The sequence below is a fragment of the Bos indicus genome, chromosome 22, assembly GCF_029378745.1.
Source record: "Bos indicus isolate NIAB-ARS_2022 breed Sahiwal x Tharparkar chromosome 22, NIAB-ARS_B.indTharparkar_mat_pri_1.0, whole genome shotgun sequence".
NCBI classification, from domain to species: Eukaryota; Metazoa; Chordata; class Mammalia; order Artiodactyla; family Bovidae; genus Bos; species Bos indicus.
The window spans coordinates 8,138,548-8,210,636 of record NC_091781.1 but is presented as its reverse complement, the minus strand read 5'-3'; the positions used below and the strand labels follow the sequence as shown (position 1 = coordinate 8,210,636).

The 72,089-nt window shown below is 43.9% G+C and overlaps 1 long non-coding RNA gene and 1 other non-coding gene across 2 annotated transcripts; one reads left to right on the top strand and one right to left on the bottom strand.

The window, feature by feature from the left end:
• Positions 1 to 20,131: 20,131 nt before the first annotated feature.
• Positions 20,132 to 53,460, bottom strand: LOC139178721 (uncharacterized). The gene is made up of 2 exons (XR_011563217.1): positions 42,971 to 53,460; positions 20,132 to 34,588 (listed from the first exon to the last, which is right to left on the bottom strand). It is a non-coding gene; the product is annotated as an uncharacterized lncRNA (long non-coding RNA).
• Positions 53,461 to 59,527: 6,067 nt separating this feature from the next.
• LOC139178739 (U6 spliceosomal RNA) lies at positions 59,528 to 59,632 on the top strand. Its single transcript, XR_011563233.1, has one exon. It is a non-coding gene; the product is annotated as a U6 spliceosomal RNA (small nuclear RNA).
• The last annotated feature ends 12,457 nt before the right edge of the window (positions 59,633 to 72,089 follow it).

Genomic DNA, 72,089 nt, shown 5'->3' with positions numbered 1-72,089 from the left:
TAATGAAACCAGAACATCAAAGTCAAAATGAAATGCCATAAAAGAGACTTGAGGGGAAAAACAGATGATCTGTAAGAACAAAGAACAATAATTAAACTGACAGCAGACTTCTCACCAGTGACAACAGAAGCGAGAACACAATTAACAAAAACCTTTAAATGACTAAGTGAAATTCTATATCACCCCAGAATTCCATATGCAGCTTATACATGCCTCAAGGAGGAGGGATAAATAGTCACTTTCAGATTAAAGACTGAGATTTACGTATCATAACAGAAAAGTAAAAAAAAGTAAAGTGAAAGTGTTAGTCGCTCAGTTGTGTCTGACTCTTTGTGACCCCTGAACTAGATCACCAGGCTCTTCTGTCCATGGAATTCTCCAGGCAAGATATACTGGCGTGATTCCTGCTTCCACGGACATCACAGTTCAGTTTCTGTTGGCTGAGTTTACCCTGTGGTCCCACCATCTAGTCCTACCCAGTTCCATCTGTTAGGGAGGGGTCCTCATCACCTTCACTGACCCATTTCAGAATCTCTGGAGTTGTCCTTGAAACAGTCACTCAGCCGTGCCCAACTCTTTGTGACTCCGTGGACTATAGCCCTCCAGGCTCTTCTGTCCATGGAATTCTCCAGGCAAGAATACTGGAGTGGGTAGCCATATCTACTAAAGGGAATAATACAGGGGCGGGGAAATGAACCCTAAGACAACAGTGGGAGGAAAGAAGCAAGGATAAGTAAGGAAACAGGTAAATAAATGAGTAAAATTATGCAAGCATTGAATGAAAAAATAAAAGGAGTAACAATAGTAAGGACTTATTTGGAGGACTGAAAACGAGTAGAACTAAAATTCTATAAAAAAGAAACACGGGCATGGGGAAAGGAAAGATCAGAATTAAAATGTTCGAAAGTCCTTGAATTATTCAGGATAAGGTTATTGTTGTAGCTGTTGTTTTAATTAACTATGCACGTTAAAAATTAAAGTGTAACCAATAAAAGAATAGAAATAGAATGAATAAATTTCAAAACAGTTGAAGCTAAAAAGGGCAATAAAGAATATTTTATTAACCTAAAAGAAAGCAGGGAAGAAAAACAGCAGAGAAAAGGCATGGTAAATAGAAAACAGAAAATAAGATGGTTGGTATAACTTCAAATAGATTCACAATCTTATAAATTAATCAGATTAAATGTATGAAACAGAAATTCGCTGATTGAATGCTTATCCATTTGACCATATGCTATTTACCACAGACTCATCTGAAACACAATGATATATAAATGTTAGAAGTCTATGAATGGGAAAGATATGCTGGGCATATTCAACTCAAAGAATGCTGGTGTAACAACATGAGTATCATAAAAGGAAGACTAAACAAAAAAATACAGATATAGAGATATACTTATTTAGACAGAGTTGTTATCATTTACAAAGGATAAAAGGGGAAATTCACAAGTAAGAATAATAACTCACACTTATGGAGCACTTACAATGTGCCAGACACTATTCTAAGTGTTTTTTAATTTCATTTTAATTTATTTATTTATCTGTGCCAGGTCTTAGGACCTTCAATCTTTGTTATGGCATACGGGATCTCTTTAGTTGCTGCATGTGGGCTCTAGTGGCTAGACCAGGGATTGAACCTGAACTCCCTGCATTGGGAGTGTGGAGTTGTAGCGACTGGATGAGGGGATTCCCTCTAAGCACTTTTTATATGTATTAATTTATTTAATCTTCACAATCATCCCCAAAGCATTGCCCATTATACAGATGAGAATACTGAATTATAGGAAAGATCCAGAGCTCATCAACAATATAGTCACCATTCAAACCCAGCCAGTCTGGCTCCAGGGTCTAAACTCTGCATTTTTTGCTAACAGCATGACTTCAAAATATATGAAGCACCCACTTACAGAACTTCAAAGAAAATTAGCAAATTCACAATCATAATAGAAAATTTAATATGCATGCCTCAGTATCTAATTAAGCTAATAAAAAATTAGTGAAGATATAGAACACAATTAAAATACTTGACTTACTGGCTCTATATATAAGGCATCATTCCCAACAATTAGAGAACACATATTCTTTTCAAGCAGCATGAAACATTTATAAAAATAGATCATATGAAAGGTTGCAAAGCCATTCGCTCTATAAATCCCAGAGAATGAACAGCAAAGAGGCTATGATCTCTAACTACAGTGTAATTAAACTACAAATCAATACCAAAAAGATAACCCCAAATAACCTATATATTTGGAAATTCTGAAAACACTTTAAACTATATTAATGGTCAAAGGACAAATTGCAATGCACATAATAAGATCTTTAGAAAAAATGATGACAAAAATACTGCATATCCAAAGTTACAGAAGTACTAAGAAAATGGTGATTCTATGGTCTTAAAAGTCTATATTAGAAATAAAGGAAGATTAGAAATTAATGAGCTTCACTGTGCAACTGGTTCCAAATTGGGAAAGGAGTACGTCAAGGCTGTATATTGTAACCCTGGTTATTTAACTTATATGCAGAGTACATCATGAGAAATGCTGGACTGGATGAAGCACTAGCTGGAATCAAGATTGCCAGGAGAAATATCAATAACCTCAGATATGCAGATGACACCACCCTTATGGCAGAAAGTGAAGAGGAACTAAAGAGTCTCCTGATAAAAGTGAAAGAGGAGAGTGAAAAAGTTGGCTTAAAGCTCAACATTCAGAAAACTAAGATCATGGCATCTGGTCCCATCACTTCATGGCAAATAGATGGAAAACAATGGAAACAGTGAGAGACTTCATTTTGGGGGGCTCCAAAATCACTGAAGATGGTGACTGCAGCCTTGAAATTAAAAGGCCCTTCCTCCTCGGAAGAAAAGTTATGACCAATCTATAAAGCATATTAAAAAGCAGAGACATTACTTTGCCAACAAAGTAATGTCTTTCTAGTCAAGGCTATGGTTTTTCCAGTGGTCATGTATGGATGCGAGATTTGGACTATAAGGAAAGCTGAGTGCTGAAGAATTGATGCTTTTGACCTGTGGTGTTGGAGAAGACTCTTGAGAGTCCCTTGGACTGCAAGGAGATCCAACCAGTCCATCCTAAAGGAAATCAGTCCAGAATGTTCACTGGAAGGACTGATGCTGAAACTGAAACTCCAACACTTTGACCACCTGATGTGAAGAACTGACTCATTGGAAAAGACACTGATGCTGAGAAAGATTGAAGGCAGGAGGAGAAGGGGACGACAGAGGATGAGATGGTTGGATGGCATCACCGACTCGATTGGACATGAGTTTGAGTAAACTCCAGGAGTTGATGATGGACAGGGCAGCCTGGCGTGCTGCAGTCCGTGGGATCTCAAAGAGTCGGACACGACTGAGCAACTGAACTGAACTGATTGTGCAACTAAAGGTAGAAAAATTCAAGAAGCTATAAAGGAGGGAGAAATGATAAAGTAAGAGTAACTAATACAATACCAAAAAAAAAAAAACCTCTCATAAGTTGTTTCTAGAAAGTTTTATAAAATTTGTCCTAAGGAGGAAGAGTACAAGTCACTTCAAACCCAAAGCTGAGAGATCAGATTCTCCACTCACCACTGTGTGACCCATTGCCAGGTTACTTAATCTCTCTGGGAACAGTTTGTGCATCTACAAAAATCAGTCAGTTAGGGACTTCCCTGGGGGTGCAGTGGTTAAGACTCCACAACCCCAATGCAGGCGCCCTGGTTCAATCCCTGGTTGGGGAACTAGATCCCACATGCAAGATCCCACATGCCACAACTAAGACCCGGTACAGTCAAATAAATAAAATAAATAAGAAAATAAAATTAGATCAACTCAGAAACTTTGCTCTTCCAATGCTCACAGAGATTATTTACTAAGAAGAATATGTATATGTAATTGCAAAGCAAATGGCCATTATAGGAGAAAAGTCTTCGGTCCTGATGCAAACAATCTGAAAAAATATAATCAGAAAGTAAAGAAACGCATTCTGTGGGCAGCTTCTCCCTTGGTACCACCAGAGACTGAGCTAGGAAAATGTTAGCAAATTCCTAACTGAGTGAGGAAACCATGTTTATTCAAAAAGCCTGCTCCCGGAGAATTCATAACTCCCAACTGTAGAGGTTCTAAGACTATCGGGTCCATGTGAGTGTGAAATCCCAAATGTATGGCAAGTTTAGGACATTCACAGTAAAGAATAAACACTCAAAAATATTTTTGAATAAATGAACTAAGATGAATATGCAAGGTAATGCATGAAAGGAAGTGCTGATCCAGATTTCAGGATAAAGACAGTTTAATTAATCACTCAGTTCATTTGTTTAAAAAAAAGAAAAAGTTGGACTAAAGGTCTAAGAGCCTACGGCTTTAAATTAGATTAAATCGTGGCTGACAGTGATGGATACATATCCTGATTAACTAGAAAAATGGACCTCGGTCTTTCCCATGTGCCTGTGGGTATTAGGGCAGGAAGGGACCACAGACATCGAAGACAGTGTGAATACAGCCCCGAAGTTTCTTATGACCTCTCTACTAGAGAATGACAGATGAGTAGAATCCACACTTTGAGAAAAAGACCCTGACCATATGGACAGGTTATTTGCAAAGTGGAATATGCTCTCACCGTCTTTTATTTTTTCAGAGTTGCAAAGATCTCTATTTTATTTGAGTATGGTGGATTTACAATGTTGTGTTAGCTTCAGGTGTACAGCACAGTGAATCACAGTGGATATACACATATCCACTCTATTTTAGATTATTTTGCATGTAGGTCATTATATAGTATTAAGTAGGGTCCCCTGTGCTACCCCACTCCAGTACTCTTGCCTGGAAAATCCCATGGACGGAGGAGCCTGGTGGGCTGCGGTCCATGGGGTCGCGAAGAGTCAGACAGGACTGAGCGACTTCACTTTCCCTTTTCACTTTCATGCATTGGAGAAGGAAATGGCAACCCACTCCAGTGTTCTTGCCTAGGGAATCCTAGGGATGGGGGAGCCTGGTGGGCTGCCATCTGTGGGGTCACACAGAGTCGGACACGACTGAAGCAACTTAGCAGCAGTAGCAGCCTGTGCTATACATGCATACTCAGTCACTAAGTCATGTCCAGCTCCTTGCGACCCCAGGGACTGTAGCCTGCCAAGCTCCTCTGTCCATGGGATTTTCCAGGCAAGAATATAGGTCCCCATCATGAGTACATCATAGCATCTAGCTTGATCTGTGTTAAGTCAGGTTTGTGATAGGTCTTGTTTTCAAAGGAATGAGAAGGTAAATGTGTTCTGGTAGCACTGAAGTTAATCAATGCCCTGTTACACAGATTGGTGCACAGGTGTGCAAAAAGCTCCAAAATGGTCAATCGATATTCTTAAACTCATAGAATAATGACAAGCATCAAAAAATGTAGGGACCTTGTAACTTCCCTGGTGTCCAGTGGTAAAGACCCCATGCTTCCAATGTAGGAGGGCACAGGTCAATCCCTGGTTTGGGGAACTAAGATCCCACACACCATGCAACAAAGTCAAAAAAAAAATTCTCTTTTAATTTTTTTTTAATAAAAAATATAGGAACCTATACAGAGCATAAAGTGGGCTTTCTGCCCTTTGCAAAAACATGAGGAAGCCCAAATCAACCCACAAAACTTCAGCTAAGGGGACTCGTCTTCTGCATGACTTACACGTGTGTGTCCTTCCAGGTCAGACCACTCCCCAGCTGTCAGTATTAACCACAGGGAGAGAAGCCCAGTTCCTTGTACCCTTAATGCTTTCCCTATGTCAGCACTCCCCTCGTTACGTGTGAGCTAATGTTAGAATGGAACATTTGGGGCAGATCGAGAATAAATTTGACAGTTTTCAGTTTCCTGTCTAAGACCAGAACTGGAAAGTCAGAAAAAGTCTCCAGGGAAGAAGGCTGTGTAATTGTTTGAGAGATGGTGTGGCAGCCTCCTGGAGACTTAACCGTTTAAGAGAACAACTCCTATCGCTTCTATGAGGATTCTAAAATAAAACACAAGTGCATATATCTAAAAACAGACTCAATGGACATAGAGAACAGATTTGTGGCTGCCAAAGGGGATTAGGGGGGAGGGATGGAGTCGAAGTTTAGGATTCGCAGAGGTAAACTAATATATATATATATTAATAGAATGGATAAACAACAAGGTCATACTGTATAGCACAGGGAGCTATATTCAATATCCTGTAATAAACCATAATGAGAAAGAATGCATACATATGTGTATAACTAGTCACTTTGCTATGTGCCAGAAATTAACTTGTAAATTAACTGTACTGCAATAAAATTTTAAAAAATAAATAAAACAGGCTTTGGTCATGCCAAGCTTTCCTGAGCACTCGATCTACAAATGGGTCAGCTCATCTGGAACGTTAAGCACGGCCCAAAGCTTTGGGCATGCTACCCACCGCCCCTTCCAGAAGCCCGAGGACCAGCTGCTTCTTAGTGACATGGGTCTTGGTTGAGAAATGGGTCCATCTTTTCCTTTATGAGCTTATCTCTCTCTTGCTTCCTGCCAGCTTTGCCAGCTCCTCAAGAGGAGGGCTCCGTCTGCCCAGTGATACATGATCTCTGAAATTCAGCCAGGCCAGCCAGAGAAAACACGATCCAGGATTTCCTCATTTAAGAGAGAGAGAAGACAAGAACTTGAAATTTTTCTCGTTCAATAAAGCCCATAAGTCAACATTTTCCCTCAGTTCTCTCAATATCCCTTCAAAATGCTGGAAACTAACTTGAATTCGTTTTTATAAGGCTCATTTTCTTATGCTAAGAAAAAAAATTCAAGTGTGAGAACACAAAAGAAGGGCGCTTGTTCGTGTCTCTGAGGCTCCCACTCAGCCTTCCTGCCTCCCCATCCCTTTTATCTCCAGATGTGCACCGGGCAGCCAGCACAGCTCCAAATTCCATGGAGTTATGTATTTTTTAAATGTCGATCTTTAAAGGGCACCACTGCCAATGTTTCCGGCGCATTGCGGGCATTTAATTACGTAAATGAAGTACACTCAAAGAAAGGCATGTTGGGCTTTTTTTGTTTGCTTCTTTCCACAACTCCACTTCAATTTGTATTTTTCCCCTTCTAATTGAAATTAATTTCCCTTGCTGTTTTGTGTTACAAAACACCTGGACGGGGTTATTATTCTGGAAAGGTAATTATAAAATCAGAAGGCTAAGCATGAGGCAGATTTCCTAAATCGCAGGTGGCGGTGGCAGCAAGTGCCGATGGAAGGGAAAACCTTCACAAATGCAGGTGAAATGCTCTTGCAAAAAAATCCCCCATGGGCCTAGCAATGCCCCCAAATCAGTCGATCTCTGAAGGCTTCCTTTGGGAGACACTGTCTCCCTGTAGGACTAATGTACACATTCCCCCAACTGCGTGGAGGAGAGCTCCCGGCAGGCCACGCTCAGCACTCAGGCCCCTGTGGCGACTGCCTTGCCCATGGTCACGCCTACTTTTGAGAGCAGCTGACTCCACTGGCCGATCCTTCTGAACCTTCTCTTTCAATCTTGGGACAACTCTGAGGGTCGATCCCAGCTTCAGAGCTACCTGAGGCACCATCCTGAGGATCACTGATACTTCATCACAGCTCAGCTTCCCCCTCTGCCCAGCCCTGCTCCTGCCCTTCCACAGGTATGGATCCCAAGAGCACTTCCTAGAAAGCCCCCTGCATCAGTCAGCAGCAGGGCAAGCTTCCCAGGGAGCCCTCTTTCCCCTGCAAAGAGGAGAGACAGAGATGGATTAAAAAAAAAACTGACCTGACATTCATGGCCTCTTCCAATCAAGTCAGTCTACACTAATTCACTTATTCCATGGCTAAGAGTTTTTTAAGACCCATTAGAATCAATTCACTAAAGGCTGCTTACATTAGCCCCAGCCTAAAGTCCAAGAAAAAAAAAAAAAACAGATGACAGCCCTGGGAAGTCATCAGGAAAAGGAAAGCTAATTGGCAGCTTGCAAGAACAGCCTCAAAAGCATTCACATCTTTTGACCCAATAAATCACACTTTTTATGGGACATGCTTGGATCCCATCTAGTTTCCCAAATTACTGGAGGCGGCTTACAAGAGTGCTTATTATTCAGCAAATCAAACTAAATAAATCAACAATTTGAGACAAAATAAAGACAACATAAAGGTAGGAATAAGGTGAGTTTACAAAAGTCGCTGTAAGAAGAGGCCAGATAAAGGCCTTTAGAGTCCCCCATCCCCAGGCAGGCAATTCACACAGACAATACTAGACCAAACACAAAATGTACATCCTGCATTGAGAGTAAAATAGCTCCTTCTCTAGATATCCTGCTATTAAATTCTCCATGGGTATACAGAAAATGAAAAAGCAATAAGTCTTCAGGACTAACTGTGTATGAAGGATCTGGTGGATAACCGAGTCTACTGAGGTTTTATGTTGTTGTTTTTCCATTACCCAGTCACGTTCGACTCTGCAACTCCATGGACTGCAGCATGCCAGGCCTGTCTGTCCCTCACCATCTCCCAAAGTTTGCCCAAATTCATGTCCATGTCCCCCTTCACGGATCACTGCCTTATGGTGGTGAAGGGGCTTGCATAGCTCAATGAAGCTATGAGCCATGCCATGCAGGGCCACCCAAGGCTCATGGGTCTTAGGAGAGGGTTCTGACAAAATGTGGTCCACTGGAGGAGGGAATGGCAAACCACCCCAGTATCCTTGCCATGAGATCTGCATGGACTGCATAAAAAGGACAAAAAGATATGAGGTTTAATGCCACTGCTAAAGATGATCTAACTTTGGGGAGAACTCTGGCTGGTTAAGCAACACCGTGTTGGGTATCATCAATGAAAACAAGACGGTGGCCGAGAAGTGGCAAAGCTGCTCCAGAGGCTGTGGCCTGAGGAAGCACAGGAAAGCCAGAGCCTCTTCTCCCCAGGGGGCTAGGAGCAACACGCTAAACACAACTCAGAGTCATTTTAAAGGAATCAGACCAAAAACAATAAGGTCCTACTGCATGGCACAGGCGGAGAAGGTGATGGCACCCCACCCCAGCACTCTTGCCTGGAAAATCCCATGAACAGAGGAGCCTGGTGGGCTGCAGTCCATGGGGTCGCAAAGAGTCAGACACGACTGAGCGACTTCATTTTCACTTTTCACTTTCATGCATTGGAAAAGGAAATGGCAACCCACTCCAGTGTTCTTGCCTGGAGAATCCCAGGGACGGCGGAGCCTGGTGGGCTGCCGTCTATGGGGTCGCACAGAGTCAGACACGACTGAAGTGACTGAGCAGCAGCAGCAGCAGCAGCATAGCACAGGGAACTAGATTCAATGATATCTATTCAATGATTATCCTATGATAAACCAGAACAGAAAAGAATATAAAAGAAAGAATGCATATATGTGTATCATTTTGCTGTACAGCACAGGTTGGCCCAACCTTGTAAATCAACTATTCTTCAATGAAATTTTTTCAATAAAAAAATAACTAGAGAGACCCAGCACAAGTTGGTGTAAGCTGTGGTGGTCCCACTCCATCCAAGAATAAAATGGAGAAATCCTAAAGGCGTGGAAGACCTGCATACTCGCCTTAGCTCAGGCTGCTCTGACAGAATCCCATACACTGGGTGCTTAAACAACAAACCTTTATTCTCGCTGTTCTGAAGGCTGAAAAGTCAAAGATTTGGTTCTTGATGAGGGTCCCTTTCCTGGCTTGCACTGTATCCTCACATGGAAAGAAAACAGGCTGCCTTCTCTTCCCACAGGGGCACCAAACCCGTCTTGAGGGCTCCACTCCCACGACCTAACATACACATAACCACCTCCCAAAGGCCTCACCTCCACATACGTATCATCACGCTGGCAGCTAGAGCTTCAACATATGAATTCTGGAGGGACACAAGCATCGAGTCCATGATAATATCCTTTGAGCAATCTGAAAACACCAGGCCTTGGACAAGATTTGGGCGGCCGAGTTTCCAGTTACATTTTCTGCCAAATAACTGGAGAGCAAAAGCCATCTGTCTGGGCAGAACTGGGCATGGACCTCAGGAGACCTGTGGGTGAGCTTGGAGATTCCAAGGAGAAGAGCATCTGGCTAAGAAAGGGCTCTCTCTTCTCCCAATTTTCCCAGCATGAAAATGAATGGACACTGCTGCTACTGCTAAGTCACTTCAGTCGTGTCCGACTCTGTGTGACCCCATAGACGGCAGCCCACCAGGCTCCCCTGTCCCTGGGATTCTCCAGGCAAGAACACTGGAGTGGGTTGCCATTTCCTTCTCCAGTGCATGAAAGTGAAAAGAGAAAGGGAAGTCGCTCAGTCGTGTCCAACTCCTAGCCATCCCATGGACTGCAGCCTACCAGGCTCCTTTATCCATGGGATTTTCCAGGCAAGAGTACTGGAGTGGGGTGCCATTGCCTTCTCCGATGAATGGACAAGCAGGGTCTTAATATATTCCGTCATGGAGTTCTATGTCACAGTGATTCATGGTCTCAAAAAAGCTTTGTAAGCCGGAATTACAAATTGTTAAACATGGACTTTAATGTTATTTATTTAGAGCTATTGATTAAGAACTTTAAGGTTATTGACGTATCCTTTAAGAAATCTTTCTAATGTTATTAAATGTTATCGATTCAGAACTTTAATGTTATTAATGTTAAACATCAGTAAAGCACCTATAACCCATAGATTATTGAATTTTTACCTCTAGGAATATATCTTTTAAGAAATCATCCTAAATGTCACAACATAATGTACACAAAGACATTCATTACAGGTTATAATAATGATAATTTGGAAACAACTTGAATAACCTTCAGTTGAGGAACACTTAAGTAAATAAAGTATTTAGTAAGCATGAATCAGATCAGATCAGATCAGTCGTTCAGTCGTGTCCAACTCTTTGCGACCCCTGAGCACGCCAGGCCTCCCTGTCCATCACCAACTCCCGGAGTTCACTCAGACTCACGTCCATCAAGTCAGTGATGCCATCCAGCCATCTCATCCTCTGTCGTCCCCTTCTCCTCCTGCCCCCAATCCCTCCCAGCATCAGAGTCTTTTCCAATGAGTCAACTCTTCGCATGAGGTGGCCAAAGTACTGGAGTTTCAGCTTCAGCATCATTCCTTCCAAAGAAATCCCAGGGCTGATCTCCTTCAGAATGGACTGGTTGGATCTCCTTGCAGTCCAAGGGACTCTCAAAAGTCTTTCCAACACCACAGTTCAAAAGCATCAATTCTTTGGCACTCAGCCTTCTTCACAGTCCAACTCTCACATCCATACATGACCACAGGAAAAACCATAACCTTGACTAGATGGACCTTTGTTGGCAAAGTAATGTCTCTGCTTTTAAATATGCTATCTAGGTTGGACATAACTTTCCTTCCAAGGAGCAAGCGTCTTTTAATTTCATGGTTGCAGTCACCATCTGCAGTGATTTTGGAGCCCCAAAAAATAAAGTCTGACACTGTTTCCACTGTTTCCCCATCTATTTCCCATGAAGTGATGGGACCGGATGCCATGATCTTCGTTTTCTGAATGTTGAGCTTGAAGCCAACTTTTTCACTCTCCACTTTCACTTTCATCAAGAGGCTTTTTAGTTCCTCTTCACTTTCTGCCATAAGGGTGGTGTCATCTGCATATCTGAGATTATTGATATTTCTCCTGGCAATCTTGATTCCAGTTTGTGTTTCTTCCAGTCCAGCGTTTCTCATGATATACTCTGCATATACGTTAAATAAACAGGGTGACAATATACAGCCTTGACGTACTCCTTTTCCTATTTGGAACCAGTCTGTTGTTCCTTGTCCAGTTCTAACTGTTGCTTCCTGACCTGCATACAAATTCCTCAAGAGGCAGATCAGGTGGTCTGGTATTCCCATCTCTTTCAGAATTTTCCACAGTTTATTGTGATCCACACAGTCAAAGGCTTTGGCATAGTCAATAAAGCAGAAATAGATGCTTTTCTGGAATGCTGTTGCTTTTCCCATGATCCAGCAGATGTTGGCAATTTGATCTCTGGTTCCTCTGCCTTTTCTAAAACCAGCTTGAACATCAGGAAGTTCATGGTTCACATATTGCTGAAGCCTAGCTTGGAGAATTTTGAGCATTACTTTACTAGCGTGTGAGATGAGTGCAATTGTGTGGTAGTTTGAGCATTCTTTGGCATTGTCTTTCTTTGGGATTGGAATGAAAACTGACCTTTTCCAGTCCTGTGGCCACTGCTGAGTTTTCCAAATCTGCTGGCATATTGAGTGCAGCACTTTCACAGCATCATCTGCGGGGAGCTGCCCGTGAGAACGGGGTCCTTTGTCCGAAGGACACAGCTCTGGGAGCTGCCTCAGTCCTTGAGGGTTTGCTTGCAAACATAGCTCTCTGTCCCGCCACCCCAGAGATTAGGCGCTTATTTACTGCAGGCACCTGGAGTTCTGTGCAAACTTCTCACGCACAGAGAAATGTTATCTGGTGTAAGAAATAATAACAGGGAGCCATTCCCATGCTCTCAAGATTTCTTGTGACTGTTTGTAAGATGTATAGGCTAACCAAGAAAAAATGTCAACTGTTTTGTCTCTCTCACGCTTTTCTGTACAAATATGAGATGTTGAATAAAGTTGGTGTCAGACTGCGTCCCTTCGTGGTGACGTGTCTGAACCTCTCGACCCCATCTTTGTAGTCTCTTGCTTTAGTTTCTTTCTTAGCCCCACCGTGCACGTTCTCGGGACCTGATCGACTTTGCCGGCTGGCTCCGGCAATCATCTTTCAGGATTTGGCATAGATCTACTGGAATTCCATTACCTCCACTAGCTTTGTTCATAGTGATGCTTTCTAAGGCCCACTTGACTTCACATTCCAGGATGTCTGGCTCCAGGTGAGTGATGACACCATCGTGATTATCTGGGTCGTGAAGATCTTTTTTGTACAGTTCTTCTGTGTATTCTTGCCATCTCTTCTTAATATCTTCTGCTTCTGTTATGTCCATACCATTTCTGTCCTTTATCGAGCCCATCTTTGCATGAAATGTTCCTTTGGTATCACTGATTTTCTTGAAGAGATCTCTAGCCTTTCCCACTCTGTTGTTTTCCTCTATTTCTTTGCACTGATCGCTGAAGAAGGCTTTCTTATCTCTTCTTGCTATTCTTTGGAACTCTGCATTCAGATGTTCATATCTTTCCTTTTCTCCTTTGCTTTTTGCTTCTCTTCTTTTCACAGCTATTTGTAAGGCCTCCCCAGACAGCCATTTTGCTTTTTTGCATTTCTTTTCCATGGGGATGGTCTTGATCCCTGTCTCCTGTACAATGTCACAAACCTCAGTCCATAGCTCATCAGGCACTCTATCTATCAGATCTAGGCCCTTAAATCTATTTCTCACTTCCACTGTATAATCATAAGGGATTTGATTTAGGTCATACCTGAATGGTCTAGTGGTTTTCCCTACTTTCTTCAGTTTAAGTCTGAATTTGGCAATAAGGAGTTCATGGTCTGAGCCACAGTCAGCTCCTGGTCTCATTTTTGCTGACTGTATAGAGCTTCTCCATCTTTGGCTGCAAAGAATATAATCAATCTGATTTCGGTGTTGACCATCTGGTGATGTCCATGTGTAGAGTCTTCTCTTGTGTTGTTGGAAGAGGGTGTTTGTTATGACCAGTGCATTTTCTTGGCAAAACTCTATTAGCCTTTGCCCTGCTTCATTCCGTATTCCAAGGCCAAATTTGCCTGTTACTCCAGGTGTTTCTTGACTTCCTACTTTTGCATTCCAGTAGAGAATAGTCAGTAACAAATATTAGTTACAAAGTATGCTATACTGTTTAGTAAAAAAAAAACTTACAATGAAAATTGCATTTACTGTAGAGACAAAATTGTTTTAAAAGTTAACAAAGTCCATGCACATAACGATGATTAGAAGGAGGACTTCCCTTGTGGTCCAGTGGTTAAGACTCCACCCTCCCAATGCACAGGGCCCGGGTTCAATCTCTGGTCAAGAACTAAGATCCTGCACACCTCTCAATGTGGTAAAAAAAAAAAAAAAATTCACAAAAATAAAATAAAATGATATCTATTCACGAAAGTCACCAAAAAATCATTTAAAAAATGATTAGAAGGATATATCTAAAAATGATGACAATGTTTAGAAACAATAATTATATATTTTTTAATTTCACATCATCTTTCTTAAACTTTTATTGCAAGAATATTTATATAATAAATTTTCAAGGGAAAAAAAAAAAAAAAACCAAAACCAGGAGTCCTGGTAGATTCACATACTTTCCAAAATGGCATCCAGAATGGGGTATAAGGAGGAATTCGGGAATGACCCACTGATAGGTTAGGGTCAGCTGCAGTGCCTCACAAGGCCCACCCACCTCAGTGAGAGGACCCACACTCAAGTGAGAGCTGACCTCCTGACCAAGGGAAGGATCTTCCTTCCCAAGGAAACAATCCCAGGATTGGATTCTAGCTTAACTGGTACCAGAGTCTCCATTTATTTCCTAAGCTATTGTCTGAATTGAACCACTGCTGCATTTCAATCTCACGAAAGCCTCTGTCTTCAGAGGAGGGGGAAAAGAAATGCAGTCACTATAGAAGAAAAAATAATAAATGAAAAGGGCAAGTCCCACTTTCCCTGTGTGAAATCTCATAGCAATTTCTGGAATGGAAGTGGCAGTGTCTCTAAGTCCCCCTGGCAAGCCTGAAATAGGGATGAAGTCCTCATCCCTACAAAACATGAACTGCCTCCCAGCTATGAAGATATATTTTCAAAACCAAACTTCAGAACCTATGCATTTGACGGTCAGGATGGACTATGTGCAGCTGGAGCTATTTCAGGACTTATGAACAACCAGGACTTCTGATTCACACAGCAAATAGCCCTTCCTTGGTGGTGATCCAAGCGCTGCCCGTGGTGCTATATACGAAAAATCCAATAGCTGTATTTCTCCAAACTCTATAGAACATAAACGGACAAAACAGTTTTCCATTATTTCTAGGTATGAGACAATGAGTGGTAGGACTTAGATGCCAAAATGGCAGTGCTTCTAAAATATTTTCAGGATTTGTGTGGATGATGCAACAGAAAGTTTGAGAGTTGTTAAAGGAAATCTGAGCTGAGGAGTTGTGTCAGTCACAGCTATCATTACAGTGCTGTAACGGGAATGGGGAACTCAGGAGATGCTTGAAGTGCTTCCTTAGGGCTGAATTTCTGAGGCAATGAGTTCACTGTGAACAAAACTTATCCCCCAAGTCTCCACCTTTTACATCCAGAGTTCTCTGGTGCGTGCTTGCGTGCTCAGTCTTGTCTGACTCTTTGCAACCCCGTGGACTGTAGCCCACCAGTCTCCTCTGGATATGGAATTTTCCAGGCAATAATACTGGAGTGCGTTGCCATTTCTTTCTCCTGAGGATCTTCCCAACCCAGAGATTGAACCCATGTTCTTGCATTTCCTGCCCTGGCAGGAAGATTCTTCACCACTGTGCCACCTGGGAAGGGGTCTCCTTCCATCAAACTATTGTCTCCAAAATCCTCTCCTAACCACTGAGAAGCCAGCCTTGGTGTTTGGATCTTTCTTGTGATGTAAATCCCCTAGGTAAGATACCAGTTTAAACTGTCACTATCCCCTTCGCATTCAAGATTTCTGAGAGGTAAAGAGGAGATATAATGAGAACACCAATTGTCTGAGAGGCTTGTGGACAGAGAATCACGGAGGACATGCAAAGGGTCCCGTGCTGGGCAGGACTGGGGCACTAATTAGGCTGGCTCTCACTCATCCTGCTGCTGGACCCGGCTTCCCCACCCTGCTCATCACGAGCAGGGAAAGGACCTCTGGGCCTGCATTCGTTACCCGTCTCCACCAAGACTCTGTGCTGCTTCCTTCCAATCTGCCTCTGGGGCAAAGTAAATACGGGATGACTAATGACTCAGATGGTAAAGAATCCACCTGCAATGCAGGAGACACAGGTTCAATCCTTGGGTCGAGAAGATCCCCTGGACAAGGGAATGGCAATCCACGCCAGTATTCTTGCCTGGAGAATTCCATGGACAGAGGAGCCGTGTGGGCTACAGTCCATGGGGTTGCAGAGAGTCAGACATGACTGAGTGACTATTTCAAGAACAACTCCAAAGATCCTGAAATGGGTCAATGAAGGTGATGAGGACCCCTTCCTAAAACATGGAGCTGGATAGGACTAGATGGTGAGACTACAGCATAAAACTCAGCCAACAGAAACTAAACCATAATATCCGTGGAAGCAGGCACCATGCCTATTCATGCACCACTGTACCCACAGCTCAAGGCCCGCTATGGAGAAGGGCCCCTATGGAGCTACTGCATGAAAGGATAAGTCCTCTTGGCCTTCAGGGTCGGTTACAGCTTCCTTGCTGTCCCTGTGGTCCCTGCACCCGCTCCAGAAGCTGCTGCTGTTGCAGAACATAGATGCTCTTTGCAGAACACCAGTCTGCATTGTTGCCCCCAAGGAGAGACCCAGTCTTCTGTGGGGGATTGTAGAAACTCGAATACTGTGACTTGGAGTTACAGGGACAGAGTGAAAGTCCAGACCCTTCCCAAGCCCAACAGAGGACCTACAGACCCCAGAAGATAGAGGTGGTCCTGCCACAGCCCACCTCTCAAGGTTGCCCTCAAAATGTCCCCAGGTTCTGATTTCCCATGGTCTCAAGTATCATCCCCACAGCCACCATCCAGCAACCTGCCTGCACTCCAGCAAAGTTCACACAAGACTTTGTCTTTTCTGTGTTTTTTCCAAATTTTTATAATAGGCCTGCACTGATTTCATAATGGGAAAACCCACTCTATTTTAAATTGTTTAAAATAAATTCAAGTTTTCTAAGGTGAAAGAGAAACTTTGCTCCAGCCTTACTGCTCCTGGCTGTGAATCCAGGGAGTTTATTTTGGTCCCATCAACACCCACTCCAAAGTCCCATATGGTCTGTGCATAAGTAAATACGTTCTACTTTTTTAAAGGGCCATACACAGTTTCATTCTGCATTTCAAATAGAAATACAAACTTCTCAGTTGTTTTAAGGGGAAAAAAAAAAAAAAACTACCCAGGATCCATGGAACTAACCCTTCCTTTCTTCCATGTTTCCTCCCAAGGACACTGAAATCACTTTTTCAAGGATTTGGCCATCTATTTATCTGAACTGCTTCACTCTGACCTCTAAAGCGCATACTTAGTCGCTCGGTCATGTCTGACTCTTTGCAGCTCCCTGGACTGTGGCCAGCCAGGCTCCTCCGTCCACAGCATTCTCCAGCCAAGAATACTAGAGTGGATTGCCATTCCCTTCTCCAGGGAATCTTCCCGACCCAGGGATCGAACCCGAGTCTCTTACATCTCCTGCATTGGCAGGTGGGTTCTTTACCCTAGGCCACCTGGGAAGCCTGAGACAGGCACCCCCACAGAGGCTGCCACAAGCCTGTGAAATGCCCAGGATTTGCTCCCAGAGCTCCCCTTCCACACCTAGCCCCCTTATGATGCCCCTTCATTGTTTCTGGGTTTTTTTGTTTTTTTTTTTTTTAAGAAACTCCTCTCCTCTTTATTTTTTTTCAGTGTTAACCTTTTTATGTTATTTTAATTTGAGAGGCCTCACCATGTGGCAGGTGGGATCTCAGTCCCCCAACCAGGGATCAACCCTGCACCCCCTGCATTGGAAGCGTACACTCCTAACCACAGTACCACAGGGAAGTCCCTCCCGCTTCGTTCTTACATTTGTGCAACAAATGATCCAGTGCCAGCTCCTGGCCAGCCTCTGGGGACACAGTAAGGAACAAACTAATCAAAAAATTCTCCACCATACAAAAGCCTGCATCAGAGACACGGTTAATTCCCAGGGAGAAACCCTCAGGGATATTCAAACAGGACAGCGGGCAGCTAGACAAGACCCAGGTCTGTCCAAGGTGGCTGCGTGTTGGGAGGAACCCTTATCCAAAAAGCTGAGTCTGTGACGGAGAAATTTCAGGACCAGTGTCGCCCACTGGGGCCAGCATTCAGGACACGGGGCCTAGCCCACCACACCAGGCTGCCCTCCAGGCTAGCCAAGTCCAGGCGTAAGGCTCACACAAAGCAAGGATGCCAACACTTCATTCTTTAAAACATTCACAGCTTCTATTTTACAAGGAGCATTAAGGGTCATGTGGAAAGGCAGAACTTGGCTTGACTTCTTAACACTAACTTTATAATTTAATTTTTTTTTCTTTTTATTCAATTAAGTAGAAGAAAAATCATACACATTTTAGCTCTTAGGGTATCCAAAATGACTCTTGAGATGGCCTTCGTTTCATATTAACTCTTAAGAGTGGAGGATTGTATGTCATCTTTCACTTTTAGGTATAAAATTGACATCCCCAACTACTGACTATGTTATTTTAATTTTTTGGACTCGCCAAGTGGCACGCGGGATCTTAGTTCCCCAACCGGGGATCAAACCCACGCCCTCTGCTTCCAATAACAAAAAGCTTAATACTTCTCCATCTGCCCTAAGAGATGCCCTCCCAGCTGAAGCTTTGCCTTTAGCCTGGCCCAGACAGCTGCCTATCTACCAGCCTGAAATGAGAATTGTAAACCCTTCTTCCGCTCAGACTCCCTCCTCTCAGGAGCTTATATCCTGGCTGTTTTCATTTGCATGCAAATCTTAAATAAATAGCTTGCCTAGAATAAACTTGGCCTTTAAAACACACAGATATTCACACTTTTTCTCAGTCCCTCTGCCTCTCCCCTCTTCCTCTTCCCTCTCCTTCTTCTCATCCTCCCCACATGCCTGCCTCCCACTCTGCGCCACCCTGTCCCTGAGCCATGGAAGAAGCATCCTCCGGACGCCTGGCCACCCTGCCCCTGCTCATCCACAGCAACTCTCCAGTTTCTCCCTGTCCTTCTGCAACTCAACTTCTCAACCCATGTGCTGCCTTTCTGGAGTTGCCACCAACTCGCTCCTTACCACCGCACCGTGGCCACCCCCCCACTCCCGCCACATCCAGGAAAGCAAGGCCATCTTGCTCATTCAGTGGCCTCCTGGCCGTTGGATCCAGCACCTCTACTCAATCCTGAAACTCTCTGATAATCCTGACACGACCTCGAGTCACGACAATAGCCACTGTTTACTGAGCTCTTATGTTCTCCATGGGATGTTAAGCCTTCCGTGTTCATTAAAGTATTTACTCTTCAACAATTAAAGAGGACTTCAGGACACTCCTGGTGGTCCAGTGGTTAAGAATCTACCTGCCAACGCAGGGGACACGAGCTCGATCCCTGGTCCGGGAACTAAGCCCGTGCACCGCAACTACTGAGCCCGTGCTCTGCAGGCCGTGCTCCACAGGCCGTGCTCCACAACAGGGGAAGCCCAAGCACCATAACTAGAGAGTAAACTCTGCTTGCACAAGTCCCACATGCAACAATGAAGACCTGGTGCAGCCAAAAATTTAAAAAAAAACAAAAACAAAAAACTACAAAAGAGGGACACTCCGTTGAGAGATAAGGGTATGTCTCCTTCCCCTGAATCAAGAGCTACTTTGGCCGATTGAACCCAGTGGGAGTACAGCTACGCCAGCTCTCAGCCCTTGACCTTAATAGACCGGCAGCCTCTGCGTTCTGTCTCCTGGAACTCTCACTCTTGGACCTCTGAGGGGCCATGATGGACGGAGCACACAGGCAGGCCCCCAGACCCCAAGCAGAGGGGTGCCCAACCCACCCAGCCTCTCCAGCCAACCCAACACAGGACTCGGATCTTCTGGAGCAGAGTCACGTTGTCCGCCCCCGACCCAGCCCAAACTGCAGATTCACAAATACAACAAATGAGCATCGGCCTTTTAAGACATTAAGCTGTGAGTAATGCATGCCATGATAGATACAGAGCATAGAAATTACTATCATACCACTTCCATTTTTTTTATGATTCTACTATTATTTACCACTGGAAGTGGAAGTGTTAGTCACTCAGTTGTATCTGACTCTTTGCGACCCCATGGACTGTAGCCTGCCAGGTTCCTCTGTTCATGGGATTCTCCAGGCAAGAATATTGGAGTGAGTAGCCATTCCCTTCTCCAGGGGATCTTCCCAACTGAGGGATAGAACCCAGATCTGCATTGCAGGCAGATTCTTTACCATCTGAGCTACCAGGGAAACCCTTATTTATCACTACTCTTATCTATTTTATGTCGAGCAAACAGAACCTCAGAGATGTTCCGGTGGCTGCCCGAGGTCACAGAGCTGGTCCTCTCAACCGTTCAACCCCATCCTTGCCGGAGCATGCTCCACTTTGAAGCTTTCCCTCTCTTCATCCGTCTTTCTTTGGGGTGTGCTGCCCTGTAGGGTGAGGACAGAGATGAATACTGCCTGGCAGCTATTCCACACCTGGTACCACATAATCAGCAGTGAACAAAAAGATTTGCAGATAAACATGTCTTTACCCTTGTTGATTGCATTCCATCACTTGGCCATCTAATTCTAGGGAGAGATGATCCAGGTGCCAGTACATTTGCCTCTGCTGAGCAGTCAGGGAGCTCTCTCCACTTCCATGCTCAGCTTCATCCCCACCCTCCACTGCCAACCGCCCACTGAACAGATCCTCTGAGGATGGTCAGGTCGCGATGCACAGACAAGAGTCTCTAGACTAAAGACATCGGTCCCAATCCTCGTCAGACTGGATCCTGCCTCTCTGGCCCATTTCTGTCATTGGCAATGCCAATCTTCCCATTTCCATGCATGAAAAGAAGGCAAGTTGGTCCTTATCAGTCATCTACTTCATAAGGACCTACTGTATAGCGCAGCAAACTGTACTTAATACTCTGTGATGGCCTGTATGGGAAAAGAATCTAAAAAAGAGTGGCTATATGTATATGTGTAGCTGATTCACTTTGCTGTACAGCAGATGCTAACACAACATTGTGAATCAAGTATACTCCAATAGAAAGGAAAACAAAATAAGAACAAAGCAAAAGAAAGAAGGCAAGTTGAGCTCTTACATCTTTTTAAGCCCTGATGTCCAGGCACCAGGTCTGTTTTGCAGCTTTCTTTGCAAAATCCATCCCTCCTCATCTCCCCATCTCATAAGAATGCCATGTTGCTGGAACCATCATCACCCCTACCTGTGGTACCTAAGTCTCTGTCCTCCTCCTTCGGCCCCACTTGATTCTAGTTCCTTCACAGAGTCACATAACTAGTCTCACTAAAATATAAGGTTCTTAGATTGCAGCTGTCCTCTAAAACCCCTAGGGCCAGACCCACAGTTCCGGTTCAAAGTCCTCAACTTAGTGCTGAAGGGACTCCTCTCTGGGCCCATCTTACCTCCCCTGCCCATGTTGGCCTCACTACTGTTCAGCAGGTCCCTTCTGTACATCCCCACCGGCCTTGCAGAAGTCCCTTGTTCTTTGGCAGGATGCCCTCTCCCACCAAGACAAAGTCATGTTGGGCAGATGGCAAGAGCTAGGGTGGAGCCCAAGATCCAGGACACCTGTCTACCTCATTCATGAGGCTGCCGTCCACTCCGCACCTCCCTGATCAACGTTCCCTTGGACCTAGGGAATGTGGAGCACCCAGGAGAGTTCATTTTGCCACTTGGCTTATACCTCTTGCATCATTACCTACCTGGGCCACACGCACACATCTCATCTCTAATATCCAGAGAGAACATGACTCATTGCTTTTTCAACTTAGTACCTTGGACAATAGAACTAGGCAAACAGCAGGTAGTCCATGTAAAATGAAATGAGAATTGAGAGAGTCCATCCTAGCCTGCCATCACCCCTATCCATTCTTATCTGGAAATGTGAAATAAGTCCATGGATATACATGCACCTGATTCAGACATAGATAACTGAGTGGGAATGAAGAGCTCTCTCTCCTACAAGGAAGAGGGAGGCAGGAATCAAGAACACTGATCATAGACTCAACATCCTTATATTTGCTGCGTTGTACCCTCAGCATATATTTCTTCCTCAATTTCCACTATGGTTGCCCTATGCCAGCTGACACATCTGCATCCCATCCGACAGGAATGAGGGAAGGAAATACAAAGCATGCCCCTTCTCTTTCACTTACATCCCATTGGCCAGAACTCAGTCATACAGATATCTGTGATAGAGGCCAGAAAATGTAATCTTTATTTAAGGAAGTCATATGTCCAATTGAAAACTAAGGGCCTAGAACTAAGAAAGGAGGGGCAGATGTTATGAAAAAACTAGCACCTCCGCTACAGAATCCATTCCTCTCCCATAGAAATCACATGGTTTGTGAGGGAAATGGCCATCCCTCTACTGTGCCACTAGAAAGACCTCCAACCCAGGAAATCCGATTAATCACATTGTATTCACAAATTTAATGAACATTTAATAATAGAATGCAAGAAGCACATAATAACTAGAGAATCAGACATGAGTCTTTCCCTCAAAAATCTCACTTTTTTGTGGTTCTATCTGTATCAGCTAGCTATCACCGCACAACAAAATATCCCCAAACTTAGTTGTTCAAAACAATGCGTATTTACTATTGTTCATGAGTCTATAGGTTAATGGTTCTGCAGATCTGAGTCTGGCTTATCAGAACTTAGCTACACTCACCCATGTATCTATAGCTGGCCGCTGAGGAAAGTTTTGTTGATCTTTGGTGGCCTCATCTGAAATGTTCAGACTGACTTGGTTCTAGTCCATGCTCTTTTGCATCCTCCAGCAAGCTAGTCTGGGCTTGACTACATGGGTGGAAGACAGAATCCAAAGAGGAATAGCTGACAGTCCAAGAACTCTTGAGACCTAATGGTTCAAAACTGACAACCATTATTTCTACCAAATTGCACAGGCAAAGTGAGTGATGAGGCCAGTCCAAATTCAGAGATGGGGAAAGGGACTTCATCTCTCAACAAGAGGAGTTGCCAAGTCACTTTACAAGGGGTGAAGACACAGAGAGAGGTGGGTAATAGGGAGCCTTTTTGCAATCTACCCCCAGAACTATTTCTTCATTGTAAAGGTCCTCCACCATAATAATGGAATCGAATCAAAGGACAGGAACCAACCCAACAGCTGATTTTGTTTTTGTTTTAATCCATTCTATCCTTTCCTAGAGAAGGGAATGACAACCCACTTCAGTATTCTTGCTTGGAAAACCCCACGGATGAAGGAGCCTGGCAGGCTACAGTCCAAGGGGTTGCAGAGAGTCGGACATGACTGAGCAACTGAGCACATACTCTGTCCTGTACATAAGAGTCACTAGAATCCTCAGGGGACTTGTAAAACCACACGACAAAAAATTAAGCATCATTGTTGTATCGAGTATGAACTCCTACACGGGAACAAAGTACACCAGAGTGGAACTAATGATTTCTTCTGGAAGTCACTTAGATATTTCAACCAAGACACTAATGTCCCACCAGGGAACAGTTTTCAAGCTCATATATTTTATGCATGCTTATTAAACATATTTTATTCATGTACATATATATAAGTAACCATATTTGGTACAACAGGACAAATGTACAATCAATATAAAAGCCAAAGGAATAAACAGAAAATCAATCTTTTGTGGTAAACCTTGGCCTAAATAACCATGGATAAGATTCTGGAATAAAGAGGAATGAATGCCTAGTTTCAGGATATACTTTGTTACTTGACAAACACCATTGAAGTTGGCATCCATACTAAAACACCCATTCCAGTTTCAAGGCTATCTCCAGTTTTCCCATTATCCATTCCAGTTTTCAAGGGATAATCATTTTTCCAAACGATGCATAAAAACTAAGATTAGCAGGCCCAGGACAACTTTCAGAGAAAATTTTTTTCCTATTTATCATTTTTAATAAATACTCTACTGAGAAAGAAAAAGTTGTTGTTTAGTCATTCAGTCGCATCTGACCCTTTTGCAACCCCATGGACTGTAATCCACAAGGTTCCTCTGGTCCATGGGAGTTTCTAAGCAAGAATACTGGAGTAGGTTGCTATTTCTGTGTCTCCTGCATTGCAGGCAGATTTTTTGCTCTGAGCCACCTGGGAAGCACCCCCTCACACAAAGAAAAAGACAATATATAAATCTTTAACTTGGAAAAGGGCTTCCCTTATAGCTCAGTCGGTAAAGAATCTGCCTGCAATGCAGGAAACCTGTGTTCGATTCCTGGGTCAGAAAGATCCCCTGGAGAAGGAAATGGCAACCCACTCCGGTATTCTTCCCTGGAGAATCCCCATGGACAGAGGAGCCTGGCAGGCTACAGTCCATGGGGTCACAAGAGTCGGACACAACTTAGTGACTAAACCACCACCAAACTTGGAAAGGATGAAGTCTGCTTAGAGAAGTGAGTGCTTCTGAACACAATAAGTATTCAGAGAATGAATTCTAAGAGGAAGAATGTAGACCAGAGGAAGTAGAAGGGACAACAGTATTTGCAGGCCGACCTCGAAAACAAGGCCCAGTGTGCCGAAAATCAAGAGTCGGCTAAACTATAGAGGAGTGGAAGTTTGGGGAGTGACTTTGAAGTCATTTACATGAATCAGAACTAGACACTTGTTCAGCTCCTTTCTCCCTACCTTTCTGGTAAGAGTGGAGTAGTCTAGCCATTACAAATAATGAAACAATGCCATTTGCAGCGACATGGCTGGACCTAGAAATGATCATACTAAGCGAAATAAGCCAGAAAGAGAACGACAAACACTATTTGATGCCACTTACATATGGAATCTGAAATACGACACAGATGAACCTGTCCATGAAACAAACAGAATCAGGGGCATACACACTAGACTTGTGGTTGCCAGCAGGGAAGGAATTGGAGGATGGCTCGTCTGGGAGCTTGGGGTTAGCAGATGCAAACTATTATATAGTTTGAGAACGGATAAGTAACCAGGTCCTAGGGAGTTCCCTGGTGCTCTAGTTATTAGGACTCGTCGCTCTCATGCTTAGGCCCAGTTTCAACCCGTGGTTGGGTAACGGAATGAGATCCTTCAAGCCCCATAGCATGGGAAAAAAAAAAAAAAACAAGGTCCTACTGTATAGCACAGGGAATTATATTCAATATCTGGTGATAAGCCATAATGGAAAATATATTAAAATATATATATATATATTTAAGTATAACTGAATCACTTTGCTATACAGCAGAAATTAACGCAACATTGTAAATCAACTATACTTCAATTAAAAGTTTTTTAATTACAAAAAAACAAAATTATTGTATTATTTGTTTCCATACCTAGGGTCTGTTTCTCCACACTAGAATGCAAGTTCTGTGAAGGCAGAGATCTTCATGCTTTACCAGTGACTATTTCCCAGCACTTGGAATAGAGTGGGCTCATAGTAGGCACTCAATACATAAATGCTGAATGAATGAATGACTATAAATTAATATAAACACAGACCCAGTACAGGGAACTCTACTCAGTGCTCTTAGTGACCTAAATGGAAAGAAAATCTAAAAAAGAGGGGATATATGTATACATGTAACGGATTCACTTTGCAGTAAAGCAAACACAACATTATGAAGTATAATACAGTATAACACAACATTATAAAGCAACTATACTCCAATAAAAGTTAATAATAGAAAAAAAAGAAAGAAAGAAAGAAACATAGATCCAGTAAGAGCTCTGGAAATTTCTAGTTTGCAGGAAGTTTGTGTGTTTCTCAAAAGAACTTGATATGATCCCGTTTTACTTAATGTATACATACTGCATGGATGAATGAATGAATTTGCATATCCACACCCACAGGGAAATTGTCAAAGATTGCAAATGCCAAAGTCCAAATGCTTTCTGATGCCAGGTACTCAATTTCATCCCCTTGGTAATAAAGAACCAAAGAATTTCTCACCAGGGACTTCCCTGGCGGTCCAGTGGCTAAGACTCAGAGCTCTCAATGCAGGGGGCCGGAGTCCCATCCCTGATCAGGAAACTAGATCCCACATGCCAAAACGAAAACCCAGCATGCCCAGATAAATAAATAAAAATAAATTAAAAAAAAAAAGAATTTCTGACCACCAACCCAGTGGTGGTCCAATCAATGGCCTTGGCAAAGAGCTCTGCTGAGAACCAGAGAGCTTGGCCAACAGCTGTTTTGGAACTTCAGGCAAGTTCCCTCTCTGCGAGATTCCCATTCCTCCCTGCAAAACTAGCACATTGGAATTAGATTCTTTTGAGATTCTTTCCACCACTAAGAAGCAATTTGGTGCTTCCAGCCACTCATAAACTCCCACACTTTGACTGAAAGCTGCTCACTGCTCCTGAAGGAGCACCCCCTCAGCCACCAGCCCCTCCCACAGCTGGAGTCTCAAGCCCCAGCCTCCCTGCCCACCACTGCAGTGGGGCGCCCCACATGTGCAGAGCCCTCCAACCCTTCTGGAGCTGCATCACCTCAACGCACATTCACGCCTTTGTTTGGCTTTGTGTCTCCTTTGTGTGGCTCGAAAGAGCACTTAAAAGAGTCAAACTCGATGACAAAGTTTTCTTCCTCTCGTGGAGAAAAAGGTTGGCACCTGGTTTTTCAGCTGACCTAGAATTGCTAATTTTGCTGATTTTCTCCTGTAACTGCCTCCTCATTTACCACACAGTGGAAATCGGATTCCTTCCTATTGAGACAAGTAGTTTTGGCTGCTCCTTTGGAGTTTTAGTATTCTTTCAAATTATTCTGATTGATATAGACCTCTATCCACGCTAATTATGCAGAGCTTCTCTTATAGAGTGTGGTTTCCATGGCAACAGCGGAGGGAGAGCAGGTGTGCGGAAAGCTGTGATATATTAAATGACAGTTACCCTCTGCCTCAGAGATGCAGATTGCTTTTCTCTGCATTTATTTATAGCAGGCAGTAATTAATCTGTGTGAATCACGTCACTGGGGGGTGGGGGTGGGGAAGGGGATCCAGAATGATTAACAAGAGTCCTAATTATCCGCATACCTTTGAATCCGAGAATCTGGTCACCCTCGGATAATTCCAAAGCTGAATTGTCGGACTTTCACTTGCACAGAGAGGCTGCTGCCTCCACTCCATCACCTGGAAAAGGAAGCGTTCTTCCAGCAGCCCTGGGGCTGAGGTAGGCACCTGTGTCAGCATTCGGCAGAGGGCTCGCAAAGTGGACCCTCCGGCTCTCTCAAATGACCAGTCAAGGTAGAAAAGTACAGCAGGTCAGTGACCCAGAATCCAGGGAGAGTCTGGCCCGACACATTCTGCAGCAGAAATACCACCAGGAAGCAGAGAGCAAATGCAGGAAAGCATCCTGCAAGGCCAGCCTCCCTCTGGGCCCAGGGTGCTGTGAACAGGGGAGAATGTCCAGGGAGTCAGCCAACCTCAGCTCCAGCCACTCGCCAAGACCCACTCATTATGACCTAGATCATTTCTCCTGTCAAGTGGAATGGTGTTAGTGGTGTTAAATCAGAGAATCTCCCCCTTTTGTTTTCCAGTAAGCAGCCTGAGAGGACCTCTAAAAATGGTTCGCAATTCACTTTGCCCAGGAACCCCCCGAAATCATGAAAATCAAGAGGTTCAAATCTTCGTGTTCACTTTAAGAACACTCATGAAACTACCCAGGCCTGTAAGGGTGTGCATATCCAAAATGCCACCAATCACGTCGTCCTACGACAGAAACTAACACAGCATGTAAAGCAATTATGTGTTGGGTGTATGCTTAGTCGCTCAGTCACGTCCGACTCTTCATGACCCCATGAACTGTAGCCCTCCAGGCTCTTCTGTCCGTGGGGATTCTCCAATTTAAAAAGCAAAAACAAATGAAAAGCCACCAAATAAGTGCTTCTTAAAGGATGTCCCTTTAAGAAGCAAAGGGTGCCATTCCATTGTTGCAATGGTGGTATAGTCGCTAAGTCACGTCCGACTCTTGCGACGCCATGGACTGTAGCCCGCCAGGCTCCTCTGTCTATGGGATTCTCCAGGCAAGAATACTGGAATGGGTTACCATTTCCTCCTCCAGAGAATCTTTCTGACCCAGGAATCAAACCCAGGTCTCCTGCATTGCAGGCAGATTCTTTACCTACTGAGATATGAGGGAAGCCCTCATACAATGGTGGGGTTGTCCAAACAATGGGGCTGGATGCAGTGTCAGTGACCTAAACAGAGTGCTGAATTTTCCCTGCATACCTACTCAAAAATGCAGAGAGTGATGCTGAACTGAAGAGCTTAGACGTAGATTCTCTGGTCACTGAACATATCCAGGTGAACAAAACCCCTAAGATACAGAGGAGGACTTACAGAGCTCATGGTCGGATCAACCGGCCACACTGAAATGATCCTTACTGAAAAAGAGTAGCTCTTCCCTAAACCAGAAGAGGAGGCTGCAAAGAAGAAAAAGATATCCCAGGAGAAACTGAAAAAAACAAAAACTTTTGTCCTGGGAATAAATGCCACAAAAAAATTAATGCAAATAAAAGTGAAAAATAAAAAATAAATCAGAGACTCTCCCAGAAATAGCAATCTACATCTCCAATAGAGTTAAAGTTTGCTACAGAAACAGATAGGCTCAAAATGTTAACAGCTGAAAATAAAGCTTTTTTTCTCCTACTTCATGGCCGTCATGGGTCACTTGGCTTCTCTGCGTCATCACTTCACTTGAGGACCATGGAGAGGATGTTCTGAGGGATCAACAATTAAATGATCATTGGCCAGTTCCGGTCACAAGTCCTCACTTAACCTCCGGGAACTGGGAAGTACAATCCCAACAGGAAGGCAGAGCGCTGGAAAAATGTTGTGAGCAACATTAATGATTAGGATTCAGCCCTTGCTAAGCAACTCTGTCCTCTGGGTGGACCACTGTGGTAACAATAAAAATGTTGTCAACCTCATCTAAAAATAGGAATGGGGAAATGCATGACAGAATACACCAGTGACTGGAACAGTGTGCTGGGGTGGTCAATTTATGAGGGATTCTTTCCCTTTCTCCTACTGATATTTATCAAAGCTTAGGACAATGCAGTCCAATTGTGCCTGTCATTTACAAAATCAATTTCTTTGACCTCAACATATATACATCGAAGGCCTATTTACCCTGAGCACAATGCTAGGGCACTGTGGGAAATGCAAACATGATTAAGTCAGGCTCACTAATAACTATTTTCAACATGTGAGTGTGTGGAGCTGACAGACTGGCAGAGAAAAGTTAGGATGCTGGAAGATAACAGTCAAGAAACAGACAGTGGGGCAAGAATTGTGGAAATGCTGCAGAGGTGGACCCAGAGGCAAAAAAGGTAAAGAGGACCATCGAAAGGGGAAATGAAAGGAAGAGAAGGTGATTTGGGGGACGACAGTCTTGGTTTGGGTCCTACTGATACACCAAAGCCAGAGTGAGTCTCGCCTGGAGTACACGTTACCGCTGGATGTGCGGATGTTCACAAATAGTAGATGTGCAAGGCTCCCAAGGGGAGGAGGACGGAAGAGGATGTCCATGGGCAGGACTCAGGCAGGGATGGGCAGAAGAGTCAATTACATGGCCAGGAGAGATGGAGCCAGGAGAGCTCTCCCCCATGGAAGAAGATAGACAGGAAAGGTACAAGTGCCCTGGCATGGTTTTATTGCTTTAATTCTTGATTCTATAAAAATGCCCCCAGCTGGGGGCATGCACAGCTGGGGCAAATTCTGGACAAAAGATACAAAAAGACCAAAATCCCAGCTGCCACTTTTGAAGAGCCTGGAGCAAAAGCAGGATGTTGGGAGCAAAAGCTGGGTACTGGGTATGCCCCCTGCACTCAACGCCACCGGGGGAGCCACCTCTGCCAGCCCTCCAGCTCTGGACACACCCATACCCTCACCGCATATAAGGAAAAACCTCGCCACCCCCACCCTCTTGCCACTCGGGGAGTGAGCAAGTGAGCAAGGGAAACTGCTGTTTGTCTTCTATCCTCTCTGCTGCAGCAGGAGCCCCAATAAAGCCTTGCCTGAAATGAAGGGAAAAAAAACACCCTTTATTTCTATAGCTTCTTTAATTTGGTTCCATAAATATAAGGAAAGTTTATATATACTCTGAATTAGATTATAAAGAATTTTGTCTTTGAACTTCAAATCTTTGGGGGCTCGTGTCTAGATGCTCTGCATATATTTTCTCTAGTTTTAAACTAATACACATGTGGTTATCTATTAATTGTCTAGAACTGATCAACTACACTTACTTTACCAGGATATGTGTCACGATATCTTATAGTAACTTCTGTGTTGTATGCAACTGAAGGGCAAGATGGATTTTCATTTTATCATTCAATTTTAAATGGAGTGAATATGGGATAAATTAGCAGGATTTTTTAAAAGTCAGGCCATGGAAGTCACAGAAGGTGAAAGTTTCAAAAGTGGGTTACCCCAGTCTTTTCAAGCTGTGAGAAAGTGCAAGAGGGTGAAGACTAGGATCAACCTGCAAGCGGAGCAATTTTAGTGCTGCTTAAAAACACCTGAAGCAGCTTCAGCAGGAGAGAGGGAGGGTTAGATGGCAAAAGACTGAAGCAGGAATGGCTAGTGCAGACATGGAAACAGTGAATGTAACCACCTCTTTCTGGAAGTTTAGCCGTCAGTGTTAGGAAAAGGAAAAGGTGAGTTTAGGACATGCAGGGGAACCTTGGTGTACAGAAGCAGAAGGGGAGGAACAGATTGAAAATGCTCATGGGAATAGAAAAATACACATCTGAAATGCCGGTATTTGAGCAATTTTAACTTATGAAAACAGCAATTTCATGTGATTCAATCTAATAACGCAGCAATAAAAGCTAACTATTCACTTGGAAAAGAGCACATTATCCAGGTTCGGCTGGCACTGGCAATGTGCCAAATGTGTATCAGCGATCTTCCTGCCAGACTCTGAAGATGCTAGACGGATGGTACCCAGCTTGGGTTCTACAGAAGTTTAGGGAACAGACAAGAAACAGATCATATGGATTTGCCGTCATAAAAGCCACATGGGTGTCACTTTTGACAGAGAGCAAGGACTTCCAGGGAACCAGGAAAAATCTAGAAGAATGTTAAGAGAATGCCCAGGCTGGGCATCTGGTCAGTCTGGAGGGACAGAGAACATTGCTAGTGAATGATGGGGAAGGAGCCTGCATCCCAGGGAGTCAGAGGGCATGGGGAACTCAGGAACTATGTGTTTCTCGATATGGCTGATGTTAAAAGTCTAAGGGAAGATAGTTAAGAAATCAACATGGAAATGAGACAGGAGCAGACATGGAGGTCCGGTAGGTAATATGAAGGAAGTGCTACGATCTACTTGCTCTAACAGTATATTCTTAGGGGGCCTCTGAAGACCCTGCTCTCCAAGCATGTCTGCAGCTCTGACTCAAGGCGCTGAAAGGGGCTTAGACTAGTGGCAGAACTATGAACCAGTGGGCAGTGTTTGAATCCCTGGGATCCTGGCGGTCAGGCACAGATGATCATACGTGTGTGTGGACACAGCACAGCATGATGCTTCAGAGGAATATTCTCAAGGCTACCTGGCTCATTTTGAGTCACATCTCTACTACCAACCATCTGGGTGCAAAAGACACAAGAAGCCTGGTGCTTTGATTTCCACATTGGCCAAATGAGGCCAGTAATGCTACCTGTACAGTATCTTCCCTGGTGGCTCAGACGGTCAAGAATCTGCCTGCAATGTAGAAGACCTGGGTTCAATCCCTGGGTTGGGAAGGCCCCCTGGGGTAGGAAATGGCAACCCACTGCAGTATTCTTGCCTGGGAAATCCCATGGACAGAGAAGCCTGGTTGACTACAGTCCATGGTGTCAAAAAGAGTTGGACACATCTGAGTAACTAACGCATACTAAAGGGATGTTTTCAGTATTAACTGAGATGACAGGTGTAGATGTACTCTGCCTGAGCCCTAGCAAGTACTTAACAAATGCTGGTTAACAGTAATAGGTATGGTTTGAGTCCTTTCAGCAGAAAGCGTGAGAGTATGGGACACTGTGTCTCCTGGACTTCGGGGCCCAAGATGCAGCCTCCCGCCAGGATAGAAACCCAGAAACAGTCCAAGAGATCCCAATAGTGTTAGGAGGGTGTGAGATGCAGTCACAAAAAGCATTCCTGCCCATGGGCATCTTTTGAAATTCTCCCAGAAATGTGCTAACGGTGTTCCTCCCTCTCCAGACAGATAAAAGTAACAATAATTAATTGTTTGATTCCCCTGTTCCATACCTCATAGATTCCATCTGTCACTCATGTTTTGGACTAGGGCAAAATAAAAGTAGACTGAGGAGTGGAAATGAGTTGACTCACCCCGAAACTCCCGGGAAGCACCCCTAAATGACAGGTGATGCCACATGTGTGGTCAATAGGAACATCGGAGGAAAAACGAATCTACTACTACAGCCAGCAGACACATTAGGACCCACATCATGCGTTTAGAGGCTTCCAAGGCTGAAAGGCTTGGACCTTTACTCTCTCCCCCTTGTCCAACCCCTGCAACCTGGATCTCTCGCTGCTTCTCGCTGTAAGGTCCATCACAATCATACTTTGTTAGATGAGTGAGGGCCAAGCCAGACCTCACCAGTTACCAGTCCAAGATCCCAGTACCTAGAGTTCACCAAAGGAGGAAGTGGGCTTCACGGAAGGGAGAAGACATGTAAGACTTCCAACATTTTCAAAGTCTCTATATCACTGATATTAATATTTATGATAAAAGCCCACAGAGCCCTAAATAAGTCTTAACCTCAGATCCATGAACTGAGTCATGAGAGATTCCTCTTTACATCTGAAATGAAAACATTTTACAGTAACTTCTGGAAGCAGCTTCATCTTTAGGGTGCAGGGAGTAAGGCCCAGAGAGGTGAAGCAGGTTTCCCAAGGTCACCCAGCAGTGCCTTAGGTGAAGAACTGGGCCTTACATCCAGACACATTCACACTCTTTCCAAAAAAAATCCATTCCTTTGCACTGCCTCCTTTGAAGATGAAGTTGGAGCTTCTGTGACATGATAAGAGCCCTACTTGCAAGTCCTCTGTTACTCTGAAGCTTCTGGGAGTCAGTGTAATAGAGCTGATAAAGTTTTGATGACCTAGTAATCAAATAACACCAGGTAAAGAAACATAAGCCTCCTGCTCCAGCCAAGAGAGTAATTCTCATGGGGAGACAACGCTTAGATTGTCTGAATCTCTGACTCTAGTGGTTTTATTCCCCCATCTTTTTTATTTCTAAAATGACTTAGAAAAAAGTAATAAAGAACACAGTAGCAATAAAAACAAAAGGAGAAAATAAGGACCCGGTACACACACTTGACTAAAAACAAAACTTGACTTCAAAGTTAGCTTGCATTGTGCTTTAAGAAAAAAAAAAAAAGAAAGAAAAGGAGAAAATAAAATTCATGCAGAGTTTTTAGCACAGAGTTTTAGCACAGAATGGGGAAACACTGAAAATATATAGACCATTCCCAGTGGATTTTCCAAGCACCACAAGAAACATCAAAAAATTATTAAATTCCCAATTACTGCCATCCATATAGATGTTTTTCACAGCTGGAAAACTAAGTTGAAAATCAGCCAGGACAAGTGAGCCCAATATAGATGCCCTGGAAGCCCTTCCCAACCCATGGGCCTCAAAGGGGTCAAGCAATTCAAAAGCTGGGCTAACAAGAGCAGGTTTCCCATGGGGAAATGCCTGCTGGAGGTACAGGGAACATTGCTTGCCTGCCAGTCCTTGATACCTTCAGGGAGGCAAGGGTCCAGGCTCCAAACTGCCCTGGGCAGCACACGAGCAAACCAGAAGTGGCCAGTACCAGGGTCCCCCACTCCCCAGTCACTGACACACACAGCTGCAGAAACTCACAAGGGTCACCTCGTTTTTCTCGTCTCTGACTCCAGTACCCAGAATAGAAAGATTTAATACAGGTTTTAGGGAAACTTAGGATAAAAAAAAAAAAAACTGAGGTTCTGACAGGTGAAGTATTTTGTCCAAGGTCACACGGTGATCAAGCTGTGATTCCTTGTGTTCTGTTCTCTTCTGTTGTTTGAACCTGTCTCTGCTCCTGGCTAAAGTCACAACTCAGGCAGATCGCACACCACATTATTAACCACTCATCTTCCTTGAAGATCCCAGAATGAGCACTAACCCAGTGTAGACAGCTTGTGATCGTTCTCCTCTCACTTCCCTCACCTTTTCACAACGTTATTTTGCAGCTCCTCACATCGGGCTGGCCTTGCCTGGCATCGGGCTTTTACCAACAGAAAGTGAGAGAGGAGGCATTGAGACCTGGCTGCCTCCACTCACTGTCACGGAACCCTATGCCTGCCATGTGAACAAGCCCAGTTTAGCCTGAATGCCTACCCCTTCCACCAAACTCAGATTTGGTGACTCAGTTTCCAGAATCAGAGAGGTTCAGTGACTTGCCCAAAGGCACACAGCAAGTTTTAATAAAAGCAACATTCCATATAGGAAGCTTTTCTTGACTCCTCTGTAGTGCTTCTTCTGCTGTAACCTACAAAAAAAAAAAAAAAAATGCCATTTAACAAGGCTAAGCAAAGACCACTGGATTTAAAAAACTGAATCCCCAAACAGAAGACCCTTACAATTTCATCTGTTCTCTGCACTTGTCACCTACAGGAAATGGGCCTGCATTTCCAATCAGTATAATAACGACCCTGCAACGACCCTCCTTTCCTCAAATCCAAGTCAAATCATAGATCCACAAATCCAGCATCTTGGTTTGGGCTTCATTATTGTTTCACGGTTGTTTTTTTTCATTTTCCTGGGAAGGGAAGTGAAAGTTAGTTGCTCAGTCATGTCCAACTCTTTTCAACCCCATGGACCACAGCTCACCAGGCTCCTCTGCCCATGGAATTTTCCATGTAAGAATATCAGAGAAGGGATCTTCCTGACCCAGGGATCAAATCCCAACTAAATCACTTAAGGGGTTGTGGTAACTTTCCTAAGCCAAAGGCAAAATTTGCTGCAAAGAAATACAAATTTCTTTGACCTTAACTTCCCTACAATTAATTTGCTGCCTAGAAATAGTTTCCACTGAGGGAAAAAAAAAAAGAGGGTGTTAGCCTAACCTACATCTCTGGAGAAACAGCCAGTGCGACTTCATGGAAACAGAACCTAAAAATGTATCTGCAAGTTACAGGATGTAGCTTTTTCAGATGTGACATGCCACAGGAAAAGCACTGGGAGCTGTTGTGTTTCTGCAACTTATTATACTGTTTAATTAGAATTTGTCTGTCAGAGAAGCAGCTTAAGCAGCAGTTATCAAAAGGGCATAAGTATCTCAGTATCAATGCTTCTGCCCCAGAATTTAAACAGAGTTTTTTAAAAAGGCAAGGAAAATGCCAGGGTGCGGTGGTTACCTTATCATATGAGCTGCTGGGGTGGGGGTCAAACAGCCAGGCTCACAGACCAGCCCAGGGGATAGGCATGTTGACAGATGTCGGTCTGGGGAGATTCAGCCACTCCCCAACACCAGGGCAGTCAGTTTATTGTTCCACTGAATAGGCCCCTATGTTTCATTAAAATTCACACTTACCACAATTCCTCTGCCCAAGAAAATCCACAGGTGACCATCGCAGATGATCTTTTGCCTGCATGACAACTTTGGACCTTTCGTAGCTAAAGCAACACTAAAACAACAGCCGCGGATGGTCCCGTGACATTGGATTGTTGCGGCTGCTCCTTAAATCGGGAAGTGGGTCTTCTTTGCTCCACAGTGCATCACTGCAAGGGCTGTCTAACAACATTTTGTGCTTTGGGCTTTTTTTTTAATATTTTAATTTTATGGAGTATGGGGCAGTGGTAAAGAATCTGCCTGCCAATGCAGGAGATATAAGAGATCTGGGTTCAATAGACTGGCTTGGGAAGATCCCCTGGAGTAGGAAATAGCAAGCCACTCCAGTATTCTTGCCTGGAAAATTCCATGGACAGAGGAGCCTAGCGGGCTACAGTCCATGGGGTTGCAAAGAGTCGGAGACGATTGAGCAACTAAGCACATACTCGCACCGTTGATGCACAATACTGTTAGCTTCAGGTGTACTGCAAAGTGGTCCAGTTATACATATAACTATGCTCATTCTTTTTTAGATTCTTTTCCTATATAGGTTACACAGAATACTGAGTAGAGTTCCCTGTGCTACCCAGTAGGTCCTTGTTGGTTATCTACTTTGTTATAGTAATGTGTGTGTGTTTATCCCATGCTCCTGATTTATACTTCCACACCAGGTTTCCCTTTAGGTAACCAAACATCTGCTTTTTATAAGTCTGTTTCTATTTTGTATATAAGTTCATTTGTATCTTTTCTAAAATGCAGTTCAGTTCAGTCAGTCATGTCCAACTCTTTGCGACCCCATGAATCACAGCACGCCAGGCCTCCCTGTCCATCACCAACTCCCAGAGTTCACCCAAACTCATGTCCATCGAGTCGGTGATGCCATCCAACCATCTCATCCTCTGTCGTCCCCTTCTCCTCCTGCCCCCAATCCCTCCCAGCATCAGGGACTTTTCCAATGAGTCAGCTCTTCCCATGAGGTGGCCAAAGTATTGGAGTTTCAGCCTCAACATCAGTCCTTCCAATGAACACCCAGGGCTAATCTCCTTCAGAATGGACTGGTTGGATCTCCTTGCAGTCCAAGGGACTCTCAAGAGTTTTCTCCAGCACCACAGTTCAAAAGCATCAATTCTTCAGTGCTCAGTTCTCTTCACAGTCCAACTCTCACATCCATACATGACCACTGGAAAAACCATAGCCTTGACTAGACGAACCTTTGTTAGCAAAGTAATGTCTCTGCTTTTGAATATGCTATCTAGGTTGGTCATAACTTTCCTTCCAAGGAGTAAGCGTCTTTTAATTTCATGGTTGCAGTCACCATCTGCAGTGATTTTGGAGCCCAGAAAAAATAAAGACACTGTTTCCACTGTTTCCCCATCTATTTCCCATGAAGTGATGGGACCGGATGCCATGATCTTAGTTTTCCAAATGTTGAGCTTGAAGCCAACTTTTTCACTCTCCTTTTTCACTTTCATCAAGAGGCTTTTTAGTTCCTCTTCACTTTCTGCCATAAGGGTGGTGTCATCTGCATATCTGAGGTTATTGATATTTCTCCCGGCAATCTTGATTCCAACTTGTGCTTCTTCCAGCTCAGCATTTCTTGATGTACTCTGCATAGAAGTTAAATAAGCAGGGTGACAATATACAGCCTTGACGTACTCCTTTTCCTATTTGGAACCAGTCTGTTGTTCCATGTCCAGTTCTAACTATTGCTTCCTGACCTGCATACAGGTTTCTCAAGAGTCAGGTCAGGTGGTCTGGTATGCCCATCTCTTTCAGAATTTTCCAAATTAGATTCCACAAATAAGTGAAATCATCCAATATTCATCTTTCTCTGTATGATCATCTCTAGGTCCATCGATGTTACTCCAAATGGCATTATTTCATCCTTTTTGTGGTTGAGTAATAGTCCATTGTATATATACACCACTCTTTCTTATCCATTCATCTGTTGAGGGACACTTTGGTTGCTTCCATGTTTGGGCCACTGTAAATAGTGCTGCTATGAAATTGGCGTGTATGTATCTTTTCTCAAGATATATGCCCAGAAGTGGGATTTCTGGATCATATAGTAGCTCTATTTTTAGTTGTTTAAGGAAGCTCCATACTGTTATCCACAGTGGCTGTTACCAATTTACATTCCTACCAACAACAGAGGAAGGTTCCCTTTTCTCCGCACCCTCTCCAGCATTTCCTGTTTGTAAACTAACAACATCTTGTTTTTTGAGTAGCTTAGCAAAATCTGAGGTTTGCAGAGCTGGAAACTAAAGAACAAGTTTAAATAAGAAGACTGGGGCATTTCTCAATCCCAATCCCAAGACCCCAATCCATGATGCTCCAGATTCAAAGACAGGACAACTCATTAGGATAACTTCAGGGGCTCCAAACAAGACCCATAGCAGGGAAAATCAATAAAACCTGAGATTGAAAGAAACTTTTGTCTGGGATGGGAGATGACAGTGTAACATTAGGGCCAGCGTGTGACTGGGGACACACTGGTCCTAGCACAGTGAGACCCAGTACTGGACACACTTCCCCACACAGAGACATGGCCATTCTTTTTGCTTGCTATCTGTGGATGGTTCTGCTCTACAAAGACAGAGTTGGGTATCTGAAGCAGAGATATTGTGGCCTGCAAAGCCTGAAATATTTACTACCCAGCCTCTTCCAGGAGAAGTGTGGTGGCCTCTGCCTTACAGCATGGTGGCTAAGCCTCTGATATGATGGGAGACCTGTAACTTTGGGGTACCATTAGGCACACACTGGTGTCTGAACTACCAAGGACATCACTGCAGAGTGTCACAATCATACGGCTGGTGAGTGGCAGAACGGGGGCTCCGGCCCATGTCCTTGTGATCTCAAGTCTGCAAATCAAATGGATATGAACCCCATTTCAGCAGGAAAGGACTGAGTACAAATGGTTGCTGCCAACCCAAGCCTGCATCCCAGAGCTTCCTCCTGGAAGGACTGACAAGGTTGTCATTCTCTTTGAAGGAACCCTTTGTGCATCTTTCCAGCTTCGCAGCCCATGAAGCCTCTTTGAGGAAGGTTGTGAAAGACAAATATTTTCAATGATTTTACAAGATAAACCATAACCCAGATGGTGGGCCATTGCTGAAATATCATTTCTAAGCTCCAAACTCACCCTTCAATACCTGCCCTCTGATAACGGAAGCAGTTCTCTACAGTGAGCACAATGCAAAGGTTTGCCAGTAGAGGGCTCTGCCAGGACATCGCAGGAGGCGGGGACTTCTCTTCCTGATTCAACTTGCTCAGTTTTGCTTTTTCTAGCTCCACTTGCACCTTCTGCCCTATTTGCACGTCCAAAGTAGGCCATCCCCCAGCAACCTTGCCACCCTCCGCCCCCACCAAGGCCCAGAGACCACCTTCCTGCAGCCCTCTGGTTGTAGACCCTGCCGGATGCCAGACTCCACCCCACAATGGCACCTCTGCAACTCCGTCTGCGCTCTGAACTCCCAGCCTCAGCTCACCCATGCCCCACAGGATCGTTGCTGTTTGTCCAGTTACCATGGACCAGCTCTGGCTCCTCCAACCTAGCAAACTCTCCCATCATCCAGGGTGCTGCAACCAGACCTTCAGTTCTATGAGAACTGGACTCCTCCCTTCCGTGTCTATCAGCCCATGGGTACTTTGTAGTGTTCTTTTTTTTTTTTTCCATCTTTACACATACTATCTTATCATAGCCTTAAAATTCTTTACATTGAATTTCCCCAGCGTTGAAATCACTGAATACAGTGATTGAATGGAGCTGAATTCAGAGAGGAAAGTCAGCCAGGGGCCAAGACGTGCTTTTGCACTTGTGAAATCCTCCAGACAGACTGTATGTTTTACTTCTTTGAATAGCCCTCAGAATGTGGACACATACGCTACCAAAAGCTATTTACTGATGTATGGATGAATGAATGAACAAATAAACTATCTCAACTATGATTAAGAAACAAATTATAAAGGGGATTAAAATGGGTAACCTAGAAAACAGAGGCCAGTCTGACACAGAAACTCAGGAAATTTTACCGACACCATAAAACACTCTCCACAACATCTCAGTGTTTTTGTCTAAGTGTGTCTAAGTGATGCCTATCCACATTAGAATATCCACTTCAATCCTCTTCTAATTCAGCACCCTTGTGTCGCCATAGCAACCCACAGTCCATTTAATAAACAATCAGTTTTTATTACAAAAATTATGAAAGGAAAGCTTTTGATGTTTTTCTCTAATATTCTTATTTCCATTATGAAAATCTGGTATTTTATAAGGTACACTTTCATGCATTAGGCTACGTGAGCTCTACATGCAGCCAAGAGTCCAGTATTGTGATGCTGGAGTATTCAACTTCAACTCAATTTCACCCTATTCCAACATCAAAACGGACCATCGGGGACTTCCCTGGTGGTCCAGTGGCTAAGACTCCATACTCCCAATGCAGGGGGCCCAGGTTCAATCCCTGGTCAGGGAACAAGATTCCACACACTGAAACTAAGGCCTGATACAGCCAAATAAATAAATTTTTTTAATTACACACCAAAAGTCTCACATGACTGCTACACAGCAAATAACGACACGTGTAGAATGCATCTTGCCCTCACCGTATGCCCATTACAATCTCCAGAGGCCATCATCGTAAGAACCTTCTCCCAGGTTTTAGATAAGGAAGCATAATGTCGAGGGAAAGCTCAACATTTGTCACCAGCAAACCAGCCACATTGCCCATTAGCACCAAGACTCCACAATGGCAACAAGTATTTCATTTTCTTCCTTTGAGATGAAGAAAGCAGATGTTTGTACGACTCTTACTAGATCACAGGCTCTGTGCTTGGTATTTTACATGATTACCTCTCATCTTCCCAATCATTCTTCAAAATAGGCATTGTCATTCCCATCTTACAGACAGAAAACAGAAATTCAGAGAGATTTGAGAACTCTCCTGAAGAGGGGCAAATCTGAACAGCCCTGAACCTCATTTTCTCCTCTCTTCTTATGACTCAGCAAAGAGCCAGGTGAGCAGGACTGAGTTCTTTCAACAGAACAGGTCACTACCGACCCAATTCCAGGCTCCCCATTCTCCCCCTTCCTGGTAACACCAAAGGGCACTTATAGCCATGGAGATGTGTATGAACTGTTGAGCAGTTTCTGATAAAGTTGAAGGTATGCCTATCCCGTGACTCCACCATCCCATTTCTAAGTATTGATTCAAGAAAGATGAAAACTTAAGTCTACAAAAAGATGTGTACTAGAATAGCTATAGCACTATTTACAATAGCCAAGACATGAAAGCCACCTAAATGTTCAGTAACAGACGACTGGTTTAAGAAGACGCAGCACAAATACTCAATGGGCTATGACTCAGCCATTTAAAAAAAATGAAGTAGTACCATTTTCAGCAACACGGATGAACCTAGAGATTATCATTCTAAGCAAAGCAAGTCAGGCAGAGAAAGACAAACATTATATGGTATTACTTACATATGGAATCTAAAAAATAACACAAATCAATCTAGGTACAAAACATAAACAGACTCACAGACATAGCAGACAAACTTATGGTTACCAAAGGAAAAAGGGAGGTAGAGAGGGGGAAATCAGAAGTATGGGATTAACAGATACACACTGCTGTATATAAACTAGATAAGCAACCAGGATTTACTGTATAGCACAGGGGAAAATATTGAATATCCTGGAACAACCTGTAATGGAAAAGAATCAGAAATATATATATAAACGGAACCACTTTGATATATACTTGAAACTGACACAACATTGTAAATCAACTATGCTTCAATTAAAATTTTAAATTAAAAAATATCTATAGAAACTGTACTCATAATAACCAAAGTTTCAAAACGGCCCAGGTGTCTGTGAACAGGAGAATGGATAAACAAATTGTGGCACACCCATACAATGGAATACTACTCAGCAATTAAAAGGAACATATTACTGACAACATAGCACCTTGGAGAAATTTCACAGACATTTTACTGAGCAAGAGAGCTGACACAAAAGGATACATGTCTTGACGGAGAATGGATACATGTATATGTGTGGCTGAATCCCTTTGCTGTCCACCTGCTATCACAACATTGTTAATCAGCTATACTCCAACATAAAATACAGTTTTTTTTAAAGGGTACATGTCCTTTGATTGCTTTTTTGTGGGGCTTCCTTAGTGGCTCAGACAGTAATTAATCTGACTGCAATGCAGGAGACCCGAGTTCAACTCCTGGGTCGGGAAGATCCCCTGGAGAAGGGAATGGCTCTCCACTTCAGTATTCTTGCCTGGAGAATTCCATGGACAGAAGAGCCTGGCAGGCTACAGTCTCAGAGGTCACAAAGAGTCAGACACGACTGAGCAACTAACACTTTGACTTTTCACATGTCATTTGATTGCTATTATGTGAAATTCTAGAACAGACAAAACTAATTCATGGTGTCAGAAGTCAGAATAGGGTAACTTTGAAAGGTTATTGATTAGGAAGGGGCAGGAGCGGGGGTCGTGGGGTGGGGAAAATGTTCCATGTCTTGATCTGGATGGTGCTCACTTGGAGCATATATTTATAAAATTTCATCAAGCTGGACACTCAAGATAATACATTTTCCTGCATAAATAAAAAAAAAAATGTTGTATGGCTCAGTGGGTAAATAATCTTCCTGCAATGCAGGAGACACAGAAGACACGGGTTCAATCTCTGAGTCAGGAAGATCCCTTGGAGTAGAAAATGTAACCCACTCCAGTATTCTTGCTGGCAGAATCCCATGGACAGAGAAGCCTGGAAGGCTACAGTCCATGGGGTCACAAGAGTCAGACATGACCGAGTGGCTAAGTGCTTGTGTGCGCGCACACACAAACGCACACACACATCAATTACAGCAAAGACTGTGAAGAACAGATGAAATGCTAGCCCACAGCCAGCGGTAGAGATGAGCTAGGAGCCCAGGTCTCGTGTTCTCTCCACACCAGCAGCAAGCAGGGGTTTCTCAACGCACAGAGCAAGGCAGTGGCGAGGTGGGCTTGTTTCCCTCCTATCATCCCGAGTCCCTGGCTCAGCAGGCCAGGTGGAATGCAGGGTGTTCGTTTGGAGAGTGAATCATAGCTCCAGGGAATGAGAGTCCCCAGCAGCTCCAGAAATAATGATATGTCAACATCTGCCTCCAATGACTCAGATTTAATCTCCACAGTGACCTTGTAAGCTTGTGGGATTATTAGAGCTGGCAAACGGACTCAAAGAATATTAAAGTTGTTTGTCAAAAACCGCTCTGCTTCTGTCAAGGAAAACTTCCGCAACAGAGGAACACACATGCTCCAAACAGAAGGGAAATGGGAGGAAGAAGATGCTACTTAAGTCTATTTTGCCAAGAACTATCACTTGGAGAGAGTAAATTTCTAGTGTTTTCAGCTTCTAAAAAAATTCACTATTTTTCATGTTCAAAGAATCACTGCTTGCCAGCACTTTAAGATTAAAATGACACAACTCTCGGACGCCCTTGTATCTTCTCCATCTTGTGTTGAGGTCACAAATTCCAAGTGATTGCCTCCAGTCACATCAGACTTGGTGTCCAGGAACCTGATTTCTTACCCTGGCTCCTTAGGTAAGCCACGTCAATTCTCTGAGCCTCAGTTTCCCCATCTATAAAATGGAAATGCGTGTTAAGGGAATAATATAGAGGTTACAGAGAGGTCTGACACATGTAATGGGCACTAAGGAATCATGAGCTACATTTGATGCCTTCCCACTTCCCAGCCTGAAAGCCAGCCCCAGAATACAGCAACCTCCCGCTGACATTTGGTTTCCCAATAACACTATTTTGAAGAGACCCACTTATATAGTGCCTTGGACCTGTTCCCCACCCCTCATAGGTGAGCCCTGGGTATCCTTGGTAATAAGGAAGAGTGGCCAAAAGGGTGGAAGACTTTAACTTGAGATCTGTGATTCACAAGGAAGCTGTCCCCTCTTGCAAATGAATGAAGAAGGAAACATACACTCTCCTTGTTAGGCACACGGCTATTCTAATACATAAGCATGCACTTCAACAGTTCAAGGTTGAACATACCCATCAGACCAGAACCCATGAGGAAAGACACCTGTGTACACTGGTATGTGGACCACTGAGCATCCTCCAACAAGGTTCATTATATTTTTATTTTATGAACTTTGTTGCCTGACATCTCTCCCCACCCAGATTCTAACGTGCACAAAGACATAGCCACATCTCTCTTGTTCAGCCCCATAGGCCCAACACCAAGCTCAGGACTGCCAAATACCAGGCACCACAGGAATGTTTACTGAACAAATGAATGAATGAGGGATTTCTCAGCTCGAACCACACCAGCACTGAGTAGATACGGGCCATACCTGTCTTGTTTATCTGTATATCCCAGCTGCTGCATAGGAGATGCTCAGTAAATGTTTGAGGAATAAATGAGGAAGGGCAGGGAGGGCGAAACTAACGACCTTGGACTGAGACGAGGAATCGCACTCACATCGATAATGTTTTGCCGTAGGCATTCACTCATGCTCAGCAATGTCCTCGACTTTGAGAAACCCAACTGTCCCCAGCACTTGAGCAAGCTGCCTATTTGATACCATTAGTGGCAAGATGATCACAGCCACTGAGAAACAGTTGACTGGAGAATTAAATGTCGTTAGCAAAATTTCTCAGCAAGGACCAATAGCCAAGGAAACAATGAGAATCAGAAACCTGTAAGTTTCAAATAAAATGTGGTTTTAAGAAAAAGTCAGAAAGAGATCTGCATGTTATTTTGACCTTAATGACTATGTCTCTGGACTTCTCTGGTGGTCCAGTGGTTAAGAATCCACTTGCCAGTGCAGGGGACACTGGTTCGATCCCTGGTCCAGGAAGATCCCACATGCTGCAACTAAGCCCGTGCCCCACAACTACTGAGCCAGGACCCTAGAGCCCATGGCTGCAACCACTGAGCACCTAGAGCCCATGCTCCACAACGAGAGAAGCCACAGCAATGAGAAGCCCATGCCCTGCGACTGGAGAGAAAGCCCACCCACAGCAACCAAAACTCAGCACAGCCATAAATAAACGTGTTTTGTTTTTTTTTTTTTTTTAATGACTGCATCTCTGCCTCCAGGTCCCTCCCCAGGGTCTCATCTTACTCCTTCCTCTCCTCTGCTCTCCTCCACCCCCACCCCAACAAGTCAAGTGAAATCTGGAATTGTCTCTCTTGTGTTTTATCTTGGAGCTGCCTCTCCTGGCCATGTCTGTAGGATCACTGCAGCCTGTCCACATCACTCACCTCCCACCTTTGCTCACAGCCTCCTGGGCCAAGATGCAATGATTCAGCTAAAGCTTCCCACAGTGCTGAGCATGAGGAAAGAGCAGCCTGGGCAACAACAAAGCCTGTTCTCAGTGAGTCACCGCTCCCCCGAGATCCTGCCCCACTACCGAGGAAGCTGACCAACTCTGAGCAGCAAGTCGTCTGCCTCCCTGCACTGAGCTCCAGCCACCGGCCAGCACACGGTGGGTGTCACTGCCTGGGTGCTGAGTTAAGATCAGGGTTGAGGGGCCCCCGTGAAGACACCCACTCTGGAATACTACTCAAAACTTACGGGGCCCAGCAGGTTAGTCATTCTAGATACTAAACTTTGTTTTGAGCTTCAAAACAAAGCTTGACCAAGCTTTGTTTTGGTCTGAATCACCAACCTGCAGCTTCTTTAAATAAATGCCATTATTTTAAGCCACTGAATTTTGGCTTGGTTTGTTACATGGCATTATCACAGCAGTAGATAACTGATGCACTGAGGAAGCTGCATTTGGATCAATTACCCCACAATTTATTATGAAGCTCATCAGAAACCCCACAGCCCTGCCCTCACCAAGCTTCTCACACCCTGCCTTGAATGGTGGTTGCCTGCGGCAGGTCGAGGGGGACTGGTCTCTGCCCTTCCTGAACACATAGGAGCCTCTGGAGGATGAAGACCCACTTGGGGTCTTTATTTGTGTATCCTCCAGAGCTTTTCCATGGAGACTAGACTGGAACAGAGAGAAAACAGAAGCACTAACTTGTACTGACCCCTGATCAGGGAGCAGCTCTGAACAGTGCACTGGAAAAAAAAGGGGGGAGGGAAGTCATAGACAGAGAGAAATTAAAATGAAAAATTTTAAGAGAATCGTCCCCCTTTTCTTGGCAGCACAATTAGCCAGAGGAGCCCTAAGTGATGCTGTTTCAACACTCTGATAGGAAGGTGCGATTGACTGGAGGAGAATCAGATGGAAAACAACACTTAGCATTTACATGATTTCTTACAGGTACCTTTTTCCCTTTTGTGCCTCACAAACATGAACTAATTTGTTGTCAGAGCACCCCAGACTAGACGGTAAAGTTTCCTGCCTGCATCTTACAAGGAGGGAAAGCCGGCACTTGGTGGACGCCAGTGCTGCCCCAGGTATTCTGCTTGCATCTCTGCATCTTTCCACCACCCTCCAGGCTCGCGGTTTTTTACATCTTTCCATCCAGAGTTTTGGATTCCTATTTATAGACTTAAAATACTCAGATATTTGAACCAGAAGCAACATTAAGGAAGCACTGATCCAAATCTCTTATCTTAAACATGCTGAAAAGAAGCTTATTTCAGCCAAGGACTATCTAAGGTCACAAAACAATTCAGAGAAGAAGCAAGATCAGACGTATTTTTCTCAGCGTAGGTCAACTCTCCACATCCCCAACTTCCAGAAGATAATAGTTATTAATGTCAGATTCACAAATGACTTCCGCCCAACCAACAAATGATGTGATGTGTGCGAGTCATTCAATCATCAAACCGTTATGGAGCATGCGTCTTGGGGTTTGAGCACGAGGGATTCAAGAATGAATTCAGCTTGTTTGAAGCTGGGTATGATGGGCAGTTGGTGCTGGTGATAAGCAGAACTCAGGAAAACTCTGTCCCACTGAAGCCACAGAAGCCCACAGGCTGGGGCACCACAGCATTTCTCAGCCATACATATTGTTCTGAGCACATAGTAGGTGCTCAGTTAATATATAGTGGCTGGTCACAATGGGTATATTCCAGGCTAGCTCAGAAAAGCCGAAAGCAGGAGCCAGGGAAGCTTTATTGCCCAGGAGAAAACTCACCCACTGCTGCTTTGATTCCTGCATCCCATCATTGGGTATTTTAATTCATCATCATCCCACCCCCAGCAGTTACCGTTGCGATGATTGCACCTTCACCCCTTCATAAGGCTGATCTTCTTAAGGCCTTTATGGCAGGGTCTCGGTCAAGCTCCTCAGCCATCTCTCTGACCTCAAGTCAACTCCCTACCCCTGACTTCACTCTCCAGTGTATTAAACTGCTCGGACGACCCTGGACCTGACATTGTTCGGACCCCCAGCCTCTGCACAGACTGTTCTGTCTGCCTAGAAAGCCTTCACCCAACTTGTTTGCCTGTCGAACACCCCCAGACGCTCCTGGCTCTAACCCTGGCCCCAGCACAGCAAAGAGCACCTTCCTCCTAACATCTGGTGTCGCGTGCCCACACCTACTCATATCAGGCCTGCCTCCTTCATACAACTGTGATCCCTGAGACCCCAGCAGCAAGCCAAGGGCTCTGCTCATATCAGTGTTTCACACGTCTGAACTTTATTTTAAAATTGAATCATGGACTTCCCTGGTGATACAATGGGTAAGAATCCACCTGCCAAGGCAGGGAACAGGGGTTAGATCCCAGGTCCGGGAAGATCCCACATGCCAAGGAGTAACTAAGGTCCACAGGCCACAACCACTGAGCCTGTGCTCCTCAGCCTGGGAGCCACAGCGAGATTAGCCACCGCGGTGAGAAGCCTGTGCACCGCAACTAGAGAAAACACAGTAACAAAGACCCAGCACAACCGAAAACAATAAACAGAAAGCTAAAAAAAATAAATAACATTGAATCCTACTATTAAAACAATCTTTAAGATGGAGAGACTGAAGCATGGGCAAGTATAGTCAATAGCTTGTAATAACCTATAATGGAAAAGATCTGAAAAAGAGTGTATATATAATGTATATATATTTGTGTGTATATATATGTACACACACGTATATATATGTGTGTGTGTGTGTATATATATATATATATGTATACACACATGCGTGCACACACACACACACAAACACATAGCATTGTCCAAAAAGTGTGTCCATATGGGAAACCCCAAGTGAACTTTTTGACCAACTCAATATATCTGAATCATTTGCTATACGCCTGAAACATTATAAATCTGCTATACTTCAATTTTTTAAAAAGATGAAAGGATTGAGTGTAGAGAGAAGACCCCTACAGGTGTTAACAAGGAAGGAAGAATACAGGGGCGCCCAGAGTCTCTGCAGGACTCACTTTACCTCCTCTCTCTTTGCCCTGAGCATCCCTGAGATCCCCCAGACCTTCGTCTGGCTGTTTTCTGGGCAGACTCATTCCTTTATTAATACCACCTTGCAGCCACAGAGCCCTAAAAGATGGCAAGGAGAAGTTTATGCAGGTCCCCGAGCTGCTCCTCTTACAGACAAGAGATATTCAACCATCACTCAGCGCAGGAGGTGATCACAGTGTGTCCCCCAAAGCTGACACCTCCTGGGTCTTGCTAGCTTCTCCACGGCTCAGAAGCCTGGTGGGGATGGTGAGCAGTTCTCAATAAACTCTGAAAGCTCTCTCCTAAGTATCACCTGCTCCCCAGTCTTCTGAGACACTGCCCTGTCCCTCCCTTCTCTCCACTGACCTCTCTTCCAGTCCCTAACTCCCAAAGTGATCCTCCCAGCCCTGAATACACGCAAATGGAATTTCAAGGAAATTAAACAGTCAGGCTCTCTCAGTACCTGTTCTGTTCACACAAAGAGTATGATTTCCTGCTGATGGAAGTAATTACTTGGCTTTAAGATTTCCTCGTTTCTCTCCCTCCAAAAAGAGCACAGCAAAACTGTCTTCCATGAGACATTTGAGGGGTAGGGAGAAGAAACCTACCATATCATTTGTTTTAAATAAACTTTTTAAAGGCATATATAACCAAAAAACGAGAACACTGAAGACCTGCCCTTCCACAATTGCCTGATTCTCACATTTGTCTCATCAAAGTCTCCCGAGGCTGTTCTTTAGTCAATGAACTTGACTCGAGGCCATGGAGTGAGCACAGACAACTAGGGTCCCTGAGGCGGGGGAACCCAGGGCACTCAGGGAATGTTGTGCTTACCTCCTCCATGCCAAGGATGGTGCCACCCTGTGGGGCTGAGAAGGACAACAGGTGGACAAGCCCAGGTTCCTGCCTCAAGGAGCAGGTGGAGGAGATAAGCAAGTGAAGAGTCAATGACAGGGACATCCCTAGTGGTCCAGTGGTTAAGACTCCACGCTTCCACTGTAGAAGGCACAGGTTCCATCCCTGGTTGGGGAACTAAGATTCCACATGCCACACATTAGTGTGGCCAATAAAATAAAGTAAAATACTAAACGTAAATGTCTTAAATTATAATATTAATTAAAACAGACTTGTGGTTGCCGAGGAAGGGACGAAGAGGAATGGACTGGGAGTCTGGGGTTGGTAGATGCAAGCTATTACATTTAAAATGGATAAACATTAAAGTCTTAATGTGTAGGACAGGGAACTGTATTTGATATCCTGTGATAAACCATAATGGAAAAGGAAACTAAAAAATGTGTATATTTGTACACCTGAGTCACTATTTTGTACAACAGATTGGTCCAACATTGTAAATCAACTATAATTTGATTTTTAAAATGTATTAAAAAAAAAAGAGAAAGAGGAGTCAGTGGCAATAAGATGACAGCGAGATGGCCAAGAGACTAAGGGGAAGGCACAGCTAACTCCGGCTGATGGCCCAGCCTTCAAACAAGAAGGAAACATCCCCTCCAGGGACAGGAGCCCTCGTGACGTGCTGGCGTCTCAACCAGATCCTTTTTGCCATACGGGTGCGCCCACACCCCTGCTGCTCTGAATACTGACTGCAAAGTGCTCACAGCTGCCTTCTCCAGAGACTTGCTCTGGGCTGAAGCATCTGCCCTGTCCAGGAGTTTACAGCCTTGGGTCCCCACAGGGACAATCTGCTGCCAATGATTGACTGACCAAGGGGTATGAAATGCTGCCTCAAGAGTGAGGACTTCCCTGGTGGTCCAATGGCTAAGACTTCTGGCTTTCAGTGCATGGGGCCCAGGTTTGATCCTTGATCAGGAAACTAGATCCCACATGCCACAGTAAGGCCTGGCACAGCTAAATAAATAAATATTAAAAAAAAAAAAGCTCAGCAACCTAAGTACTCATCAGTAGGGGAATGGTTAAGTGAGTAATATTTACAGAGTGCAGTACTTTAAAACAGTTCAAATTAATTAACTGCATCACCTGATTATGCAGATGAATATGGGAAACAATGTTCAGTGAAAAAAGATTCAAAAACATATATAATATATTTATGGAAAATGTAAAAACATGCAAATCCAGAACCCTATATTTTTTGGCCATGGATACACGTGCTTCCCGGGTGGCTTGGACGATAAAGAATCTGCCCACAGTGCAGGAGACCTGAGTTCGATTCCTGGGTTGGGAAGATCCCCTGGAGAAGGGCACGGCCACCTACTCCAGTATTCTTGCCTGGAGAATCCCATGGACGGAGGAGCCTGGCAGGCTGCAGTCCATGGGGTTGCAGAGAGTCAGATACGACTGGTCAACTGTCACATTCACAAGTGTCTGTGGTAAAATTAAACACACAAACCTCAAGGCAGTGGCTACGTTTCCAAGGGACAGTAATGAGAGGGCTGTAGCTTGTGTTTCATTAATAGATTCAAAATATTGAAATTAAAAATAATATCTGAAACAGGGACTTCCCTGGCAGCCCAGTGGTTAAGACCATGCGTTGCTAATGCAATGGGCGTGGATCTGATCCAACATCAGGGAACTGAGATCCCACATGCCGTGTGATATGGCCAAAAGACATTAAAATAATAATAATAATATCTGAAGCAAAATTTAAAAAAAATAAATGTCCAGAACATGAAGCCACGTTCCTTCCTGTGACCTCCTCCCCGGTTGGCACCTCCAAGCACACTGTCCTCTTCTTGCCTATGAAGATTACCAAAATTCAGTTCAGAGAGGAAGAAGAGAAGGAAATGCAGGAATCCTCTGTCTGCTTCTGGTGCTGGTTCCAAGACATTCACACAGGTGACCCGAGAGCTACATCCTCCAGAATCCTGTCAGGGAACGAGCATGTACACTACCTGCTGAGGTACCAGAAAAGGAGGTGGATGCCTGGCTGCAAACACACCCTGAGTCTGCCATCGAGCAACTGTCAAGGGACCAACTCAGCTCCCTTGCAAGCACTGACCTCATTTCCAGCAAAAGCTGTGGCTTGAGCCAGAAATCCCAGGACTGGGTCCTTGTTTCTCTCCCCAGACTCTGGGACCCTTTAAGATACACTTTCCAAGGATGAGGACAAGGTTATTAATTTGCTGTTACTAAAAATCAGAATGAAGAGTCACAAGACATTTGATTCAGTAGCATACTCAATAAATCTGAGACAAAAGTCTGGATCTTTAAAGGGATCTAATGTTATTAAATTAAACTCCAGTGGGTTCACTTGGGAAAGTTCAAAAATAATTATTCTGGACTTCCAAGAGTCAATATGGTCTCTGGTGTTTCCTGTAATTTTTTTCCGTGAGTTACTAAGAATTACTGAGATCTTCTAAGAGATTCTTAGCCAAGGCCATGATGGGAACCATCTTTTACCCAAGAGCATTTAGCAAACAAATATAAGACCCTTCTTACTGTGCATTCAAACCCAGATTATTTAGAAAACAGTTTTATATAATAAATCTGAACTACTATATATGCCATGAAACAAAAGAATTAAATAATCAAACAAAACAAAGAGCTAAGTAGGAGAAAATCACGTGGAACATGGACTTTAGATAAAATCAGTGGAAACAGCTTGCTGAAGAAATGACATTTAGCTGAGATTTAAAGGAATATAAGGAGCTAACCAAACAATGAGGGACGAGAAAAAGCTTCCTAGGCAGAATGAGCAGTTTGTTCAAGAGACTAAAAGACCAGTACAGGGACTTTCCCGGTGATCCAGTGGCTAAGAATCATACTCCCAACGCAGAGGACCCAGGTCTGATTCCTGGTCAGGGAACTAGATCCCACACGCCACAACTAAGATTGAAGATCCTGAGTGCCTCAACTAAGACTTGGGGCAGCCAAATAAATGAATTAATAAAAAAAAAAAAAGAAGGATACGTACAGCTAGATGGAGGTGAGCAATGACGAGGGCCATGTGTAATAAGGAACATGAAGACAACAGAGGCCAGGGCAGGCAGGGCCTCATGGGTCATTGAAGGGGTATGGAATTTATTATAGGGACAGAAGCAGTGGAAGGATTTAAAGCAGGATGAACAGGATCTACCCTGTATTTTTTTAGAAGTGCAGTCTGATTGTTGGGTAAAGGACAGCGAGAAAGGAAGGGCCAGCTAGGAGGTTTCTGCAATCATGCAAGCAAGAAATGTTCACAGTCTGGGTCGAGAAGATGGTATTCATCTATTTGATGGACATTAAGGTTTCCATGTCTTGGCTTATTGTAAACAGTGCTGCTATGAACACTGGGGTGCATGTATTTTTAAAGAAGGTGTGGTATGTATACATACATACAATGGATAATTACTCAGCCATAAAACAAAGAATGCAAATATTATTTGCAGCAATATGGATGAACTTAGAGATAATCACACTAAGTCAGAAACAGAAAGAAAAACAAATGTCATGTGATATCACTTATATGTGGAATATTAAAAAATAACACAAATGAACTTATTTATAAACACAAACAGAATCACAGACATGGAAAACAAACTTTTGGTTACCAAAGGGGCAAGGCAGGGGGATGGATAAGTTAGGAGTTTGGGATTAATATGGATCCACTACTGTATATAAAATAGATAATCAACAAGGACCTACTGTGCTCCTACTATATAGCAAGGGAACTATGTTCAATACTTTATAATAACCTATAATGGAAAGAGGGGCTTCCCTCGTAGCTCAGTTGGTAAAGAGTCTGTCTGCAATGTAGGAGACCCGGGTTCAATTCCTGGTTGGGAATATCCCCTGGAGAAGGAAATGGTAACCCACTCCAGTATTCTTGCCTGGAAAATCCCATGGACAGAGGAGCCTGGCAGGCTACAGTCTATGGGGTCTCAAGAGTCAGACACAACTGAGCAACTAAGCACATGCACACATAGAGCAAAGAATCTGAAAAAGAATATATATATAGCTGAATCAGTCTGCTGTATACCAGAAACTAACACAACATTGTAAATGAACTATGCTTCAATTAAAAAAAAAATAAAAAGAAGACAGTACTGGACTTCCCTGGGGGGCCAGTGGAAAAGAATTCACCTGCCAACACAGAAGGCACGGGTTTGATATCTGGTGGTCCAGGAAGATTCCATATGCCGTGGGGCAACTAAGCCTGTAGCCTGCAGTTACTGAAGCCCACATGCCTGGAGCCCGTGCTCCACAAGAGAAGCCACTGCAGTGAGAAGCCCACACTCCGCAACTGAAGAGCAGACCCTGCTCACAACTAGAGAAAACCCGCGGGAAGCAGCGAAGACCTGGCCCAGCAATGCCAAAACAAAATGACATTGAACCTGTAGGAAAGGGGGACGTCAGGCAAAAAGTGCAGAGAGGGGAAAAGAAAGCCCAGACTAAGCTGAGAAGAGCCCCAGCATCCTGTGGTCTGGATGATTAAAGGAGACAGAGAAAAAGACAAAGACGACCTAACAGAGAAGGATCTGCCGGGACCTGACCTGGTTTGCACCACCACCCACCCCTCTGAAAATGACATGCCGAGGCCACCGAGGGCCTCGCTGCAGCCGAAGCCAAGGACCACCTTCACTGCCCATCATCTACAGACTCCGTCACTGCTGGCTTCTGCAAACCCTCTCCTCTCTTGGCCTCTAATAGGTTTTCAGCCGCAATTAACAACCACATCAAACCTAACAAAGAAAACCATCATCTCACAAAACAGGAAACATCTCCAGAGGTAAGCCAGCCTTCGGGGCTGGTTGATTCATCACCCGAATGACGTCTTCAGGGACACAGGCTCCTCTGTTTCTCCACTTTGCTTCTTATAGAACAGCAGCCTCTGAAAGGAAGGAATAAAAGAGAGAAGAAAAGCAAATGGGTTTTCTCTTCAAAAACAAGTTAGAATCCTCAGATTTCTCCCCAGTTTCATTTGACTGTTCTCGAGAACAACAATTCTAAAATGCTTAGTCTCAGGACAACTATAGTCTTTAAAATTATTGAGGACCCCAAAAAGATTTCACGAGAATTGTACATACTGATATTTATCATGTAAGAAATTAAAACCGAGTCATTTAAAAATATTTATTTATTTATTTTAAATAGTGGTAACAAATAGTATTTATACATTAACCCAAATAATATATTTTATGTAAATATATTTTCTAAATCAAAAAAATTCCTAAGAGCAGCATTGTTTTACATTTTTAAATCCCTTTAACAGTTGGCTTAATATAAGATAGTTAGTCTTCTATGTACTCTTGCATTCAACCTAGTGCAATATCATATATCACATAGCCTCTGGAAAACTTCACTGTATACTCATTAAAAAGCAAGAGTGCAAAAGGCAAATGAAGTGTTGGTATTATTAAGAAAACTTTTTTTTTTTTTTTTTTGGAGACTAATTACAATATTGTATTGGTTTTGCCATACATTGACATGAATCTGCTATGGGTGTACACGTGTTCCCCATCCTGAACCCCCCTCCCACCTCCCTCCCCATTCCATCCCTCAGGGTCTTCCCAGTGCACCAGCCCCAAGCACCCTGTCTCATGCATCGAACCTGGACTGGCGATTCGTTTCACATATGATAATATACATGTTTCAATGCCATTCTCCCAAACCATCCCACCCTCGCCCTCTCCCACAGGGTCCAAAAGACTGTTCTATATCTGTGTCCCATTTGCTGTCTCGTATACAGGGTTATCGTTACCATCTTTCTAAATTCCATATATATGCATTAGTATACTGTATTGGTGTTTTTCTTTCTGGTTTACTTCACTCTGTATAATAGGCTCCAGTTTCATCCACCTCATTAGAACTGATTCAAATGTATTCTTTTTAATGGCTGAGTAATACTCCATTGTGTATATGTACCACTGCTTTCTTATCCATTCATCTGCTGATGGACATGTAGGTTGCTTCCATGTCCTAGCTATTATAAACAGTGCTGCGATGAACATTGGGGTACACGTATCTCTTTCCCTTCTGGTTTCCTCAGTGTGTATGCCCAGAAGTGGGATTGCTGGGTCATATGGCAGTTCTATTTCCAGTCTTTTAAGGAATCTCCACACTGTTCTCCATAGTGGCTGTACTAGTTTGCATTCCCACCAACAGTGTAAGAGGGTTCCCTTTTCTCCACACCCTCTCCAGCATTTATTGCTTGTAGACTTTTGGATCGCAGCCATTCTGACTGGCGTGAAATGGTACCTCGTTGTGGTTTTGATTTGCATTTCTCTGATAATGAGTGATGTTGAGCATCTTTTCATGTGTCTGTTAGCCATCTGTATGTCTTATTTGGAGAAATGTCTGTTTAGTTATTTGGCCCATTTTTTGATTAGGTCATTTATTTTTCTGGAATTGGGCTGCAGGAGTTGCTTGTATATTTTTGAGATTAATTCTTTGTCAGTTGCTTCATTTGCTATTATTTTCTCCCATTCTGAAGGCTGTCTTTTCACCTTGCTTATAGTTTCCTTTGTTGTGCAAAAGCCTTTAATTTTAATTAGGTCCCATTTGTTTATTTTTGCTTTTATTTCCAATAGTCTTTGAGGTGGGTCATAGAGGATCCTGCTGTGATTTATGTCAGAGAGTGTTTTGCCTGTGTCTTCTTCTAGGAGTTTTATAGTTCCCGGCCTTATGTTTAGATCTTTATCCATTTTGAGTTTATTTTTGTGTATGGTGTTCGAAAGTGTTCTAGTTTCATTCTTTTACAAATCATTGACCAGTTTTCCCAGCACCACTTGTTAAAGAGATTGTCTTTTCTCCATTGTATATTCTTGCCTCCTATGGACACCTTATCTTTGACAAAGATAAGGTGTCCATAGGTGCATGGATTTATCTCTGGGCTTTCTATTTTGTTCCATTGATCTATATTTCTGTCTTTGTGCCAGTACCATACTGTCTTGATGACTGTGGCTTTGTAGTAGAGCCTGAAGTCAGGCAGGTTGATTCCTCCAGTTCCATTCTTCTTTCTCAAGATTGCTTTGGCTAATCAAGGTTTTTTGTATTTCCATACAAATTGTGAAATTATTTGATCTAGTTCTGTGAAAAATATCGTTGGTATGTAAAGCTTGATAGGGATTGCATTGAATCTATAGATTGCTTTGGGCAGTATACTCATTTTCACTATATTGAATAAAAAGGTTTTAATTTTGCTGACCCCCTGAAAGGGTCTGAGTGCCTCCTAAAAGCCCATATATATCTATATCTCTATACTTTGAGAACCAGTGCTTTAAAGAAGGTAAAAGTGGTCTCCCTGAATGGGGGTACACCAAGGAAAACTGAGGGATAACTTAAACTGTACCAAAATATGAGCATTAACTAAGAGAACCACACTGATTGTTAACATTCCACCTTTCTTCCCTAGACTTATCCACCTGCCTCAGCTTCCAGAACACTGTCAGGATAAATCCTCCAACCAGGAGACTAAAACACCCCTGAGAAATCTGACCAGCCTAATAGAAAAGGTGTAAAGACACTTACCCTGGAGAAGGGAATGGCTACCCACTTCAGTATTCTTGCCTGGGAAATTCCATGGACAGAGGAGCCTGGTGGGCTACAGTTCATGAGGTTGCAAAGAGTTGGACACGACTGAAGAGACTAAATACGCACTCAAAGATACTTAGTAAAGAAGCTACAGTACATGCATACAATGGAATATTATTCAGCCATTAAAAGGAATGAGTTTGAGTCAGTTCTACTGAGGTGAATGAACCTAGAGCCTATTATACAGAGTGAGGTAAGTCAGAAAGAGAAAAACAGATACCATATATTAATGCATATATATGTAATCTAGGACTTCCTGGGTGGCAGTAGTGGTAAAGAACTCACCTGCCAAGGCAGGAGACATAAGAGATATGGTTTCAATCCCTGGGTCAGGAAGATCCCTTGGAGGAGGGCAGGGCAACCCACTCCAGTATTCTTTCCTGGAGAATCCCATGGACAGAGGAGCCTGGTGGGCTACAGCCCATAGAGTCTCAAAGAGTTGGACATGACTGAAGCAACAGAGCATGCACACACATGGAATCTAGAAAAATGATACTGCTGAACCTATTTGCAGGGTAGGAATAGAGACAGAGACGCAGAGAACAGACTCATGGACACAGCAGGGGAAAGACAGACTGGGCTGAATTGAAAGCAGCCTTGATGTATATAAACTACCATGTGTAAAGCAGATGCTAATAGCTAGTGGGAAGCTGCTATATAACACAGGGAACCCAGCTTGGTGCCCTGTAACATCCTAGAAGGGTGAGTTGGGGGTGGAGTGGGAGGGAGGCTCAAGAAGGAAGGGATATACATACGGTTATGACTGGTTCGAGTTGTTGTATGGCAGAAATCAACATGACCTTGTAAAGCAATTATTACCCTATTAAAAAAAAATTTTATTTAAAAAAATAAAATATAAAGATACTGAGATCAGCAGTTACCCAGTGAAACAGTCTGATCTTCACCCTACAGTGAAAGCCATGAAGAGCAACACAGAAGTCAGATGAGCTTTCTCACGTTCCTTTTAATGACTAACAGACAACCAAAGATAACAAGAAATTTGAGGAAACCTAAAATGGGTAATAAAATTAAAACAAACATATTGGGTTGGGGGAGATTAGAGAAGCAGAGAGCATGCAGAAGATAAAACCTTTCTTTAAACTATCATTAATATCTCAGAGAAAATATATTTATAAAACAAGACCAGATATATTTTAAAATATTCAGAGACTCCAAAAAGGAGCCCTTTAAAGAATAAAATATGACAGTAGAAACTTAAAACCCATTAGAGGGAGTTCCCTGGCTGTCCAGTGGTTAAGAACCCACATTGCAATTCAGGGGATTTGGGTTCGATCCTTGGTCAGAGGGATCCCATGTCTAAGATCCCACAAGCCACGGAGCAACTAAGCCTGTGCAAGCCACAGCTACTGAGCCCATGGACCCCAACTAGAGAGTCTGTTCATTGCAACGAAAGATCCTGAGTGACGCAATGCAGATCCCACATGCTGGAATTAAGACCTGATACAGCCAAATCACGGAAAAAGGAAGAGAGTTCCAGAAAAACATCTACTTCTGCTTTATTGACTATGCCAAAGCCTTTGACTGTGTGGATCACAATAAACTGTGGAAAATTCTGGAAGAGATGGGAATACCAGACCACCTGACCTACCTCTTGAGAAACCTATATGCAGGTCAGGAAGCAACAGTTAGAACTGGACATGGAACAATAGACTGGTTCCAAATAGGAAAAGGAGTACATCAAGGCTGTATATTGTCACCCTGCTTATTTAAGTTATATGCAGAGTACATCATGAGAAACGCTGGGCTGGAAGAAGCACAAGCTGGAATCAAGATTGCTGGGGGAAATATCAATAACCTCAGATATGCAGATGACACCACCCTTATGGCAGAAAGTGAAGAGGAACTCAAAAGCCTCTTGATGAAAGTGAAAGTGGAGAGTGAAAAAGTTGGCTTAAAGCTCAACATTCAGAAAACGAAGATCGTGGCATCTGGTCCCATCACTTCATGAGAAATAGATGAGGAAACAGTGGAAACAGTGGCAGACTTTATTTTTTTGAGCTCCAAAATCACTGCAGATGGTGATTGCAGCCATGAAATTAAAAGACGCTTACTCCTTGGAAGGAAAGTTATGACCAACCTAGATAGCATATTCAAAAGCAGAGACATTACTTTGCCAACAAAGGTCTGTCTAGTCAAGGCTGTGGTTTTTCCAGTAGTCATGTATGGATATGAGAGTTGGACTGTGAAGAAAGCTGAGCACTGAAGAATTGATGCTTTTGAACTGTGGTGCTGGAGAAGACTCTTGAGAGTCCCTTGGACTGCAAGGAGATCCAACTAGTCCATCCTAAAGGAGATCAGTCCTGGGTGTTCTTTGGAAGGAATGATGCTAAAGATGAAACTCCAATACTTTGGCCACCTCATGTGAAGAGCTGACTCATTGGAAAAGACTCTTATGCTGAGAATGATTGGGGGCAGGAGGAGAAGGGGACGACAGAGGATGAGATAGCTGGATGGCATCACCGACTCGATGGACATGAGTTTGGGTGAGCTCCGGGAGTTGGTGATGGACAGGGAAGCCTGGCGTGCTGCAATTCATGGGGTTGCAAAGAGTCAGACACGACTGAGCGACTGAACTGCCTGACTGAACTGACAGCCAAATAAATAAATATCTTTTAAAAACTACTAGAAGTGTTGTCAGATGAAGTTGAAGAAACCTCAGTAAGCAGAGCAAACATATAGAAAAAGGAAGATCCCCTGGAGAAGGAAATGGCAACCCACTCCAGTATTCTTACCTGGAGAATTCCATGGACAGAGGAGCCTGGTGGGCTGCAGTCTATGGGGTCACAAAGAGTTGGACACAACTGATTGACTAACACTTTCAATTTCAAGAAGTTCAACTCCAAACAGCAGGCACTCTAGAGAGAAAACCTGTTTCCACACTGTTTCCATACTGAAAGACTCACAAAGTTCTCAGTGCAAGAGATAAAAATAGACCCACATTGAAAACCATCATTTTTTAAATTTCAGAACTGGGGACAAAGAGAGGATGTTAAAGTTCCTGAGCAGAAAACACACACACACACACAGAGTACCAAAAATCAGAATAGTCCTGAACTTCCCAACAGCATCAGTAGAAGCTAGAATTCAATAAGCAATGCTGTTGGATTGTAAGGGAAATTATTTCCAACCAAGAATTTCATATCCAAACTTTTCATTAAATGTGAAAGTCCTATAAAGACATTTGCAGACGTAGAACACTCACAGTAAAATTTCTATCATTTCTCAGAAAGCTACAGGAGGATGTGTGCCACAAAAACACGAGCGTGTGCTTGCTTCAACAGCACATATACTAAAAGTGGAGCAATACAGAGAAGATTAGCATGGTCCCTGCCAGGATGACATGCAAATTTATGAAGCATTCCATATATTTTATGTAATGGAATGATACTTGGCTTTAAAAAAAAAAAGAATGCATTTGAGTGAGTCCTAATGAGATGGATGAACCTAAAGCAAAGTAAGTCAGAAGGAGAAAGACGAATACAGTATATTAACACAGGGGTGTGGAATCTAGAAAGATGGTGCTGATGAACCTATCTGCAGGGCAGCAGTGGAGTCGCAGGCATAAGAGAACAGGCTTGCGGACGCAGGGTGGGAGGGAGAGGACGGGAAGAATCCAGAGAGTAGGACAGACACATACACATTCCCACGTGTGAAACAGACAGCCAGTGGGCATCTGCTCTGTGACACAGGGAGTTCAACCCAGGGCTCCGTGACAATCTAGAGGGTGGGGAAGGTGGGAGGTTCAAGAGGGAGGGGACATATGTATACCTGTGGCTGATTCCTGTTGCTGTATGGCAGAAACCAGAACAATATTGTAAAGCAACGATCTTCCAATAAAAAATTTAAAAAAAAAAGAGAGAGTATCCCAAGAAAGAGGAAGAGGTAAAAACCCACAAATGCAGGAAAGAGAAGAAAACCCCCAGAGTGATGGTGAAGGGATACCTTGGACGACAGCTGCCCTGGACAGCAACCAGTTCAGTCTGGAGCAGGACAACAACTGGAAGATATTTCTTTTAAAAGAAAAGTAATCGAATGGCTAATGTGACTGGGGAGGGCTTTAAGCTGAACTGGTGATAAATATGGAGAAAACTATGCATGGCTAATGAGAGTGTCACATGCATGCATGCTCAGTCATGTCTGACTTTTTGCAACCGCTTACACGGTAGCCCACCAGGCTCCTCTTGTCCATGGGATTCTCCAGGCAAGAATACTGGAGTGGGTTGCCATTTCCTTCTCCAGGGGATCTTCCCCACTCAGGGATCGAGTCCACATCTCCCATGTCTCCTGCATTGCAGGTGGATTCTTCACCACTGAGCCATCAGAGTTTTTCTAATGAGAAGGGTACACAGCTATAGAATTTAGGAGATCAAACTAGTGAAATTAAACAATGCTCATATTTTATGACCCAACATTTCCACTTTGGGGGACATATCCAGAGTAGTTCTCACTGGGGAGCATAGGTATAGTACTGTTTATTGTAAATAATCTGAAACCAGTTGGGTAGCCACCAACTGAGAAATAGATTATTGAAAATTGAAAGTGAAAGTCGCTCAGTCATGACTGACTCTTTGAGACCCCATGGATTATACAGCCCATGGAATTCTCCAGGTCAGAATACTGGAGTTGGTATCCTTTCCCTTCTCCAGGGGATCTTCTCAACCCAGGGATCGAACCCAGGTCTCCTGCATTGCAGGAAGATTTTTAACCAGCTGAGCCACAAGGGAAGACCAGATCATTGAAAGGTGTAGGTATATATGATAGAATATTATGTGGCAAATATTATTAATACTATGTTAATTTCCAGTTAATGAAATTGAAGAGATACATACAGCAATATGAAGAGACCTCAAAAACTGAAGTTGAATGAAAAATTTAAAGAGAACAAGATCAATTGCACAATACCACTAATAAAAACACTTTGAAATACAACAAACATGGATATGTGCATATGGACATATGGACAGACATATGGAAAGTGGAATGGAATAATATATACAGAAGATAAATACACGAAAATGGAAATATATGGGAGGTAGGGGAATTGGATTGGAAATGAGAGATAAGGTGGGAAAATAATATATTTAAAAATGTAAAAGACAGCAGGCACAGACCAGCAATGATATACTAAATGGAGGAGAATGATCAATTCAATTTTGTGCACACAAGATACAATCACATCAGCAAAGGCGCATACATCTACTTCACGAATCTTCTCATCCAGTGCCATCCTCTCTACTCACTGCTCCAGCCACTTATGCCAATTTTCTGTTCCTTGAACACCCATGCTCATTACCACTCCAAAGCCTTTTTGGACTTCTGGTTTCATCTTCCTATATTTTCCACCCCTGGCTCTTTGCATGGTCAACCCTTTTTCACCTTTCAAGTCTCAATTCAGCATTTCACATCTCAGAGAGGGCATCCTTTGCCCTTTAATGCAAACTCATCCCCTCAACCCTGTTATTCCCTATCCAAAACAGCCTCTTTATTCCTTTAATATCAACTAGCAAAATGAAGTTTTCTTGTTTGCTTATTGCGTGCACTTCTCTGAGCGTATTTATAATGTAAATTTCATGAGGGCAGAGATCTTGTCTACCCAATTACTTCTATAACACTTGGAGCTAGAATAGTGCCTGGCAAGTCATCCGTGCTCCATCATTTATTGGGAAAATTAAAAGGTCAATAAAGATGAGATCAGGAACTGAGAGGCCATGGTGTTGGGTGAGTCATCAATACGGATGCTAAAGACACTAAGAATGAGGACGGTGTTCAGAGGAGGAATAACAGGGTCAGTCAGGTACTGAATTCTCCCATGATGAGGGAGAAAGGTGATGCATCAGAAAGAAAGAAGAGCACTATTGGATGGCATGAGTTTCAGAGGAGCAGATTTTTGTGGGCAGAGTACAAAGGCCTGTTCCAGTGCAGTGATGAGAAGCAAGGAGGACAATTCCTTCACCTCCTGACCTTTGGGTTGGTAAGATGCAGGAGAAGAAACAGTCCCCATCTGAGACAACCCAGGGAGAACCAAGTTTCAAACAGAGAAAAGAAATCAGCAGGAAAAGCCAGAGAAGAAGATAAGGATGAGGTTCCTGGTGACAACAGGAGATGCAGGTTACTAGAGCAGCGGTATATGCATTTGGGAAGGCGCATTTCCAAGGGTGCATTTGGAGATGTCCAGAGACCTTTTTGGTTGTCATAACTGAGGGGGTATTACCAGCGTCTAGTGAGTAGAGGCCAGGGCTGCTGCCAAACATGGACAGAACTGTCCTTCATAACAAAGAGTTACCCAACCCAAAAGGTCAACAGTGTCAGAAACCCTGGGCTGAGAAACCCAGGAACAGAGGATGAACGGAACCAGAGGGGATGAACGTCCAGTTGAGAGAATGCCAGGACACTCAGGCATTCAGTGGTCACTGAAGCAAACCAGGTGGGTGGCATGATGAGTCCTGATAGCTTCTGGCATGGGAATGCAAAACTACATCTGTTGCTGAAGTTGAATCTGCTTATCTAATGCAATGGCAGTTCCCCAAGGAATCTGCACATGGCATGACAGAGATTCCAGGCAGCAGCTTCCCGAGACCAGCTCAGTGTAACCGAATGCACGGGTGATGTCTCAAGGACATTCGCCCTGACCCAGTGCCCAGGATGCTCAAGCTCTGAAAGTTTGTGTTGTCTTCTGAGGAACTCAGAAACCCCTGGAAAACGTTAACATGCAAGATGCCTTGGGCCCTCTGATTTGCCATGTCATCTACTGGAACTTTCTTCTGAAGAAAGTTCTTTTCACAAAATGGCAAGATGGGAAGGTCATAGCAAGCTCCATTTTAAAGTGACTTTTCTTAAAGGTGCCTATCAGTTAAATCAGGAACTAGATAAGGAAGAGTGAAGCAATGTGTAGGGAACCCTTCAGATATCAGGTGTTTGCTCAGATATTTAACAGTCCTGTAAGAAAGGGATTTGGAAACCTTAATAGCTGAGCAACATGAGGCCAAGCCTGAGTTCTGTAGATTACACAACCAGCACAAATTGGTAGCTAGGATTCTAACTGAGGCCAGTGTGGCATTAAAGCTGGTGGGATTTCTACTCTGCTACGCAGGTCCCAGCAGAATCATGCCTTGCGTATGCAGGCCCGTTAGAAACACTGGATGGATGGATGGGTGGATAAAGACATTGATGATGGGCAAAGCACCTATATGGTTCGTTCACTTTTTTCCCTCCTACCTCATTTCCTAGTTGTGGTTTTTTTGTTTACTTTGTTCTGTTTTGGCTTTTCTTTTTTAAAAAAAAACATGATCCATTTCTTGATTACCCATGGTAATAGAAGAGATAGATAATAGAAATAATCAAAAACAGAAGACAATCCCAAAATAATTTCTATTTAGTCTGAGGATTCTGTTCATGCCCTTTCAAACAGCAGATCTACCAACCTAATTATATTTTATCTTGGCAAATATTAAAATTATTTTTCATTCCTTAAACACACACCAACCAGTGGTGAGTAAGGTAAAGTGAGACACAGCTGGATGGCAGAAAAAAGGGACATAAAACTTCAGAGCAGAAACTCTACAAGCTTTATTACCTTCAAGAGAGTGATGAGGAATTTATTTATAACCCCAGAACGAGTCCTGTAAATGTAATAGGAAATAATGAGTCATTTCTCTCTGGATGTTTTTCTGTAGCATCATCTGTAAAAAGATATCATTCAGAATCTCTTCAGAGAGATTTTGACTTGCCGGGTTCCTTCAAGGGGGTCTACCTTTGGGTGAGTACATGGAATTATGAAAGAAGCCAAGTAGGCACAAGCTGTCTTCATGGTCCTCCTGACCTCTGGACATTGAGTCAGTCCCCCTCTGGTAATACTGTCCACTTTCTCTCCCATCGAACTGTAAGTCAGAAGCCTCCCTGCTTTTCTAACCCATGAGCCAGCAGAAGGTACTTAGATCCTGGAGACAAAGGCCGGAAGAGCTTCCTCTTTGTGGACAAGTGCTCAAGGGCCATGCAGGGGCGCTGCCAGTGAGGCGCAGTATGGAACGGAGATGTTGAAACACAGATAATTAAGCATGGAGTGCAGAGGACGGGTGGTTCTCTGGGAAAATGGTGAGGCTCTCCCTCTAGAGAAAGGCTGAAGAGCATCATCTGGATTCTGAAAGCTGTTGTGCAGTCCAGCCGGCAGTGTGGTCATTGCTGCATTTGCCTACACTGCCTCAGGGAACTCTCCCCGCTCCTTTCCCACACCTCTGCTGAGGATACTGACAGTTCAACATCACATCACCACCACGAGGCCACACACCTATGGCTTGTCCTCTGAACCAGGGAGGGAGAACAGGAACTGGCCCCATTTGGGGCTGCTCAGGTCCAGGCACAGGGCTTGAGTGTTGACGTCACCCTTTTCTTCCCCTGTAACACCTGCCCAGCCCCGGAGCCTGACCATGGGATGGTTCAGGGAAGATTTGCTGGATGTCTGGCACAAATCTGGGTCTTGGCCTGGCAGAGTTAATCTCAGTTTGGGGGTTGTTCGAACGCGTGGCACAGCGAGAATGAGCCAGCCAGACCCAGTGCAAGTAAGAGACAACTCTCTCCCCCTGCTCCCTGGACATGACATGGTCTGAGACACCAGCTCACTTGCTCTCCAACTCATGGGCGAGGTGGAGACTTGCCAAGACCAAGCAGGTAACGATGAACACTCCAGTAGAGCAAGGCTTCTGGGGTCCAAAGAGGCCATCCTGAGGAGGTTGGGGACTTCAAGGAGGCAAAAAGACAAGAGAGAGCATGCCAGAGGAGGTTCTGTCTGAATGGCATATATACCATTCCTTATCACATTCTTGTTCTGTTGATCAGATTTACCTTCAGGTTGAACATGATCAGGGTGCATGCCACTGTTGGGGCCACTCCCGCCTGCCTTCCAGACCTCTAGGGGCAGTAACTGCCTCTTGCCAAGCCCCCTGCCTCTAAGTGGTGTTGATGGGGTAACAGCAGCCTCTGTCACTCAGCCAAGAGATGCTCCAGCGAAGAAAAGATGATGGACAAAGATGTGGCCCCAACCTACCCTGGGGATGGAGCCAGGAAGTGGGACCGGGCACTGCCTCCCCTGTTTTTGCACCTGGGTGGCAAGTCCGCTGTGTCACTAAATCGTTCATTTCCTCAAGATGGGAGATGGGTACACAACCCCTCTACCCTGCTGTTTTGTTGGCTTCCTTCTTTTTTTAAGGTTACCTCTTCTTCGGACTTCCCTGGTGGTCCTGTGGCTAGGACTCTGTGTTCCCAACGCAAGGGGCCTGGGTTTGATCCCTGGTCAGGGAACTAGATCCCATATGCAGCAACTAAGAGCCAGTGCAACCAAATAAATGATCATTTTTTAAGTTTACCTCTTCACTTGGCTCCTAAGCTTGCCCTTTGCACACAGCCCAACCTCACCAAACAGCAGAGCACCGCCCAGGTATCACTGCATGATAACAGAAGGACAGTGAGAGCCCCGAGTGTGACTGTGGGCAGCTGTGCATGGGGCAGGCGTGGGAGCCCAAAGAACCTGGAATCTAGAGTCAGAAAACCTGCCTCCAAGTCTCCCCTTGACTGACTGCATGACCCTGGAAAACCCCTGTCCCCACTTCTTAGGCCTCGTTCCCTTATTTATAAACTGCAGATAATAATACCCATGAGCAGATGACATCCTGCATGCATCTGAAAGGCTGGGCTAAATTATAAAACCAATAAATAATGTATGAGGTCAGTTGCAAATGGCACCTCTGAGACAGAATGTTTCCTGTGCCAGCTGCAAAGAGAGAAACAAATTAGCTTCATTTGTATCCATGGTCTTAATTCAGAACACAAACAATCACATCAACAAAAAGAAGTATCTGAAGGTGGGTGCTGCAGGCACTCCACTTGGGCTCCAGAAAAGAGAGGTTCAGAGAGGTGACAGCTGACAGCCCAGATCCCAGGACCGGGCGACCCTGGCCCTAACAGCTCACCAACCTGGTGGCTGCTCAAGTATTAGTCTGATGACATTAAACACTGGGATCCATCGTGGGCCATTGTCAGCAGGGAAACATGATGAATTGATTACTACATCGTTTCCTCTTGGAGAAGGGGCTAGTTGGGTGTTCAGTCTTCTTCAGTTTCCCTCTGGAGGTTCATTATAAGGCATGAATAAGACCCCAAGCGAGGGACCTCCCTGGTGGTCCGGTGACTAAGACTCCATGCTCCCAGTGAAGGGGGCCCAGGTTCAATTCCTAGTTGGGGAATCGGACCCCACATACTACAACAAAGCGCCTGCATGCCACAACTAAAGATCCCACGTGCTGCAACTAAGACCCAGTATAATCAAATAAACACGCAAACTAAAAAAAATAAAAATAAAAAGACCCTAAGAGGAAGTACTTGATCTACCCCCCTCAGTGCTGGGTACTGCATGGACACCCTCAAATGCTAAGCGTCACAGGGCCCATATAAGGGCAGGCTTTTCCAACAGCCAGGACATCTGGGTCCGACTGCCTTGTTCCTACAGGAGCCCAAACACCTCAATGAATCCTGACCATGGAGAACTACAAAAAGGACTGGGGAGTCAAGGTCTGCTGGGCGCAGGAAGAGCCATCTTTCTGTGCCAAGACCCTGCTTGCCCACACCTCCTTAACCCATTCCGCCACAAATACACCACCAGTCTATCTCCAGTTCAGCTAATCACGTGCCTGCTAGCTTCAGTCTAATTCTTCTTTAAAAAGAGGAAGTCTGATTAAAAACCCTGCCAACAATTAGCTGCCAATTCCCCCTTCCAATTTCTGCACTAATATTCCTCTTGAACTCGTGGCAGTCTCTCCTGTAACTCCATAATCTCTGATCCTGGGTTCTGGTGTTCTAATTTCCTGAATATCCTTTGGAAGTTCTCTGTAGTAATGTAATCTGCTTGCCACATGAGAACAATTTATAAAACCCCATCTCCTCTCTTGGATCCAGAACCTAAAATTCAGAGCTCTCCTGAATAATTAAATATAAGTCAGCTTTATCTAACCACATGGTGATGTATTTATTATTTAGACTGGATCAGGAGTAGGACCAGAGTTCGGACAAAAGGAACTGCAGTGTGACCCAGATCTAGCCTCACCCATTCATTCATTCAGCTGTCACTCAGAACCTCCCAGGCTCCTATGTCACAGAGCCTTCACTGACCTCTAAGCACAGAGAAATGAGGAATTTGAAACCTGTCTCAAGGCTTAGCAGCCTGGCAATCAGGATCAAATCCTGCCTCTGCCACTTGCTAGTTACCTAACCCTTCTGTGCCTCTGGTGACTAAGTTTCTGAGCCTCAGAATCTTCGAAGATGAAAACATTGTTAACTCAAAAGAATCTTTTGTGAGGATCATATGAGAAAGGTCTTAGCAGAATGCCTGCTGAACAGTACAGATTTCATAAATGTGAACCATAAATACCACGTCTGCTGCTTCTGACGGGGCCCCCAGTGATCTTCATCTCATAGAGTTCATGACTTTGTGTAACCCTCTCTCTACTGGGATATGCTGACCCTAGCAACTCGCTTCTAAGCCAAAAGAAACAGCAAAAGGTGACAGGATTAGATAACAAAAGACTGTGACCTCCAGGCTGTTGGTATTCTCTCTCTCTTGCTCTTATGCTCTCTTGGATGAGAGGCACCCTTGGCAATGAATGGAAAGTGATCTCAGGCCAACAGCCACCAAAGAGCCAAGCCCAAGAGGAAAGGAATCCTGCCAATAAGCAAGTGAATGAGCTTAGGTGCAGATCCTGATCCAGCTGAACCTTGAGAGGATTATAGTCCCAGCCATACCTTGACAGCAGCCTTGTGAGAGGAGAAACCCAGCTGAGCCACGCCCGGATTCCAGACCCACAGAAGCCATGGACCGACACTTAAAGCTTTGGGGTAACTTATTACTCAGCAAGACATAACGAATACTCTACTGTTCCTCAAGTTTGCCGTGTACTTGAGGGACATGGAGGAAACTGTACAAGGAGCAGAAGGAGGGATGTGGAAAAGGAGGTAGGTTTACAGCTAGATCAGCAGGAGCTGAGAATCCCATGCTAGTAAGGGATTCTCATGGGGACAATGGGAAGGCATCAAATGTTCTTTATGAAAACCAAGGACTCAAATTTCTCTTCAAATAATAAGACAGATTGGAATCATAAAGAAAATATCTTTCAAGAGAAAGAGCCAGAATAACGTCTTGAACTGGTATATTACCCAGGATATATATTTGGGAAATTTCCAGAGAACTGAGATCTTTTATTCTTAGCCCCTTCTGCTGCTAGGCAAATCAGTTTGGGATTTATATCACCAAGTTTAATGGTGAAGAAAAGAAACGAAAGTGAAGTTACTGAAATAAACAATTTCATTAACTTCAAAATCAGTGAGTTCAGAATCAATTAAATTTGTAATACCCTTATTTAGGACACAAGTAGTGATTTAATAACAGTGAAAATTAGTTTTTTAGGAATACAAAAGGGAGCGAGACTTCTGCAAATAACTTTTGACACTGCAGTTTCCTAAATCAATAAAGATACATATTTTTTCACTTGCACATCTTCTTTTTAAATCCTGAATCAACTTCACAAACAACTGCCCTTGGACCAGTCCCATAAATCAGTTTGAAAGTGACCCAGTTTTTTCACATGAGCCATAGTATGCATGTATCTAGGTCTTGTTGTTATAAGACAAGGGGACTGATATTGCTGCTAAGTCGCCTCAGTCGTGTCCGACTCTGTGCGACCCCATAGACAGCAGCCCACCAGGCTTCTCCGTCCATGGGATTCTCCAGGCAAGAACACTGGAGTGGGTTGCCATTTCCTTCTCCAATGCATGAAAGTGAAAAGTGAAAGTGAAGTCGCTCAGTCGTGTCCCACTCTTAGCAACCCCATAGACAGCAGCCCACCAGGCTCCCCCATCCCTGGGATTCTCCAGGCAGGAACACTGGAGTGGGTTGCCATTTCCTTCTCCAATGCATGAAAGTGAAAAGTGAAAGTGAAGTTGCTCAGTCGTGTCCCACTCTTAGTGACCCCATGGACTTCAGCCCACCAGGCTCCTCCATCCATGGGATTTTCCAGGCAAGAGTACTGAAGTGGGGTGCCATTGCCTTCTCCAAAATAATAATAATAATAATAAACAAAAGGGAAATACCTCTGAGGTATTTACAGAAATAGGTTTGAAGGAGCTTAAGGGATGACGAATTTGATTTGGAAGAATTATTGCTAACTTTGTATCCACAAAACAAAACAGTAGACCTTACTATTGATAGAGTTGGTAACAGGGAATTCTCTGGCTGTCCAGTGATTAAGACTTGGTGATTTCACCTGAGGGTCCAGGTTCCATCCCTAGTTGGGGAACTGATACCCCACAAGCTGACAGAGTGACCAAAAAAAAAGTAAAGAAAGAGTTGGTTGCACTTATCTCCTAGAAATGCACACAGTCATTGTCTTGACTCGTTTTTATTGAGCACCTACTTTGTGACAGACACTACGCTGGACCTCACCTCAGACAACTCCCTCTTGATGCTGGCATTGGAAATCTCTGGAACTGTGATTTGGTTTTTCTTTGTCTCCTTGAAAGCATAATTAGACCTTGTAGGAGAAGAAACTCAATTAAAAGTGACCAATCTGAGCTTAACCATTAATTTGATAAACTGTTGCTCATTCTGTCTCTCTGGGGCTCATGAAAAAAATGAAATTGTTTTATATATATATATATATATATATATATATTCGTGTGTGTGTGTGTGTGTGTGCTAAGTCACTTCAGTCACATCTGATTCTTTTCGACCCTATGGACCATAGCCAACCAGGCTCCTCTCTCAATGAGATTCTCTAGGCATATACATATATACATATATATATACACACACATATATATACATATATATACATATCCCTTGAATGTCCAAATTTGGCTCATTCTCAAACTACAGATTCCCTGATGGAAAAGGAGCCTGTATCTCACCATCCTGACAGTCCCGCCTCAGGAAATGAGACTCAGGACCTCAGGACCAGGCTAAGTGTGTTCTATCACCAAAGTCTGGCACTGCCCAAGTAATCCCACAGGATTTTTACTCAGGATAGCTGCTGATGGAGGGAACATTTGGAAGTGGAGGACCTAGAGCCAGAAAAGCAGCCACATCCTTTTATTCTAGAGATGAGTCAAGTGTGGTCCAGAGAGGCTCTCTGACCTGCACCAGCTCACAAAGGGCATCTACCTTCTGACTGGACCATCACCTCAGCAATAGAGCTGGTCTCAAGCTAAAGCATCTCCCTAGATATTGTCACATCTGGTGATTCTGGTTCTTATCCCTCCAAAACACAGAAATGTCCCAGAACCAGGGGATGCCAAGGCTCCTCAATCAACTTTTGCCCTTCCCATTTCACAGAAATGAACATCAAGGCCACAGGATTCAAGTGCTGGGATGTTGAGCAACAGATCGAGAGCTAGAACTCAGGTCGGCATTCAGTCCCAGCCTCCTTCTGCACCTGCTCACTCCATACTCACCTATGGAGTGTCCCCTGCATGCCTAGTGCTCTGACCAGATTCAAAGACCCCAAGCTGAAGCCTGACATTCTGAATAGCTGTGGTCAGGCAGAACCGAACCTGAGCAAGGCTGGCTCTGAGACAAGTCCCAGTGAACAGAGAAAATGATGACAGATCAAAAAAAGTAAAACCGATTCCTTAAATAGCCCAGACAATTCCTTTCCAGAGTTGAGTACCCCTTGCTCCGGTTCCCATCTTTCTCCTTTCCCTATTTTTCACAGCAGCAGGTCAAACCTCATCTTTGCAGATTCCGCCAACGGGCGGAGAGTGATGTTAGCTGATGAGCTGGAATTAGTTAAACTGACTCCTTGGGTGTGTAATGCACTTTACTAAATCAGAGATAACGAATTCCATAGAGAGCACACAAGGGGAAGGAAAACATAAGCACACAGTCTAAATACACTTCATTTCAAGGGGAGCCAAGGGACTGTCACAGAAAGTTCATCCTTCGAAAGGGCCTGCTCTTCACAGCTTACCTGACTGACAGCAGTCTCTCCTGGCCATCTTCCCTACTCAAATCTTCTGTGTCCTTTCAAACACCTTTTGGCTTTTGCCTCGCAAGTGTGAGCACCAGCTTCAGGCTGTGTGAGAAGAGAACTTTCTTACACTGGGGAGCAAGGCCTCACTTACTGAGAAATCATTCTCCCCAGCATTTCCTGGAGTTGTTTCCCCATGGTGGGGACTGTGTCCGCCTCAGAAATTACTGAAGAGGGAAAGAATGCTGACTGACCTCAGGAGGAACCCTTGAACTACAGATACAGTGGCTCTAATGTGTCTGCCAATCCCTTGACACCACTCCCTTAAGGAAAAAAAAAAGCTAATTCTCCTCCACTTGAAAGCAGGTCATACCTGGGGATTCATGTCTAAGGAATGGCATGGGGAGAAAGTGGTGCTGTGTGACAGCTGAGTTGTTGTTGTTGTTTAGTCCCTCAGTAGAATCCAACTCTTTTGCGTGTCCATGGACTGTAGCCCACCAGGCTCCTCTGTCCAAGGGATTCTCCCGGCAAGAATACTGGAGTGGGTTGCCATGCCTTCCTCCAGGGGATCTTCCTGATCCAGGGATTGAACGCGTCTCCTGCATTGCAGGCAGATTCTTTACCGCTGAACCACTGGGGAAGCCCCTGATTTCTGAGGGGAGGCAGTAAAAAGGATAACTTTCACCTGGCTCTTGCTGTCTTGGCTTGCTTGCTCTGGGAGAATCCAGCCACCACACCACAAAGACCCCGTGTAAGGCCCTCCCAGGGAGAAAGTGGCCTCCCTGCAACAGCTGGCATCAACCTGCCAGCCCTGTGATGCAT